Genomic DNA, 72,089 nt, shown 5'->3' on the forward strand with positions numbered 1-72,089 from the left:
CCACAAACTCTTTATCCAAATTTGCAATCTTAAGAACTAGATCATTTTTCAACAACTGCTTCAATTGTTCAAAACTTGTTGCACATTCCTTTATCCATTCAATTTTTGTACCTTTCCTTTTCAATGATGTAATGGGATAGGAAATCTAAGAGAAGTTCCTGATGAACCTCCCATAATAACCTGCTAACCCCATGAATGATATTACCTCATCCACATTTCTAGGAGTTGCTCATTCCATGATAGCTCTTATCTTTTTTGGATCCATTGTTATGCCTTCCTTGGAGACAACATGCCCCGAGTAATGTACCTTTGTCTGAAAGAAACTGCATTTTCTAAGCTTGGCATACAATTGATGCTCTCTTAGAAATCTCAACATTGTTGCTAAATTTTCACCATGCTCTTCCTTATTCTTAAAATATATCAATATATCATCAATAAACACAATAACAAATTTGTCTAGATAAGGGCGCAACGCACTATTCATCAAGCACATAAACATAGTTGGAGAATTAGTTAGACCAAAAGGAACTACAACAAACTCATAATGCCCATACCTAGTCCTGAAGCAGTCCTGTAAATGTCCTCTTCTTTGATGCATACCTGATGGTATCCTGATATTAGATTAATATTTGAGAACATTGTTTCTCCCTTCAACTGATCAAACAAGTCATTAATCATTGGAAATGAATACTTGTTCTTGATCGTCACCTTGTTCAGTTGCCTATAATCAATGCACAACTTGAGAGTGTCATCCTTCTTGTTCATGAACAATATTGGTGCACCATAAGGTGATACCCTTGGCCTAATCTATCCTTTGTAAAGCATTTCCTTCAACCACAACTTAAGCTCTACTAACTCTGGTGTACTCATCTTGTATGGTTCCTTTGACGCTAGTGTTTCCCTTGGTGCCAAATCATTGGAAAATTCAACTTCCCTGTGAGGCGAAAACTCTAAAATATTTGCAGGAAATACATCCTGAAACTGTTGTAAAATAGGGTACTTGCTCAATACTTCTGCATCCTCAGCATCCTTACCTTTATCACTAGAAATATGTATTGTAAATAACACACACCATTTTATGCGACTAAGATTTGCATGCATAGTTGTGACTATTCTAATTGATGTTGCCTTCTTCTTACCCTACAAGATCCTTTGTTCTCCATTTTCATCCAAGCATTCAATATCCTTTTCATAACAATCCACCTTGGTCCTATGAAGATACAATCAGTCCATACCCAACAGGATATTATATGATCCCAATGGAAGCATATCCAAATGTGTTGATGTAGGCATACCATTCAACTCAAATGCACAAGCTCTTACCCAATGATGAACTCTTTTATTTATACCTATATCCAACTACACTAACCAAGATTATGCATGCACATCTTTATTCAAACCACACGTATCCACTAGGTCAATATTAACATAACTATAATTAGATCTAGGGTAAATCAAAATAGAAATAACTTGATCACAAATCTTATTGTCCATCTCGATAATAGATGGTTGGTGGTCCGCCTACCTGTTATCCAATGTTGCATAGATCTATGAAATGCTCTACCCAACATCCCCAACTCTCTGTGCTTCCTGGGCACTATATATTTGGGGTCTACGACCCTAATTCAGTGGAAAATCCCTCTTGAGATGCTCCTTAACACATGTCCAACACTGCAACCATCCCTTACTATCACCATTATTCTGTTGTTCTCCAGGCCAAGGTCCATTAAATTTCTTTTAAGGTGCAACATTTTCTTTCTCACTTGCATCCTGGGGCCTTATTCTTTTTTATTGCCATTTACTTTTAGCCTTATCGTTCCATTTCCAACCTTGTTGAGACTCTCTCTTGTGCTTTGATTTCTCATAACAATGCTTCAACTTACCAATGACTTCTTCTAGTAACCAAGGCTCATCATATTCAATCCAATCTCTAAATGTTAATTGTAATCCACTAACAAATCTCTGAACTTTTGCTTTCTCATCCTTAATATACGATACCTACCTCAAAAACTCCAGGAACTTGGTCATATACTCCTCATCCATCATCAATCCCATCTTTATCTCATAGAATTCATTTGCTTTATTGTCATAGTACCTCTCTGACAAATATTTATTCCTGAAAAGTCCCTTGAATTCATGCCAACTCAACTCTTCCATCCTGATGTCATCTAACCCACATCACATCTTCCCACGAGATGTTTTCTTTCCCTTTGAGGTTGAAGATATATATTCTAGCCTTCATGTTCTATGTGTAATCATGCAACTCAAATAATTTGTTCATCCCAAGTAACCACTATTTTGCATCTTCTGGTTTCTTCAAATATCCATCAAAGGTAGATGGCTTGGCTTTCTTGAACTCATATGGAAAATATCCCCTGGCATTCCTCTTGTAAGGATGATAATGATCATGATCATGATACCTCTCAGAACTAGAACTATAATAGAACATGTGTCCATCACCTCTCCTATCAGGTTTGTCCAAGAACCTTCCATATTTGATCATATCATCTCTATCTGACTTGTGACCGCCATGACACCTACTTTCATATGCTTTATTAGTCATATCCTCCTGCCCATGGTTGATGTTAAGAAGTCCCTGTATTTCCAAATTTGAAAAACTCCGAAGAATGACTACATTGACCTATTCTTGTTTCTCTTGTGCCTAAATGATCTTTTCATTGTCTACTTTGCAACTTTTTATTTCTACCTTCAAACTTCTCAATGTGTCTTCTATGTTAGGAGAGTGCCCATCACCATGTTTCTCATATTATGTATAGGGAGAGTCTTGTGAACTATAGTCTACCATATTGCTAGTCATATTTGATCTTCCTACAAGTATATCATGTCATCTAAACCAAAATATAAAAATAATTAACATAACTCAGTATAACTCAGGGGAGGATATCTTGTCTGCAAGATCAACCAAATTAGCACAATACATGTATAATCATAGTCATATCATTATATAGACATCATTTCAACCATTATCTAGTTAGCATGCATGACTATAGCATAACCATGACAATGCATGCATAACGACATATGGACACTTGACATGCATAAAAAAATGCATAACCAACATTTACTCATGACAGCCACATCCAACAACAATCAGCATCATCCCCTACATGGTGACACAACTGCAAAAATGACCACCACCATGCATACACAATAATCACATAGACCACAAGCATAAGAAACACATATGCAACTAACATGTATGCATGACAAACACATTTTGCCCATATAGTCCAAGGGGTGAACCATGCTCTGATACCGCTATGTAACACCCTCCTCCCACATTTACCCTAGCTAACTAGTCCACCAAGCTAAAAATGTGAAGAAGAGTTACTATGATATGATTCAACTCCCTAAGTATAGTTAAGGAAGTGGAATTGACTAAACAAAACCAAACTGACCTCCCTCGGGAGCTGCAAAACCTTCAGGAGACAACTAACCCCTCCAGGTGTCCAACCCCTGAAAAAACTTGATGTTTTACTGAACTAGACCCTGAGTCACTCCCATGAAAAGACTTCCATGTGATTGAGACCCTCCATTCACTCCCACAGCAAGGCATCCATGCGATAATGGCCTTTTTCAAGCAGTTATATGCCAACGACCCTGAAGTTTGAGCCACCTTTTCAGGGCTAGGACTCAGGCCTCTACCCAAAACTTCATGAAACTTCCAGAAATGATAAATAACATGATGAAAAGGCCTCTAATGAAAAACTTAAACAAGGACCTGACCTAACAAGGCCTATCCATGACATAATTTCATCAAACACATCATGAAAATGTAATCTATAGGTCATAACAACATATCTGAACATAGGGACTTCATATTTATTTGAGATTTGGCAAGAAGGTTTGATGCCCTCTCATAGTAGTTTCATTATCATATATTATGTCATATATTCATTATTCATTCATTTAGTAATCAAAACATGATGAAATCCATGACTAAGATCTAACATAAAACCGTGTCTATTACTAGCATATAAATAGCAGAATAAAAATTATAGAACAACCATTAAAACCACAAATTAATAAGTATATTTATACATATAACTCAAGAGGAAAAGAGTTCATATTAACATATGCAAAATGCAACCAATTCATGGACTTCCACGTACCACCCTACCATAGATTAGGCTGAACCAAATCTTTCTTTCAGCCAATCACCCCCATGCCATATTCCAAGCATGAATCTAGGACTTACAACAACACAACCAAGGCTTCCTCAGGCTTTACTGCACTCCACCAAGGGATTCATGAGCCCATGCCCTCATCGATATAACCAGGCTTTACCACAATCCCATCAAGGGATTCCTAGGCTTAAGCAAGAAACATACACTACCAGGATTTATCACAATCCCACCATATATCAATCCAAGGATCACTATTCCTAAAAAAGCATGCATGCCTCCAAATCTCTCTACCTAACCCATGAGGAATTTGTTTGCCTCCACCTCTAGGCTTTATTGTATATCCTGTCATTCACCGATTGAGGATTCCTAGGCCTAAGGAGGCTCCACCCTCTAATCTTTACAATATATCCCATCATTCACCAGTCAAGAATTCCTAGGCCTAACGAGGGCATACACAATCAGGCTTTACCGCAATCCCACCTTCACCGGTCCAGGGATTCCTAGGACCTTTTTTTCTCCCCTGAGACCACCCCACTCAGAATCGAAACCATCCAGGAATCCATCTCAACCAAATAAGAGAAAATCCATCACACTATGGTTATCCGAAAATGGAAAGCAAGGCTGAAAATAATTGTCACACCTGGCAAGACCCATGCTAATGACAGCAAAAGAACCAAATACATGCATTCATGTACCATACATGCAAAAATTAGCAAGGAAATCATACATGCAACTCAATACCTACAAGTAATTCAGTTGTGGCCACTTGATCCCTATCTTTCTTGCTTTATATTGTGTTCCCTTTACTTTCTTTTTCCTTCCTTATCTTTTCTTCCTCTAATTCTAGAGTTCTCAAAGAATACTCGAAGTGTCCAAGAGTATGAGAGAGAGAGTAGAGAGAGAGCTCCAAGCCAAAACTGAAAAAAGGTTGTGAATTGATCCTCATAAGCATTTTTATCAATTAGGCCTCTATTTTCTTCAATTTCCATTATGTTTCCTTCATCTTCCTCCTCACATGGAACTTGTGACCTTTCACCTTCTTTTTCTCCTAATTTCCTTTATTTTCATAAATAAAATGCAATTAATGTTGCTTTCCTTTTCAAATCCTTTTCCATTGACTTTGCAATTTCCCTTAGCCATAATAAACCAAATGAACACCCACTAGAATTTTTTTCCCAACATTTAGCTTGGAATGTGTGTCTGTGACCTGGTTATTATTATTCCTTTATTAAATTTATTATGTGGATTTTTAACCTAGGGTTGTTACATTGGAACAGGTAAATTCAAAGATAAACTTCATTTTAAAAGTTTTTCATGTGGAAGAGTATATCACTGTGCATCCAAGTGTCCTTATAAAGAAAAATATGATAAGAAATAAAAAGGAAGGAATGTGTCAAAAGTGAATGTCAAAAGAAATTTTACTAGTAAGAAAAGTTTATATAAACATGAATATAGTGAGTGCTCTTCCAATGATGAAGATAACAAATCAAATTATATTCAAAAATACCAATCACTTATGTTCTCTAAAGATCAAGTTACAGGTGATTCTGATAGGGGTGATGATTTTATGGATGCTCTAGAGGAGATTGACTGAATATCATAAATAAGAATCAAGAAAAGGAAATCAATATGTATAAATAAAATAGACTAGTTGAAGAAATAACTCAGCTAAAAGTATGTCTAGAAGAGGCTAAATTAGAAGGAGAAGATGTAAGGAAACATGTACAAGAAAAGGAAAAACACTATGAAAATTTAGAACTTGAAATTATGGGATTAAGAAAGGAGGTTGAGAAAAAAGGCACAACTAAATCTAAATCTCATATTTGTAAAAGGATTTGAAACCTTAGAGGAAATCATTAAATTTTATAATTCTCCATTAATTAAAATAGGGCTTGTATATAATGGAAATGGAAATGGTGAAACATCAAAATATATGAAATCTCTTGAAGAAGATACAAAAATCTATGCCAATGTTGTAAGAGGAAGAAATCATCACGATAGTCAAACTCAGCAAAAGAATGAAGGACCAAGTCGTACTCAAGAACCTTCCCATGATCAAAGGCCAAGTCATTCAAGAAGGTACTTCACTCCCAGGTATTCTTACTTCAAAGACCAATGCTTTACTTGCATAATTTTGGTCACAAGGTTATTCATTGTGTTGCTTATAAAACTATTATGAATAGATAAGCAAGAAATCAACATAATATGAACAGGTTAAAGAATTCATCCTATAATTCTTTCTCTTATCTTAAGAATGAAGTTGAATGTTTTGTTTTCAATAACTTTGGTCATGAAGAAATTGAATGCAGAATTAGGATGATTCCATCTTATCAGCATGAGCAGAAGTCAAAATGTCCCAAAGTATGGAAATGAGACATTGCTCCCTCTGAAAAGAGTGGTTTAACCTTGTACGCAGAAGATCAAGAGAATTTATGGTACAATGACAACGGTTGCTCAAAACATATGATAAGTGAAAAAGATTAGCTTGTCTCTTTCAATGAAATTAAAAAGGAAAAGAATGTCACTTTTAGCAACAATTCACTGACTATTATTAAAGGAAAAGGATGTGTGGTGTTAAACAAAAGGGTCAAGGCTAAGAATGTATTATTTGGTGATGAACTAAAACATAATTTATTGAGTGTTAGTGAAATGTGGGATCAAGGGAATGAATTTATTTCTAAGTCAAAAGTTTTCCTAGCACAAATCGCTCATCGCAGGATTTTTTAGGCCGAAATGGAGAATCTTCGGGAAATCTTCAGGGAATCTTTCCATTATGTAGCCCCTAGGAAGCCCGAAAAGCACAAAAATGACCCGTTTTCTTCGCAGAACATACCGAAAGGATCAGAAGACAGTTCCAGAGGATGCAGAGTCCGAACAGCGGCCATCAATGCGTGATTAGACCCGCAGCACATCAGAATAGCAGCCCAGAGTATCAGAAGAAAGAAAAGACGCCCAAGAGTATCAGCAAATATTTTTTAGGGGCTCGAAGCACCTGTACATTAATGAAGCCCCCAGAAAGTCAAATCAGGCATCATCAGCCCTTCCTTGCCTTCAAATCGCAATTAAGGCATTCAAAGCCACAGGAAAACAAAGAAGCAGAAGCCCATGCACATTTATTTCAGAAGCACCTGCACCAAGCCACCGAGGACTACATAAGTTATTCAGTTTTGATACGGCCGCCCCAGCGCAGCCTGAGATATTTTCATGCATTTATTTCAGATAGGAGTTAGGTCAATTAATTATTCTTTATGACCTAATTAGGTCAAGATGTAATAAAGAACTCTGCAGATAGTTTTGCCCTATATATACCACCCTCTGTATAGTTTTAAAGGGTTGGTCAATTGAGAATTCTCACCAGAGACTCGCACTGTATACCTGACTGTTTCTATAATCAAAGATTGCAGAAAGCTTGAAGAGCAAACTGTCTGTTGTGAATGAATGTTTATGGAGATATGAAGATGGAATTCTCATGCTGCAGCCTGAAGCAATAAGTGCATCTTACCTCTGTTTTATTGTTATCACTATCTAGATAGCAGAAAGAAAGAATAGCCTAGAATTAGTTTAAATACTCTCTATGCTCAATTTCTGCTATTCCTTTATGTTTTCCTCTGATTGAACTGGTTATGAATATGAATTCCTTCTAGCTCATGTTTACCCCGATTCACCTGTGTTTGCCAATTATCTAGGGATTCTTAACTGCCCCTAGGTAGCGCTTGTTATCTTCCCCTGTTAAGCATAATTGAGAGATTCTTAACTGCCTCTCATTACTTAGCATTTCTTTCCATCCCTTTACCCCAAAAACATTATTTCATGCTCAGCTATCTTGCTCCATTTTCCCTCACTGTTATTAAGGAAAGGCACCAGCAGTTTTTCTCCTCGACTCCATGCCCAATGGTTTGAAACTTCCGGACTATGCCTTGCCTCTCTGTCTGAAAACACCAATTTTCCCACCAAAAAACAAAACAAAAACCCCTGAACTCAATAACTAGCCTAAAATCATTTTAAAACAAAGCTAAACCTAAAAGAGAGAGCCCTCTCCGATTGCAGGTTGGCTAGAACCTGCAGTCCAAAGTTGGTCTGTGGTTACCTCGGTCGTATCCTTTTCTGGAGCTTAAGGACAACCTGAGTGATAACACAAGTAAGACTATAATCAAGGGAATCATAACTCCAGGCAATGTCTACATCCTAAAAGGAGGCAAAGAGCATTGTTTTTTGAGTAAATTTGAAGAAAGTTGGCCATGGCATAAAAGATTGGGACACCTCACTTTTTCTCAACTATATAGATAAAGCAAGAAGGGAGTAGTTCGTGACTTATCGAACATCATTCCACCTAAAAATAGCATCTGCAAGTCATGCCAATTTGGTAAGAAATCAAGAGTTCAGTTTAAAACTAAGGAATGCACTTCAGGTAAGCCTCTTGAACTTGTTCATATGGATTTATGTGGACCTATGAGAAATAATTTTCCTCGTGGTGAAAAATACTCCATGTTATTAATTGATTACTTTACTAGAATGTATTGGGTCAGCTTACTGAAGTATAAATATGAAGCATTTGAAAAGCTTAAGATGTCCAAAGCTATGGTTGAAAATTAATTAGAATTGAAAATCAAATGTATTATATCTAATAGAGGAGGATAGTTTATATCAGATGAATTTTTTAATTTTTGTGAGCAACATGGTATTAAAAGGCAATTCTCCATAGCTAAAACTCCTCAACAAAATGGAGTAGCAAAAAGAATGAATAGGACAACTCAACATATGCCATGAGCTATGCTTGATGAGACTAGAGTATCTCATGCCTTTTGAGTGCAAGTAGTGCAAACAGTTATTGATATCCTCAACAAGGCACATGTTTGAGTCAAAAATGAAAAAACACCTCACGAACTCTAGTATGGAAAGCCTTCAACTTTTAAATACTTTAAAATCTTTGGGAGTAAATGTTTTATAAAAATAAATGATGATAAGCTTGGAAAGTTTGAACCTAGAGTTGATGGATGATTTCTCCTTTGTTACTCTTCTAAAAGTAAAGGATATATATATGTTGTTGTTGATGAAGGATCTTCAAGTACCAAAAGAGAAGTTCAAATTAATGATGAACATATTCCCACCAATATACAAGAAGTTGTGGGTGAAGAAAAAGGAAAAGTACCAAAAGAAGATAATCAAAATGTAAGTATGGCGGAAAAGACTCCATCAAGGTATGTGCAAAAGAATCATCCTGAATCTCAAATTTTAGGAGTTAAAGAAACTAGAATACAAACTAGAAGGACATTTGTCAGATCATCTAATCACTTAGCATTATTATCCAAGATTAAACCTCAAAATGTGAATTAAGAAATAAAAGATGAGTGTCAAATGAAGGCAATGAATAAATAAATTGATCAAATATAAAATAATCACATGTGGGAATTGGTACCAAGGCCTCATAATAAAAACGTAATTGCAACAAAATGGGTAATTAAAAATAAACTGAATGAAAGTGGAGAAGCAATTTAGAACAAAGAAAGACTTGTATGCAAAGGTTATGCTCAACAGGAAGGAATAGACTTTGAAGAAACATACACACTAGTAGCTAGACTTGAAGCCCTAAGAATGTTCCTTGCATTTTCCATATTTCGTAACTTCAAAGTATATCAAATAGATATTAAATATGCATTTCTTAATGGGGATCTAGAAGAATAAGTTTATAATGAAAAATACGAACGACTCATACTTGGAAATGAGAAAAATATTGTTTGAAAACTTAAGAAGCCATTATATGGATTAAAATAGGCTCCTAGAACTTTGTATTATCATCTTGACAGGTATCTTCAAAAGTAAGGGTTCAAGATGGGTTTGCAGATAGTAATCTACATATTAAATGTGACAAAGACAAACTATTAGTAGTAGTGTTTTATGTTGATGATATCATATTCGGGAAAAATGTTGAATCCATGAGCCAAGGATTTGCATCGTCTATGAAATAAGAATTTGAAATATCTTTACTCGGTGAACTAACATTATTCCTTGGTCTTCAAGTATATCAAACTAAGGATGGTATTTTCCTTTCCCAAACTAAGTATCACGATAAAATCGTGAAGAAATATGGATTGAAATATTGTAAACATGTATGTACACCCACGGTAACAGGATGCAGTCTCAGCCAAGATGGCGAGTCTCCTTTAGTTAATCAACTTGAATACAGGTCTATGATTGGAATTATACTTTATCTCAGAGGTACTAGACCATACATCATGCATGTAGTTGGCATAGTTGGTTGATTTCAAGAAAATTCTAGAGAAACACATCTCAAAGCAATCAAGAGGATATTCAAGTATCTACAAGGAACTCAATAGCTTGGACTATGGTATCCCAAAAACACAGATTTTTCACTCCATGCTTACACAAACACATTTTGGGTTGGTAGTGTTAATGACCACAAAAGTACCAGTGGAGGAGCATTATATTAGGGGTCATGTTTGGTTTTTTGGTTCAGTAAGAAACAAAAAATATTTCCTTATCAATTGTTGAAGTAGAATATGTTGTTGTTGTTTCTTTTTGTACTCGACTTCTATGGATGATACAAACATTACAAGACATTCAAGTCACTTGTTATTGTTTCTTTTTGTACTCAACTTCTATGGATGATACAAACATTACAAGACATTCAAGTCACTTGTTCTCAACCCATACCTATTATTTGTGGCAACAAAAGTGACATAAGTATCTCTAAACATATTGTCATGCACTCAAAAGCTAAACACATTGTTAACATGGAAAAAAAGTACACACATTTGTACAATTCAAATGGCACCCAAAGTCATCAAGTAAATCGTACAGGTGAAGACTTTCAAGTTGAATACATCATAAAAAATAAAAATGAAATTTTTCCAAAGGTCCCAAGTATAAATTTGAACCACGTGGCCTATCCAAAGGTATAAATTAATGGCTATGCAGATTTTCCTTTGATAGTCGCACAGTCAAAGAAAAGTTTGACTTAGAAATTCGAGACCACTTCACACACTTGGAAAGTGAGATTCCCTAACATGTTCCAGTCAAGGACAGTCAAATTCGAGTCACCCTAAAGAAATGCAACCCACAAAGGATCCTCTTGGCCTACTCATGGGTGATTTTCTCATTGATGGACCAAGAGAGGGAAGAGGGATTAAAAATTCTATATAAATATGCCATTGGAAGACCAAATAAAAGGAAATGTTATGCTAACAAAAATTTTCCCAAGCAATCCTACATTCTATTATTGAAGAAGTAGAGCATTATTGTGTTGGACAAATTGTTTCTCAACAATCCAGCATTCCATTGTCAAGAGGATTTCAACATTGAGATCGCCTTGATACTTCTTTGAGAGAGAGGAGAAACTTGAAAAGAGAGTGAATAAAGGAACCTCCTTGTTGAGTATTTTGAGCACCATTACTCAAATAATTCTCTCCAAGTGTATAGTATTCATATATCGTATTCATCTTCTACTTTCAGCAGTCAATAAAGGGAGCCCTTTTCCATTACTTTGTTGACTTGTTTGCTTCATCAAGCATTATTTATGTGTTTGTTTCTTATTTTTTAGTTTATGTTATGTATGCATTGTCTTAACCATTTACAATGATTTGCTTAATCATGTGTGTCCACTAACAACAACTAATTATATATGTGATTTATTTGCAGTGAACAACCGACTACTAAGAAGATGTCTTTTGGTACCCCATTGCTACAAAAACACTACCACACACATTCCAATAAAATATTTAGTTCTAAGAGAACAAGTTCTTAATGTAGAAATTATGATGTAGATTCGAAACTGCTCATGAAAATTACTAAATCACAAGACTCGAAGATACTCTATTGTTCTACGAAATTCAATTGAAAATCTAGAACACAAATCATAAACATGCAAAAGCAAACATTACACATGCACAGATATTTATCTAGGGGAAAGAAACTACTCAAAACCCCTTCATATATGTACTGCATTAACCAAAGAATAGAGAAGAATAAATATGCTTGTTATAGCCTGAGCACAACCTGCAAGTGTATAGTTTATCTCTTTGCCTGAATAACTAACTCTGGCCAACACTTGGCCAATTTTAAGCCCTCCTAGCTCTTATTTACTTGAGATGTTCCTTGAGAAAATTAGCCCCTATTATTTAGGAAATTCCCTCAATTGGATTGTGAAATTCCTCTGGGCTCATCCTTTGACAGCATTCACCACCTATACACACTGGAATAGTCTACAATTGATATCACACTACCTTGGAATCTCCATCTCAACTGGGTAACTCAAATACTCTACATGCATCAATTATTTTGGGCCCATTGATTAGTTAACTAGTTGATAACTGAGTGTGACTGAAGTCACACTGCACAACTTGACCTTCCACTAGTTCCTTCAATAGTTAGAACTAGTTTAACTGGCCATAACCCAATTTAACTTAAATTGATTGCTACAAATTAGCAATCAATCACACTGAACTAAACTCAAGTTTCCCCGACTCAAATTAATTGATTTAATTGAGTGACAAGTGCCATGTCACCTCAGTTAACTAGCTCCAAGGCTTCTACTAAAATGGAAACTCAAATTTTCTCTAGTTTGACCAAGGCAAGGTTAAATTGAGATTTTCTTACTGCATTTTCAACACTCCCTCTCAACAATAAATGGATTATCAACCACCCCTATCCTGCACCTGTGAAACTCAAACTTCCCTCTTAATAAGGCCTTTGTCAAAATGTCAACATCTTGTTCCTCTGTCAGAATGCACTGCAACAACGTTACCTACCTTTGCACACAATCCCGTAAATGGAGATATTGAATATCTATATGCTTGGATTGATCGTGAAAAACAAGATATTCAAAGAGCCTGATGCAACTCTGATTATCACAGTAGATCCTAGCTGGATCCATCATTTGACCAAACAATCCAATAAGTACCTTTCTCATCCAAATTGCCTCACATGTTGCTTGACTTGCATCCATGTATTTTGCCTCTGCCAAACTGAGTGCCACAAACCTTTGCTTCTTGTTGTACAAAGAAATCATTGTGGACCCAACACTGAAAATTTCACCTAAGTACTCTTTCGATATGATGGACTCCCTGTGCAATCTGCATCTATGAAGCCACATAACTTCACTCCCTTTGTCTGTATGTGCCATAGTCCAAACTGGGTAGTGCCTATGTGGTAGCATAGAACATGCCTAGTTTCCCTCCTATTGGGTGCACCCCAACTTGGCCTAGATTTTGGGAAAGACTCCGCATTTTGTGGAGTAGAGCGTGCAGTGGAGTGTGCAGTGAAGTGCGTAGTAGATCATTAGAACGTGAAGTGTACCATGTAGTAGAGCACTTGGATATGCCGTGCGATGTAAGGGCTTCGAGGTGGGTCGAAGCCCCTTGTTTTTTGTAAAAACATGCTATTTTGTAAGAGATCAATGGTTTTGGGACCATAGTTGTTTGTTTTAGGGAGCCCATGGTATTTTGATAGTGTAACTCTTCAATGTAATAGTATATATAGGGTAAAATAATAAGAAGAGAATCACTGAACTAATCCATATTAGTGTTATGGTTGTATTATTGTGATATGTAATTTGGTAGAGAAGGCGAGGCTCTGTAGTTGAGTGCGCAGAGGACTGAGTCTGTAGCTGAGTACGCAGACAGCTTATAGCTTAGTGCACATGCCAAGAACTGTTTTTTTTCAAATATTCATTATGTTAGCAACAGTTCTTATGGACGTAACCCCATATTGGAGTGAACTACAATAATTTGTTGTCTTGATGTGTATATTTGCTTATTATTTGTTGTAGAGTAGAAGTTATTACAGTTGCATTTTATTTCATCACAATGATTGTTTATGGTTTTATATGGCATGTTTAAGTGATTAATCTAATGCAGCGAAGTGATATATAAATGTTAAGAATAAGAAAACATAATAATACCACATCCCCTAGTCCCTCAAGGCTGCAGAAACCTGGTTCTGTATCCTCCCATAGTAACTTCGAGTGAGACTACAAATCTGCTTGTGGGTTGTTGTCGAAAGGTCTAGTGATTGAGGGTTTTGTTGGTGCGCAGTATAGATCGAACCTGGGTCAACCCAAATCAAGCCAACAAATGGTTTTGTTGTTGGGACCGGGATCTGTTTGAGGGATATGTGGATGTGTCACCCATCACTGGATAGAACTAAAAGAGCGAGAATTTGTAGATCAAGAAAACAGAAACCCTCGTCTAACATTAGAAACTTGGTTACAGAAGTATATTTTTACAGATCAATAAGAAAATTTCTTCACTTCATTTCCTGTTGATCGAAAGGAAGAATTTTTTTAAAGGTGAAGAACCTACGGTGTGGACTCCTGAACTAATACAGTGACTCAAGAGCACTAACAATAGGATTTCAAGGGTTATCGATTTCTAGATAGATAGCATCTTGGGAGGATTGATTATTGAGTTTGTAGTAGACTCGATTGTGTCTTACAGTGAATCAGAATGATTATTTTTTAAAGGACCGTGAAGTAAGTATTTAAAATATTTGAAACTTTGGATTAAGATGCTTCTATGTGAAAAGGGAGTTTTACAAATGTAATCAGATTGTTATTTTACTTATGTTTGGAAGAAGAGGGAATAAATCTGAGCAAGAGATCACAGTAATGCGAAGTGGAAAGAGATATAGAGTAGATACCAGAAAGAGATCTCATGGAAAATATCTGAAGACCTTTATAGAGACTAATTATAGTAATTTTTTGAATGAATCTGAAAGTGAAGGAGAAGAAAGCCACCCTGAGAACCCCCAAGTAGCTTGACAGTATTCAACCTCTCAGCCTGAAAGTTCACAGAAGCCAGAATCTAGTAATATCCAGGGTATTTTTGGTTGTTCCCCTCCCCCTACACCCTCTAACCCTCCTACCCCCCACCCCCCTCCCCTTACTTCTCCCCCTCCCCCTCCCCCTCTAAGAAGAAGTATGGTTGACGATATTAAGCTACATGTTTTCAAAGGAACTGGATTGGAGGATCCGGAACAGTTTTGGTTTTTATGTGAAGCAGTATGGACAACAAAGAAAATCAATGATGAGAATATAAAGAAAGCGCATCTCGTTACGATGTTCCGAGATAGAGAATTGACATGGTATATGAAGTATTCAAATAATCAGAATAGAACGTTTGCAGATATTAAAATAGCACTGATAAGAGAGTTTAAGAAACTAAATTCTTAGTTGCAGTGTGCCACTGAGTTGAAAGAAATCAAACAAAAACCCACTGATTCTATTTGGGAGTTTGATTAGAGATTTAAGGTGTTACTAGATCAAGTAAGCTTCTACATAGGTCCACAGCAACATCAAGGATGGTTTATGGTTGCATTGCTATCGCATATGAAATTTCCATTTACACAACAAAAGATAGAAAGTCAAGCCAAAGCTCTACTTACTGCAATGAAATTGGAATCTTCGCCTATAACATATACTTGTTGGGTGTGGAGCCTAATTATCTTCTTTATTCAGAGGTATCACCGCATTGGACCCCAGTTCGTAATGTGGCAGCAACGCTGCCCGTAATATTTATGTTGCAAGGGGGTCCATGAGGGGGCAGCTACAATCTTTGGGAGACCCCCCCCCCCCCCGACATGGGATTAGGGGCAGTGCCCCCAAAGCCAAAAAAAGATGTAAAATTGCCTTTTAAAATGTTGTGATTTCATAGTCAATCTGGGCCATTCATTAGGCGGAGATTTGACAATAGAATTTATGTTTAATTTAGGGTTTTTTCCCTAGAAGGAAACCCCTCACTATATATGAGGGAATTGTATTGCGTCTATGTAGAGATTTGTATTCTGGGTGAGGAAGAGAGAGGAGATTGTGTAAGAGAGAAGAGGGAATTACAACGGATCTGTTGTAGGTTGTATCTCTTTAGTTTGTTGGATAATATAAAAGGAAGGATTGGATGTTTCCCATGGACGTAGCCCAAATTGGGTGAACCACGTATATCTGTGTCTCTCTTGTTTTATGTGTTTTATGTGTTTATATTTCTGCAATATATTTTATGTGTTCCATTGCTATGTAATATATAATTTTCTAACAATACTAATGTGGGCATGCAAAAAATTCAAAGTCGGTTGGCGAACCTAACCCTACAAATACAAGACATCAAGAAAAGAAAAGAAGTTAGAGAAGAAGTATGGTGTATGAAGTGCAAATCGGAGGGCCATTCTAAAGAATAGTGCCCTATCTTCAGAAATTACATGGCTAGTGGGGCATCAAATCCCTTGAATGCAGGATCCAGCCTGTGGTGCGAAATATGTAAGACTAGAGGCCAACATCGTTTAGAATACTGTTACTTGTTACAAAAATATGTACAAACTTCAAGGAATCTATATTGCAAATTTTGTAAATTAGTAGGACATGATGAGAATAATTGTCAGGCTTACGAACTAATGATGGAGCGTGGTGCTGACACTTATAGAATGCAAGAAGAAGAGCATGGACATGAGGAAAATGGATAGCGCGGTGGTCGAGGAGGTTACCAAGGAAGAGGTTGAGGTGGTGGAGCTAATCGAGGACATGGATAGATCATTTGCTATGATTGCGACCAGCCAAGTCATTTTGTGAGATATTGCCATAATCCTACAACGACATGTAAGCACTGTAAATCCTTTGACCATGTAATTGAAGAATGTCCTATACTTATGCTGAAGATGCAAGAAAAATAAATCAGCAGCCAACATAGAATATCCAAATGACGACTGTTGAAAGGAGGAATGACAAACCTTGAATTATTATTGTCACTAGAAGTGGAAATACGAACGGTAGTGATAAAGAAGATGAAAAGAAAGAATCTGAAAGTGCATGGATCGGAATCACTGTCGAGAAAGTTTCTTTTTTTATATTTAAAAATAAAAAGAAGTATTTATGGAAGCAAGGCAAATTTTTATGGATGTTGTAGCTTCAACCTCTAGTGCACAGCTAAGGCCAGATCAGAAAAGTGATTGTGACATATCATTAGCTTCAACCCAGGATCAAGCTTTGACACAAGATCAGGATTCAAAAAATCAAGTAGGTATTTTAAATTCTTTTCTGCAGACTTGTATGAAATTGTTAATAGATCAAAAGGTTGTAGATGGCTTCAGGGATTGATAGATTCTTGTGCCTCCAAAGAAACACAGCGAAGTGAGATTCGTGCAGTCAATAATTTGCATTGAATGAAGAGAAACGGAAGATAAATGATGCTTAGTGCCCAGATAGGATAATATGATATGGATAAAATTATCGTGGATCTGGGATTTGTTTCTAATGTATTGACGAAGCATACATGGGAATTAATGGGTAAGCTGAAGTTACAGTGGTCACCTATTCAGTTAAGGATGGAAAATTAGCAAAAGATCTTCCCTCTAGGAAGACTACTAGGTGTCACAATGGATATTGAAGGAGTTCTCACTACTACTTATTTTTAAGTAATAGAGATCATCGTGACAATAACCCTTACCCTACATTTCTTGGAATTGATTGGGAATTTGACAATATGGTTGTAATTAATCTGAAGAAGAGACAAATGATCTTTGAAGGAAACAATATGAGAGTAATTTTCCCCTTGGATCCATCAGAAGGAGTTGTAGGTTTTAACCCTGTACAGAAATTACCTGCATACGAATTCTTAGACAAAGAAAATAAACAATGCGAGAGCATAACCCATAAAACACATATGCACAGATATTTTTCCCTGGATCCCAAAACCGGGACTACCAGCTTGATTTTTCATTATATTCCTTTCAATTTTACAATACATATTTATACATGCTGAAGCATCCAATACCATGGACCGAAAACCATCGCGTCCAATACCATGGACCGAAAAACCATCGCGTCCAAAAAACATGTGTGAAAATCATGCACAAAACCATAGGTGGGTCCGCCGAACCTAACATATGGTCCAAAACCAAAATTTTCCGGGGCGCTGCCCCGGACCCCATAAAGTGGGGTTACGGGTGTCCTTCAAAACTCCCTATTAACTACGTGGAAAGAATATAACACAACCCAACAGGAGTAAGATATATAAAACCAGTCAAAGAAGAATACTGTGCAACTGACATAGACAACATCTATTAAATGATAGCAAAGGAATAGGATTGTGTTAACCCTACTACATAAGGCAAGTTGAGTTTGGAGCGTGATAGTTCTTGTACCTCGGACTCAGAAGAATTACTAAATCAATTCGTTGTATGATATCTAAGGTAGGTAACCTGCCTTCTTATGATGGCTTAGGCGATGTAAATACTTTTCTTTAAGATTATGAAGAACAAGTTCCAAAAAATCAAAGGTTTCCAACCTTAGATATAGCCCTAAAAGCTAACCCTGCTAGATGGTGGAATGCACACAAGAAGAATATAGGAGGCTGGCAGGAATGTTGAAGAATGATGTGGATAATATTTGGACAGTTAAATACAGAGATAAAGATAAAATGTGATGGTGAAACTAATCCTAGGAAGCATATCCAACTATGTACTATAGCATGGAAGGAGATTCCACAGCAAGAATGGGTACATGGATTCATTCATACATTAGAGACAATCCATAAGAACTGGTACCTAGAAACAGAGCCTCAACATGGTAACGTGAACTAGGCATACATGGTTGATGGCTTCATATTAACAGTCATCTTTGAGGATGACTTTCCATACATAGTTCGGTCCTTCAGACAGTCAAAAAGAGGATCTTTGAGAATGTAACCCCACTAACATGGCAGCAACCTTATTGGGTTGCGCAGATAGAAAATGCACTAGAGTGTTATAACCTCACTGCGGATGAAGAAGAAGATCCTCGCAACATCGATATAGCAGAGTCAGAAGGATATCGCAAAGTAACTAGACATGAGCAAGAGATACCAGATATAACAAAGCCATTGAAGACCAAGAAGGTGAACATAGGATCAGAGAAGGAGCCCAAGTTTGCAACAATAGGAGACTATTGGGATGAAGAGGCAATCATTAAAGTTATAGAGTTACTTCATGAATATCAAGAATTATTTCTCACTATGTTTTCAAAGATGAAGGGTATAATAGGAGATCTAGGAGTAATGAAGATTCCCCTTAAGCTTGATGCAAAGCCAATCAAACAAAGACCTTACAGGCTGAACCAGAAGTATAAGGAGAAAGTGAAATTAGAGCTTGATGAGATGATAGTAGCAGGAATTATTGAACCTGTAGAAGAATCAGAATGGGTGAGTCTTATGGTAGTGAAAGAGAACAAGACTCAACGAGAAATTAGGATCTGTGTTGATCTGAGAAAGTTGAATGATGCATGTTTACATGATCCCTTCCCTACCCCTTTCATAGATGAAGTGCTTGAAAATGTAAAAGGTGAGGAAGCCTACTCATTTACAGATGGATTCTCAAGTTATCATCAAATTAGGATTTCACTTGAAGATCGGCATAAGACCACATTTGCTACAAAATGGACTTCTTATCAATACACAATAATGCCTTTTGGATTAAAAAATACCCCTGTAATATTTTCTAGGGTGGTGGTTACAGCTTTTAAGGAATACATTCACAAGTTTTTAGAGGTATATTTTGGTGATTGGACAGTATCTGGATTATTGAGCAAACATATTGGAAGTTTAAGACATATGCTTGACACATGTAGACAATATCAGATCTCTTTGAACCTAAAGAAGTGCATATTTTGTGTAGCTTTCAGCAAATTGTTGGGACATATATTCTGTAAGCAAGGAATAATGGTGGACCCTGCTAAGATTGTTATCATTGTGAACTTGCATCCACCTAAGGCAATAAGACAGCTTCGCACTACATTGGGACATACTGGGTATTACAGGAATTTCATCAAGGGGTATGCTCAGATCATTGCGCCTATGGAGAAGTTGCTGAATAAGGATGTAACTTTTTAGTGGAATGAAGAATGTCAAAAGAGCCTCGACATATTGAAAGAAAAATGGTAGTTTCACCTATCCTAGTGTTCCCTGATTGGAATAAGGAATTCCATGTCCATGTGGATGCCTCTTGTATAGATTTGGGAGTGGTACTGGCACAACCTAGTGTAGGAGAGATTAATCATCCTATATCTTTTGCAAGTAGAAAGTTATATAAAGAAGGAATAATTACATCACTACAAAAAGGGAAGGACTGGCCATGGTATATGCTTTGTAGAATTTTAGACACTATTTGTTGGGGTCACACTTTAAAATGTTTACAAATCATTCTGCACTGAAGTATTTGGTTAATAAGCCTGTCTTAGGAGGAAATATTTGCAGATGGTTACTTTTATTCCAGGAATATGACTTTGAAATCATTATTAAACCAGGGAAACTGAATGTAGGACTTGACCATTTTTCAATACTGGAAACCGGGGAAGAAACAAACATCATAGAGGATAATATTCCTGATGCGCAATTATTTGTAATCAAAGTTGCAGATGGCCATTTAGCAGATATCACTCAGTTTTTTACCACAAGAATGGCTCCTTTAGAGTGTACTACGTAGCAAAAGAAATAATTAGTGGTTAAGGGAGTTGACTTTTCATTAATAGCAGGATAGTTATATAAGATGGGACCATATGAGAAATTACGTGGATATGTTCTTACATGAAAGATATATGATTCTAGCAGAGGCTCATGGTGGTGTGACTAGTGGACACTGTGTAGGAAAAGCTATTGCGCAGAAGATTTTGAGAGTAAGAATTTGGTGGCCTACACTACATAAAGAAGTGAAGAAGTATTGTCAAGCATGTGATGTGTGTCAAAGAATAAGGAATCCTTCCAGAAGAAATGAGATTCCATTGATACCATAAGTTACATTGCTGACCTTTGATAAGTGGACCATTGATTTTGTTGGACCCATAAACCCACCTAGAAAGAGGACTGATGCAAGGTACATAGTTATAGCGACTAATTACTTAACAAGATGGGCCGAAGCACAACCAGTAAGGGACTGTAGCACAGAGACTGCTGCGAAGTTTATTTTTTAGTACATATTGTCTAGATTTGGATGTCTGAAGATTTTGATGAGTGACCAAGGTTCACACTTCCTAAATAAGACTATTGAAGCATTAACTGAGGAGTTCCAATTTTATCATCAGAAGAGTACCCCTTATCACCCTCAGGCCAATGGAATAGTAGAAGCATTTAATAATATTTTGGAGAATGCACTTACTAAGGTATGCAATGTGAATAGAGATGACTGGGACCTTAGAATTCCAGCAGTATTATGGGCTTATAGGACCACATGTAAAAAGTTGATAGGTCAGACACCCTTCAGGTTAGTTTATGGGCAAGAAGTTGTGATGCCCATGGAGTACATTGTGCCTAGCTTGAGGATTGCAGCTTTTACAGATATGGCAGACCCTGATATAATGGAGGAAAGAATGTCGCAGTTGCTTTCTTTGGAGGAAGACATATTTATAGAAGGATTCCATCAGCAGGTATAGAAAGCAAGAGAAAAGGCTTGGCATGACAGACATATTAAGAAGAAGAAGTTCTAGGTAGGAGACCTTGTTCTCCTTTATGACAGTAAGTTTGTAAAATTTCCAGGAAAATTCAAGATGCATTGGTTGGGCCCATATATTATCAATCATATTACTAATGGAGACGTGGTTCAATTAGCAAAGTTAAATGGAGAATTGATTCAAGAAAGAGTAAATAGAAGCATATTAAATTTTTATAGGGACTTGGCCTGCCCCTACAACTTTGCTCTAAAGAAGAAAGGAGAAAAGTCTTAGTGCCACCTGCAATTAAAAGTGGGCAATGGACTATAAACTATGCTACAAAGATAGCTTTGACATAGGAAGTTACTTCGCTACAGTATAGATTATATCAAATTTCATAGGGTCCTCGATGTAAGAGTGGTTTTTTGCTAAAATATGGGATGCGTCAAAGCTCGCTAGAAAAATATGATCATTAAAAGGGAAATTTAATGTTAAAACATGCGGAAAGTTTCATTTATGAGGAAAGATTGACTGAATCTAGCGATAGATATGCAATTAATGAACACAATCTGAGCTAATGATGGGGTTAGAAATTCATATTTGTTATAAAAAGTTGTGTCCCACCCAGATTTGGCACTTTTCTGAATTGAGAATTCGAATATTTCCATTGCGAAGAAGTTGCAGAAATTTTCACATGAATATCCTGACGACTGAAGAATTCATTCGTATATTTAGTGAGAAGGGCTTAGCCAGAATCATGGAAGTATAATCTGAAGTAGCATCAACTGATATGCCCATAACAGCATCACCCGCAGTGGAATCATCACGCACACAATGTAGATCCCCACGAAAGAAAACGACAAAAGAGGAGAGAACTAAGAAGAAATAGGACAAGAGACCTGTTGAGCAGCTCGAACAAGTGAGAGATAGTGAAGAAGAAGAAAAGAAAGTGCAAATAGAAACGGATGGCACAGCGTTTCCATCGTGTCTCCCACCATATATTCCACCAAGAATATAGAATGCAAATCTCGTAAAAGAGTCAAAGGGCACGAAGTATGGAACCTTCACACCTTTATTGCCGGAGTGAGTGCCATTTTCTAGAGAAACCCTTAGGAAGATTTCGCAGTTGAATTTCATGGACTATCATTTCAATGACAGAAAGAAATATCCACAGTTCGCACTAGACAAATATTTAAAAGTGCACTACCATGAGAGTGGTGTGACGAGGTTAGAACCACAACAGTGGGTGGCTAGATTGGCACAATTGGGGTTGATGAACATGTTGAATGTGCTGCACTTTGAAAGAATTCCAGGGAGCATGATTGTGTGAGACAATTGCTCATGATGGTGCATAGTGGATGCTTATGGATGGGGAAGAGGATGCCCATGGATGGGGAAGAGGATCCCTATTGACCCAATGCTGATATGGAGAATCACAAGAATGTCATATCAAGGGTAGAACCCCGCAAAAGAATTTTTTGGGAAAGATCAGGACAGAGCAATAGCCGAGAATATGAAGAAGAAGTTCAGACTGACAAAAGGGAAGTGAGGTTATGATATCAACTCAATCAGTGACCAGGGAGGTTGCTTCGCAACACACATATTGGCTAGCAAAATTATGAGGAAGTGTCGGACTAATGAAGTCCCTAAATCGGTGGTTTCATTAGCTACGTAGTGCGCTAATGGGGTTCAGTACAATTGGGCTACATATATATGCCAAGAGTTTCTGGACAACTATTGTGAGGCTCAGGAGAAAGGTAGTGCATTCCACTACACATGGCTAATTTTTTATCATTTCTATGCTTGCATGGATAGATCTAGAAGATTCGTAGTTCCCTCTAATACCCTCGAATGTTTACGAAGCTGTGCGATACGCCTCACTATGGTATACCACTGAACCGGCGTGAGCACAAGAGGACATAATGGTTTTTTTATTATATCATATAGACTTACACATGTTGGTGAACCAACACCCTCACCTTTCACCAAGCCTATACTAGTAGTATAGAAATTTTATGAACTTTAAGGCTGACTTCCACAGAATTTACATACAGGCTCGTAGGGAAACAAGGAAGAAATGGCATCCCCTGCCATATTTAGTGATAGAATATGATCTCTTAGCCCAGATACAGTAGTGGCCCATGGAGTGGATGATTGTGTTGGAGACACAGGCAGAGGATAGTCTGACAAAGGAGGACACTTCGTAGCACAGGGAAGCTAGTGGAAAGGATAAGGATGAGTACGAGTCAAAACAAGAGGATAAATATGATGACTGTCACCAGGACCCTCCTGATGAGCAGAAAAAAGAGTTTGAAAAGATAGAGACATACCAAGCTATTGCAAAAAAGAGGAAGGCAGGTGTCGAAGCTACTGTTATCACTTAGAACTAAAAAATTTGATGCATATAATTTTCTATCCTAGCCCGGTGAAAAAGGTCCTTGTTAGTTTAATTTCGTTTTAATTCTCTTCCCTTAGGATTTGGAGTTTTAAAGAGTTTTTTAACTCAAGTCATTCTCAACTCCCATTGGTTCTCCTCCACCCATCATTGTTCTATAGCCACATCTCGTTTTATCTGAGTCACCGTGTCTTTTAGTAATCTCCCAGCATAATTCCCATTTGCCAATTTCGCAGCGCAATCATGATTTAGCAGTTTCGCAGCGCAATCATGATTAAGCAGTTTCGCAGCGCATCATGATTAGGCAGTTTCGTAGTGCATCATTAAAATTTAAAACTAATAGCGTTACGAAATCATGGATTCGTACTTCCGCAGCGAATCTTTCCCGAAATATCAAGTCCGTTAGGTGAGTCATCAGCCATGTCTTCTCATGTCAGTTCATATATCTCTCCTATCACGTATTAATGCTCATTGCCACTATCACCACCACTAGATCTGCTGATACGCATGTATTATCATTCCCAAAAAATTTCACCGTGCATAAGCCTTAATGATGGCCGTAAGTCTTGCATGAATGATAAATCTGCAAGATTATGTCTTGAAAGGTTTTAAGCGGAAAGTTTAAATTTCAAGCGAGGCTGATAATCAAGCGAGGCTGATTTCCAAAAGAAGCTGAATCATAATTCCAACCGGAGCTGGTAGTCTTTGTGTGCGAAGATTTGGAAGAATCCATGGAGAAAAAAGAGCACAGATCCGGTAAACCTCTAAGGACTGAACCCGAGGGCCTGGATATAACGCTGAGAGATGAAGGGGTGAAGAAAGCATTCAAAAATGCCGGGTGCTGGAACTTTTGCAAGAAGTTACAAGGAGGGCATGCGCAGGTAACCAAAGAATTTGCACTAAACTTCACTGGTTTAAATTCAAAGGTAGCCATGTTAGAAGTGCAGGTTTCTCCAGAAGCAATATCTGCTGTGACAGAGATCCCAAGAGGACAAGAGGAATGGTTCAAAAATTTCAAATTTGACATGAATCCTTGTAAGGAGTTTTTAAAGGATGCATATGTAAATGAAGATTTGAGTAGAGGAGTGCCCAGGAATTATGTCAAAGAACATTATGCTCTCTTACTCACCTGCATACAAAAATATTTGACTTGTGAAGGAAGGTATAACAAGGTTTATTCTTACCATTTCAACCTGCTTTTGCATTTCACTGGGAAAGTCTCCATAGACCTACCTTTTTATTTGTTCCGTAGCTTGAGTAAGATGTGTGATAAGGTACAGTTGAGAAAAGAGGATTCTGAAACCTCTTTGTTTCATCATGGTTTGATCAAGCTACTGGTTTTAGATGGGCTACAAAAAATAGACAGAGACTGGAATTCATTTATCTTTATGGCTGGATTCCAAAGCAAGATTGGCCTCACTCCACAACCGGCCAGAGATTTCACAATAGCTGAGCTCCGAAAAGAGGCAAGAGCCAAAAGGGTTCCAAAGTCACAGCTAAGAAAACTAGTGAAACCTCTTATCATTCAAGATCAACCTCAGCAAATAAATAAGGAAAAGGCTCAGGGTAAAAAGAATGTACCCGAAACAAGAAAATATGAAGCAGTCTCAAGGGTAAGAACAAGAAGTAAAATAATGAAGGAAAAAGGTAAAGCTGTAGCAGTTGAAGAGAGCCCAGTGTCCAAGGCAAATTTGAATGATTTATTACAGGCCATTGAATTCGAGCAGTCTCTACCAGTCCAAATTGAATTGATGCAGTCAGAGCAGGAAAGCACCAAGAAATCCAAGGCCTCAAAAAGGCTAAGATTTGATGTGCCAGCTGAAGAGTTCATTTTCAAACCTAGAAGACCTATAACAAGAAGATTCCAGCAAGTAAAGGAGGCACTGCCGAGAACAGAGGAAACAGGGGAAGAGATACAAAAAGACATGGGCAAAACAGCCATTGCATCTCAAGAAGATAATATAGCAGCCATACAGAGACAATTAGAGTCAGCCAAGTATGAGATTGCTAAATTGAAGAAGGCCGCTAGAAAGCATGCAGCCATACATGCAAAATATTATAAAACCTTATGGGAAGGAAATGAAGCTGTAAAAGCTCAGTTGAATTCAGTGGTGGATGGCCATGAACAATTTCACACCTGGACAGTACCAGCCATCAAAGAAGCCAGGTATATCAGAAGGATTAATATGCAACTGAGAGCTGGGAATAGAGCTATGAGGAAACAAATTGAAGATTTGAAGACACAGCTGAGCCGGCTGCCTGCTAAATGAGTTTTTCACTTCAAGTAAGGTTTTGTTTCAAATTTTTGACAAATTTGCTTAAATCTTATTTCTCTAAGGAAATATAAATCCCTGTTCAGCATGTGGAAAGTCGAAGGGAGTTTTTGGCAATCAAATATTTGGTTGATAAAGGTCTCGGGTTAAAGGCAAACTGTTTCAAATAACTCAGCAGTTTCGTAGCGCGCTACGAAACTGCTGAAGATGTTGTTTTTAACGCAAATCAAGTAGTTTGAATTATGAGCGGGAATTTTGAAAAGGAAACGCCTAAAGGGAATGCAAGAGATCATCTGAAGCTATCTAACAGTTAACCAGGTCAAGACACGTGGAGATAATATACATTCGAATCCAACTTTGGATTTTTGTCATAAAGGAAGCATATTTCATATTTATCACACTTCAGGATTGGTGAAACAGTTACAGTTTGCAAAGGTTTTGGCTTTCACGTATGCAAACGGTGGACAGCACATCAAAGACGTGGCAGTTTGCTCCATTTTGGGGTAATTAAAAGATAAAAGATATACTTCGTTGGATCTGGACATGGTAAGGCATACTAAAGACCGATACACAGGGACAGTTTCATATATTTCAGGGTATTGGAAAGGATGTGGCATTAAAGATCAAACATGGAGCTTTGAACATCCGTTACAGCCAAACTAAAGGGGAGCAGATGTCAAAGAACGAGGTTCATTGTAATTAAAGCCATCAAGCATGTAATATGGAGTTAGAGTCATAGTTAATTTAGAACTCTAAAAAAGCTCCAGTCAGCACTTTATTGTATTTATTAGTTAGTTAAATAGTTGATAGGTGTCATTAGAGGTAGTTATCGAATTCCCCTCATGCTGGAGGAGGAATCTCGATCAGTTAGAATAAGAATTCTATATATAGCTAAAACAGCAATGTAATGGGCGTTGGAAAACTTTATGACAGAGCATTGTATTTGACTTATGTAAAGACAGAGTTTCAGTAATAGAATTTTGGCTTTACTTCTCAGGATTCATGAAGGATTTCTATGTTCAGAATGTGTAATCTTGTCCTTTCCTAATTTATTTTTACAGTTGTATAAATGTATAATCACTCAGAATTCACTGATTGTGCTCTGATTTCCTGTATGCATTTATAAGCTGTGGTTTCATATGAGTTATGTTCTGAATATTCAAATGCAGAATGCCCTGACTTCTATGTAAAGTCAAGATCTTAGTTTATTGAGGTACTGTTGACTCCATAGGCCCAATGGATACCTGTTTAATGTATTTCCAGCATCCATATTTGTCACAGTTATTTCACAAAGAGTTAGCCATCTTATCTTAAACAAAATCATTAACCCATTTAGAGAGAGCCCTCTCAGGTTGAGGAGGCTAAACCTCAGCCTAAAGTAGGTCTGAAACAATTACTTGAAGTCTTCCTGGTCTGCAGCCTTCCAGGGCCTGATTTTGAGATAACAGCTACCATAAGAGAAAAAAGAAGCAGAAGGAAAACAAGACAAAGGACATAACACTAGTGGTCCTCATTGATGGGGAATTGGATCAGATTGGGATCAAATTTAGGAAGTGATGGCAGAAACATGGAACAAGTTAGAGGATCACTACATCACACTGTTAACAGATGTCGAAGAGCGTATTGCAGAATTGAATATTGTGGCACAGACGATCAAATAGTCAGTGCAAGCAGAGGAAAGATCAATAGAGCCTACACTTGCAGTGTAGATAGCACTAATACCTTCTATATCCCTACAGTTTGACTCTGCTCAGGTACAACAACAGGCTGAAGAGTGGAGATATGTGAATATAAACATCGCAATAGTACCATTGTAGAGAGTACATAAGTGGCATCTAGAAATCATCGATGAGTTGAAGTTGCATGAACATCACACTTCACAGTTGAATATTCAAGTAGAAAGAGAGCGAGCTTCGCTACAGCAGAAGCTCAACCAAGTGATCCAGGAGAGGGATCAGGTAGTACAGCAACAACAGAAGCTGAAGGAGGTGGTTGAAGCAACATGTCGTGAGACTCCGGACATTGAGGTTCAAGAAGAGGAACTAGTGGAGGACAAGGTCATGAAGCTCGAACTTGCAATAAAAAGATACAAGGATAAGATTATAGAGGTGCAATTTTCATATGAGATGAAGATCAGTGAGCTACAAATGAAGCTACAGCCAAACAAACCACAGGAAGTGAGAGAGAAGAGGGACACCAACCTAAAGGATGCAATGGATGGCATCTCTGCAACAGTGGCAGATTGTGGGAAGCTTTTGGATGAGATCTTATAGATTTGTATTCTACTGCAAGAAGATCCAAATGTGCAGAAAATTCAAGAAGACATTCAGTAGGAGAAACAACACTTGGAAGAGATTCAGGCAACTATGAAGACCTTACCAATCTCTAAGAATCTCGCCAAGATCAATGAGGGAAATTCCCTCTAGAAGAAATAGAGGATCTAAGGAGGGAATAGCAGGTTTCAGTAGAGAGAACTCAACCATGGCAGGATGAGGCTCTCCAACTGTCCCAAGCAGTGGATGAGAAGCTTTAAGAGTTGCGATAGAGGGAGACAACAATGATGCAGAAGGCTACAGAACCTGTGACAGAGGCACTACTAGAGGAAGTGTGCAATGAAGAGAAGAAAATCACTGACATTTTGTAGCAGTTCAACAGTACCTACAACAACATTGCAGCAAAGACCAGAGGCAAATCAATTGAGTGACTCAGGACAAGTCACATGTGAGTGTTGGGGACCTATTGGGCGCAGCCCAACTTGGCCTGCATTTTGGCAAAGACTCCACATTTTGTGGAGCGGAGCGCACAGTAGATCAGCATAACACAAAGTGGATAGTGTAGTGGAGCACTTGGAATATACCGCATGGTTTAAGGGCTTCGGGGTGGGTCGAATCCCATCCTTTTTGTAAAAATGTGCTATTTTGTAAGAGATCAATGGTTTTGGGACCATAGTTGCTTGTTTTAGGGAGCCCATGGTATTTGGACGATGGTATTTTGATGGTGTATCCCTTCGATGTAAAAGTATATATAGGGTAAAATAATAAGAAGAGAGTCATCAAATTGATCTAGCTTAGTGTTATGGTTGTATTATTGTGATCTTTAATTTGGTAGAGAAGGTGAGGCTCTGCAACTGAGTGCGCAGACAGCCTACAGCTTAGTGTGCAGGCCAAGAACTATTTGTTATTCGAATATTCATTATATTAGTAAAATTCCATGTGGATGTAGCCCCATATTTGGGTGAACCATGGTAACTTGGTGTCTTGATGTGTATATTTACTTATTATTTGTTGTAGAGTAATAGTTATTATAGTTGCATTTTATTCTAGCACAGTGATGGTTTATGGTTTTATATGGCATTTTTAAGTGATTAATCTAATGTGGCGAAGTGATATATAAATGTTAAGAATAAGAAAACATAATAATACCACATCCCCTCGTCCCTCAAGGCTATAGAAACCTGATTCTGCATCCTCCCATAGTCACTTCAGGTGAGACTACGATCTGCTTACAAGTCGTTGTTGAAAGGGCCAGTGATTGAGGGTTTTTTTGGTGCACACTATAGATTGAACCTAGGTCAACCCAAACCAAGCCAACACCTCCAAAATAGTTTGGTTGGCCTAACCATAGCTTAGCTCAATTGGTTGACTACATATCACATATTTGGTTGTATGTTCACAAGATACATTAGTGAACCCACCAACTTCCGGTAAACAGTAGCATCCACTTCCTCACCTAAAGTGGCATCCTATTTTCTCTAATTTGTTTCTAGAGGCGTCTCCATGGGTTTGCAATTATCCATGTGGAACCTATAAAGTATCTCCTTGGAATACTTTCCCTGAGAGACAAATAGTTCCCCATCACCTGGCCATACTTCCAATCCAAGGAAGTAGTGCATGAGACCCATGTCCTTCATTTAAAACTCTCTTGCAAGGTCCTCCTTGAAATATTTGATCATCTACTCACCACCAGTTAAAATCAAGTCATCAACATATAATACAATAATCAATGATTTACCTTCTACAAAAATATGATAGAGTTTTTCATCTGCTTCACTTTTGGTGAAGCCCAAACCGGTGAGATAGCTATCAATCCTAGTGTACCAAGCACATGTTGCTTGTTTTTTATCGTACAACACTTGCTTGAGTCTTGACACATGAGACTCCCAATCAAAAGTATCGAAGCCTTCTAGTTGCTTGATATACACCTCCTCCTTAATAACTCCATTGAGGAATGTTGTATTCACATCCATCTAGTGGATCTTTCACCCTATCCGTGCAACCAAAGAAAGAATTGATCTAATGGATGAGTACCTTGCTACAAGAGAAAAGGTCTCCTCATATTCAATCCCCTCAACTTGAGAGTACCCCTTGGCTACAAATATGGCCTTGTACTTCTCCGTGATTTTGACTGTTGCGTGATTTACCTTAAATATCCATCTCAAAACCACAATTGATTTGTCTATTGGTCTTGGGACCACTTCCCAAAACAATGTTGTTTACAACGGATTCACATTCCTCCACCATTACATCAACCCATATAGTTTTCTCTACTGCTTCCTCAAAAGATGATGGCCCAGTCTCTACAATCTCAGTTACTTGATCCATGTGGCCAATGCATCGATTTGGCGACCTTCTCTACCTATGCTGACTTGAAGGAGCACCCACATTCTCCCTCGCATCAAACACAAGTCTCTCATCTTCCCTAGTCCTTTTCCTACCTTATTTGGATGGTTTTTCTTGAGTGGTTGTCTCCACTCTCTACCCCTCAATTTGTGTCTTCTCCACAACTTCTTAAGGTTCCTCCTTTGGAGCTAAAATCGCATCTTCTTATGGTATTTTAAGATCTCGCTCAAGAGAGCACCACATGGCTTTGTCTTCATCAAATTTTACATACCTTCGCACAGCTGTCATTTTGAGGGATGGCATGTACACACGGTAGTTGTGGGGAGTTTCTACCAAAAAATACCCCCAATTTTGTTGTCAGATCTAGCTTCTCCCTTGATTCTTTGGATACATGGCAGTAAACAGAGGCTCCAAAAATCTTGAAGTGTGACACATCTGGATTTCTCCCCGAGAAAGCCTCCTCCGGTGTAATCATGCCCAGAATCCAATGAGGAATCTGGTTATGAAAATAGATTGTTGTGTTGCATGTCTTGGCCCAAAAATGTAAAGGTAAGCCTTGATAATGCAAAATTCACCCTCATTGCTCCCACAATGCTACGATTCTTCTTATCATCCCCCCCATTCTATTGTGGGTTGTGGGGTGTTGCCATCTCTCATCGAATGCCTTATTTTGCATAAAAAAATTTAAATTCATTCGACACATATTCACCTCCATTATTTCTCCTGAGAACCTTCACCTTCTTGTATGTTTCTTTCTCAACCAATGCCTTGAATTCTACAAACTTGGAGAATGTCTCATACTTATTCTGCATGAAGAAGATCCAACACTTCTATGAGAAGTCATCAATAAAAATGATAAAATATTTATGCTTGGTAGTCGAGGCTATCGAGAAAGGTACACATAAATCAAAGTGGATCCTTTCAAGGACTACATGTGCTTTTCTATCCTGATCATGGAAAGTGTGTTTTGTGTACTTTCCCAAGGTACATCCTTTGCATACATCCTATTTCTCAAGTGCTCCTTTGGGGAGGCCTATGGTTATATGTTTCATGATCTTCAAAGTGCCTTGATGCAAATGGCCTAGTATTTTTTGCTTTGTTATCCCGATAATGGAAAGTTGATTTTGTGTACTTTCCCAAGGTACATCCTGCTGCTCAAGTGCTCCTTTAGGCAGGCCTATGGTTATCTATTGCATGATCTTCAAATCGCCTTGATGCAAATGGCCTATTATTTTATGCCAAATTTCACAGATGTTGTGGCTCTACACCTTCTCCACCTTTATGGTCAATGCAACACAATCCTCCACATCTAGCTTGTATAGGTTATTCACACGAACCCCAATCTGCTTCACCCATCTCATGGATACATGTCTCAAGAATGAATTTCCTTTTTTAATGATCACATCATAACCATGGTCTTCCAAAACTCCAACAAAGACAATATTTTACTTTAGGCCTAGAACAAACATGACATCCTTGAGCCGGAGGGGGGAGCCAAGCTCCTTTTGAAAGGTGATTGTACCAATCTCGGACATATTGTACCTTTCATCATCCCCCATCTCAATGTGGATCTCCAAGTCTTTTTCCTCTAAGTCACTGAAAAATTCCCTATTCCCCATCATATGGAACAAGGCACCCGATTCCAAGTACCAGGCAATCCCCATTACTATGTTGGCCATGCATGAAATTAGGGTAAAGTCAAGCTCGAACTATGAAGCCAAAACTTCACTTGTTTCTCCTTTGACATCTTCTTGCTTGTCTTCTTGTGTCGACACTTTGTGGCATAGTGCCCAAATTCATGACAATGGAAGCATTTAATTTTTGACAAATATTTCTTCTTGCCCCCTTGACTGGATTCTGGTTTGGATTGGTATTTACTCCCTTTTCCCTCAATTATCATTCCAACCAATGCAAATTTTTCTTCATCCTCTCCCTTGGATGAAATCCCATCTCTAGAATTTTGCCTTATTTCCTCTTGTACCAAGTCAGACCATAAGCGCTCCCAACTTGGTAGTTTCTCCCTCCCATTCACTGAATCTTGATAGCTATGCTAGCTCTTGGGAAGACCCAGAAGAGCTAGATCTACCAAGTCTTCTTTGAGGACATTAACATTGACCCTGCCAAGTTCATCTCAACATTGTGTAAAATTCCTCAGATACTACGGAATTGTGTCATTCTTCTGCATCTTGATACTTCAGAGTTTATCCTTGAATTCCAACTTCCTGTGGTCACTACTATTCTCAAACAATTACGTCAATGCTTTTCACATCGTGAAAGGAGTTTCTTTTTCATGGATATTCAAGACAATATGATCCTGTACTCCCTCCAAGATGATCCTCCTAGCCTTGGCTACATTTGTCTTCCACTGAGCAAGGTTATGGGAATCAGATTCCAAAGGTTTTTCCACATTTGTCTTCATGTATTCTAGCAACCCATTATCATCAAATACTGCCTCCATGTAGTCCTTCCATGCAACGAAATTTGAGGTGCCTTCCAAGGCATACTCTAGCCTTAGTCTGTTGAAGGCCATCTTCTCAGCTCTGAAGAAATCCTACTACACTGATCTTCAACTTCGAACCTTTGAGACCCAAATTTGAATTTCATATTCTATTGCTAATCCTACTCTGATACCATGTAGAAATTATGATGTATATTCAAAACTTCTCATGAAACTTACTAAATCACAAGACTCAAAGTTACTTTATTGTTCTGTAGAATTCAATTCACAATCTAGAACACAAATCATAGACATGCAAACGGAAACATCACACATGAACATATATTTATCTAGGGGGAACAAATTGCTCAAAACCCCTTCTTATCTGTATTACATTAATCAAAGAATAGAGATGAATACATATGCTTGCTTAAGCCTCAGCACAACCTGCAAGTGTCTAGTCTATCTCTCTGCCTAACTGACGAACTCTAGCCAACACTTAGCCAATTTTCAATCCCTTCAAGCTCCTATTACCTTATGTTGTTCCTTGAGGAAATTACTCCCTATTATTTATGAAATTCCCTCAATTGGATTGTGCAATTACTCTAGGCTCATCCTTTTACTGCATGCACCACCTGTACACATTGGAATAGTCTACAACTGATAGTACATTGCCTTGGAATATCCATCTCAACTGGTTAAGTTGAATTCTCTGCATGCATCAATTATTTTTGGTTTATTGACTAGTTTATTGGATGATCATTAAGTGTAATGGAACACTGCACAATTTGACCTTCCACTAGTTCCTCCAACAGTTAGAACTAGTTTAGTTGACCATAACTCAATTTAACTGAAATAGATTGCTATAAATTATCAATAAATCATATTGAACTAAACTCAAGATTCCCCAACTCGAATTAACTGAGTTAACTAAGTGACAAGTGCCATGTCACCTTAGTTAAATACCTCCAAGATTTCTTCTGAAATGGAAATTCAATTTTTCTCTAGTTTGACCAAGGCAAGGTCAAACAACGATTTTCCTACTGCATTTTCAACACTTGAATGGAAAATCAAGTTGGAATACCTTCCTTCAAAGGAACAAGTTGCACATATTTTTACCAAACCTCTTCCCCGTGATTCATTTAAACATCTTTGCTAAATATTAGGCATGATCTTTGCCTCTTCCCTCTCTTAAAAACCATAATATACTTCTAGGGGGGAGCTATGGCCATGAAAAATCATTAGTTGACATTGTGTACATGTTTCTTATGAAAGAAAGTCGTGTATGCATGTGAATATTTACTTAGACAGCCATGTGTGTTTCTCTTTGATGATAAAGGAGTAACATAAATTCAAGGGGGGCTTCTCATATGTTTCCATTAGTTCATTATTGGCATTTTTGGTCTAATGTTGCTAAGAAATGTGTGAAAGCATATTAGATCATAATGAATGTTGAGTTGTTCTGAAGTCTTATTACTGTTGATGATTTGTCTCTTTGTTGGTGGTGAGAAGGATGTAATGTGATCAGATTTGATGATGAATATTTGGTAGAGGTTTAGGGGGAGCATCTCCTATGCTTCTAATGGTTCATTGTTGGCATTATCATCCCTTGAGCACTCCTTATTGCATGATGTTGTCTTTGATGAGTTCATCAATCTTGTTTTATTACTTGCTACTGGAAAATATGTGCATTGTTGTCACTATGTCATGGGTTATCAATGATGCTTGGATTGCATGTGATGAAGTCATGGGTGGTACATTATCATTACTATTGTTGCATAAATCTTGATGCACTTGATGAGGAGGATATGTATGATGGTTGATATGATACTTAATAGCTTATGATGGCTAGAGGTTCTCTTTGTTTTCACATATGTTATTGATGCATATGCTACCTATGGTATGTTTTTGAGGATTATGGCTCTTTATATATGTCGAGAGAATGTGGTTACATTGATGGCATGAGGTCAAGGGGATGAGTTGCTTTTGATTGTTGCTTGGATGCACTGCATATTTGGCCATGTGTCGATGATATTGATAGATTGATGCTACATTGTCTTATCTTCTTGATCATATATTGCTTCTTGATGATGAGGATGTTAATGTTGTTGCCATTATTTCATTTAAGTTGTTGTTATTAGATGATTATGTTGAAAATTCCTATATGGAGCATGGTGGTTGTTGATGATTATCTTAGTTTAGTTGTAGAGATTTCATTGTTGATATCCTTGTTTATGGTTGAGATGTTGCACTGAGCATATAATTGATCATGGATGTCATATATGTCTCTTGATGTTTTGGTCATAAAAAGACCCACATTGTAATCATTGTAAAGTTCAGCTTTGTATAGGCTCATTGGTATATGTAACCCCCTTATTTTGGGTGATTGATGTAAACATGACATCATAGAGTCATTGGTTATAGGAGAATTCATATGTTTTTATGATAGCCATGAGGAATCATAAATCCTTGTATCCATATTACATATCTCTAGAAGGTCTAGCACATGCTCAGTGGAGCATGGTCAATCTGCAGATTTCATGATTCATATTAACATATCAGACTTATAGGGTTGTGCTCTACAAAGGAAAGTACTTCATTGATCCTGGTTCAGCCCTTTTCCCTTGATGTCAAAGGGGGAGAGAAGACTTGGTATTTGCGGGAAGTTTTCAAACACCAAAGAGGTTACCATCAAGTCTAAAGGGGGAGATTGTTGGCATTATGGCTAATGTGTTGTCCTTTATGGAAACCTACATGTCAAATATGTTCTTGATGCCAACCAATTTATAACACAATTTTTTGATTATAGTACTATTTCATATGACATGATTGATGGTATAGGTATTACAAAATATAAGAAAGAGTATTAACAACTCAGTTATAGAATGCATGGAAATTGTGAAGTTGAAAGGTATACGCAATCTCTATGAATAATAATCACATACATATTTAGGTTATGTGAACAAAAGTCATGTACATAATTCAAACCATGGAAAATAGAAAACCAAGAGCTATTACCATGGTAATCGCCCATAGCATTTTGTCGGCAACATTTATTTGATCTTATCAACAAATACAAACAACACTACCAATGGATTTGACTGTGGTACTGGCAAGGGGAAAATATATACAAGGAGAATGACATTAAGGAGATAAGCGTGCATTGGATGGATTATTCATGTGCTGTTTGACTTGTAACAAATGTGCACCAGGGAGCAAGGGAAGGCTCAAATATGAGAGATCTAGAAATGTATTGAATACTAATAAGTATACTATCTTGATCTAGTTAACAATGCAAAATTTGTGATTATAATGGTGCTATTATTTGAATGTGCTTGCAATTTTGACAATGAATTATGTGGAATGTATGTTGTGTTTGCAGAAATGATTTGATTCATCTTAAATTGTAGCAAGCAAAGGCTTCATTTGACTTGCGCCTTATTCAAATGGAGAAATTCAAATTTCCACATTAGAAAGATGACTTGAGTTGTAGTTAACATGAGTGACATGGCCAAGTCACTTAGTTAAGTCAGTCAATTCGAATTTTATGGGAAAGAAGTAGAGGTGTGCATGAGTTGATTTCTAAGATCTAGCAATCTAGTGGAGTGATAGTTCGTGAAACTTAGTTTTTTGAGCTCTAGCCATGAATAGAGTCAATAGGAGTTTAATTGAATAGTTATAATTGTTGTTAACTAATTGATCTCTCATTTAGCTAGTCAATTTACTAAAAATATCCCTAGTCATGCATGGAATTTGAATTTCCTAGTTGAGGTGGAGGAAAAGGCACATTGTAGTTATCAATTATATACTATTTGAGTGTACAGGTTTTGCATTGGAGTTGATGAGAAATTCCTCTAGGAATTACGCAAGGAAATAGGATATTTCCATATCTTTTAGGAGCTAATTTCCTTAGGAATTGCACAAGGAAATAGGAGGAAGGCTAAGGCCTATTTTGGCTAAGTGTTAGTCAAAGCAGGAAGAGCAGGTGGAAATCAGTATTGCAGTGCAGGTTGAGCTTTAACAATTGAAGTTGTCATTGTAATAGATCCATATTATCATTTGATTTAATAAAAAATAGAGGAGGGGTTGTTTCCCAGTTGGTTTCCTCGGTAAAAATACTATGTTCATTGTGATTGAATGATTGCATGTGATTGCATGTGCTTCTATTGTATGTTTTCCTTTCTACAAATTGAGTGGAAGAAATTTGTGTCTATTGTTTTTAGTCTGAATTCATTAGCAACTACAAATTTCAAGTTATTTCTACATGGTATCAAAGTTATTGAATACTACATAGAACCAGGTTCCAGATCTTATCTTAGAGAAATTTCAATTTGTATAGTTTTTGGTGAACTTCAATGCGAGAACCATGACTTTTAATGGATTGAGGTTTGAGTATGCATTGGAGGGCCCCTCAAATTTCTATTCTTGGAAAGATAGGATGGAAGCCATGTTGGATGAAAATGGAGTATTGGAGTACACACAAACTAATATTCCAAAACCAGGAGCATCAAATGCACATCAGCTGGCACAATCGAAGAAAGACACAGCAAAATCCAGGAGGATTATTATAAAGGGAGTCAGAGATCATGTGCTTTTGAATTTTCATGGAAAGGAGACTCCATTTTCAATGTGGAAAAATATCATAGATCTATTCTAAAGTAGCATTGATGTCAGGAAATTGGCATTGAGATACAAGTTATGCAACATTCGAATAGGTAAAAATGAAATTGTTGGTCAATAACTATCCAGATTCACTTGGGTTTGAGATGAACTTGGAGGAGTTAGAGAAAATGTGCCATCATTTTAACTTGTGATCTTAGCACTCCTGGGTCTTCTGAAATCCTATCATTGCTATCAATATTTAGTTAATGGAAGAGACAAGATCCTAGATTGGGAAACACTTTGGTCTGATTTGGTGTAGCGAGAGATTAGAAGAAACACTAGAGATAGTGTCACATCCAAAACTGATGAGGAATAAAACTTTTCTTTGGCGGGAAAAGGAAATAAATCAAAGGGCAAGAAGGCCCAAGACAAGGTAAAATCTAGCTAGAACCATGGAAAGAAGAAAGATCTCAATAAAATTAAATTCTTTCATTGCCATGAGTATGGACACTATGCAACCAAGTGTCCGTACAAGAAATCCAATAAGAAGTCAGCAAGAGCGACAGGAGGTGATGCTCTCACATCACAATTCGAGTTGGATTTCACCCTCATTACATGCATGGAAATTATTGTATGAGGTAGTCTATGGTACTAAGAATATGGTGCTTCATTTCATATGATAGGAATCTTCAACATCCTAGAGGAGAAGGACCTACAATTACACATAGAACTTGGAGACGACAAGAGGTATAGTACCAAAGTGATTGGAACTCTCACCTTTACGAGGGAGTCAGGGTCCCATCTTTACCTAAAGAATGTAATGTATGTGCCTGGTCTGAAGAAAAGTTTAGTTTATGAAGCTATACTTGAGGACAGAGAATATGATGTGGTGTTAATTAAGGGGAAAACTTATAAAAGCATGTTTCTATTGGACAAGTAAAACAAATCATGTTAGGGTTGAAAATGTCTACAAGCTAGAGGTGGATTCATGCACTACATTAAGCAGTAAGACAGAACATGTTCAGGGTTGAGATGTTGGAGAGATCTAGCATAGGTGCATGAGACACCTACACCATGAATCTTTAAAAATATTGCAGCAGATCACCACTAGACTTCCAAAATGTACCCTTGATCAACATGATCTTTTCAAGGGATTCACTCTTGAAAAATATGTTAAATCCTCCTTCCAGGACCGAGATAGCAGAGCTAGAGCCATATTGGAGTGAGTTAACTTAGATGCTTGTGGGCCATTTTCCAAATTCTCAGTTGTAAAGCACAGGCATTATGTTACCTTTGCAGATGATTTTTCCCACAAATTTTGGATCTATTTTCTGAAGAAGAAAGATGAGGTTTATTCAAAGTTTGTAGAATTCAAAGCCTTAGCTGAAAATGAGACTGGACATAAAATCAAATCCCTGAGAAGTGACAATGGAGGAGAGTATGTGTTTAATTCCTTCAAAGAATTATGTGTCAAGGAGGGTATTAGAAGTGATTTGACTGCACCTCACAACCCACAACAAAATGGGGTGGCAGAGAGGAAAAATAGAAGCATTGTAGGGGTTGAAAGAGAAATGTTGCATGATCAGGGACTACCACTATAACTGTGGGTAGAAGCATGCAATACAACTATTTATTTTCATAATAAGAGCCCTCACAAAATTCTTTGAATGATCACATATGAAGAGGCTTTTTTTGGGAGAAATCTGGATGTCTCTCAATTCCACATTTTGGATACATGGTCTATTTTCATGTCTCTAAGGATAGCAGGAAAAAGTTAGAGCCTACTACAAGGAGGGGGGTATTTATAGGATAAATAGAGGCACCTCATATTTACTGCGTGTACATTCCTTCACTCAAGATGACTGTGATGAGGAGAGATGTCAGATTTGATGAGGAGAAGGCCATGATAAGCTCTCTAGAGTGAGAGTTGAGCATTCCACCAGAGTAGGAGCTTCTAGTTCCAAAGGATGAGCCCCAGTTAGGTCAACAATATGTTGTGGAGGAGCAGAGAGAATATCGAGTGGGGGAACCCACTCATACAATTCCTTCCATAGAAGGGAGGAAGAGAACTGAGGCAGAAAAATTAGTGCAAGATGCTCAAGAGAATTTTGGAGCTCCTAGCTCCTTGTGTAGACAGATGAGATCACTAAACAGATATACTTGATAGATAGCACTCATGACATCATTGATATATTTTGATCCTTCTTCATTTAAGGAAGTAGTTTCCCAGCAGATGTGGGTAGATTCCATGTTGGAGGAGTATGAGTCCATCATGAAGAATGATGTTTGGGAGGTTGTCCCTAGACTTGAGGGAAAATCTATTGTTTGCTCCAAGTGAGTGTATCAGGTGAAACATGCAACCGATGGAAGTGTTGATAAGTACAACGCAATATTTGTAGCCAAAGGCTTCTCACAAGGAGAGGGAGTTGATTGTGAGGAGACATTTTCCCCTTTAGCGAGATATTATTCTATCATGATCATACTAACAATGGAAGCATAGTTTGGGTGGAAGACCCACTAAATGGATGTTAAGGCTACCTTTCTCAATGGAGTGGTTGAGGAAGAGATCTACATTGAGCAGCCTGAGGGATTTGAGACATTTGATAAGGAGACGCATGTGTGTAGACTTAGGAGAGCCCTCTATTGTCTCATGCAAGAACCTCATGCTTGGTACACTCACATAGATTCATGTCTCAATGGATTGGGCTTCACTAAGGGTGAAGTAGATTCCATTCTCTACTACACTTTGGTATATGGAAATTTGCTCATCTTAGTCCTATATGTAGATGATTTGATACTGACAAGAGATGAGATATTAATCTAATCTTGTAAGGAGGACCTTTCAAGATAGTTCGAGATGAAGGATATGGATTTTATGCACTACTTCTTTGCTTTGGAGGTGTGGTAGGGAGATGGAGAGCTATTTTTTGGTCAGGGTAAGTACACCTATAAAATCCTTTAGAGATTCCTTATGTAGGATTGCAAGCCCATGGATACTCCTCTAGATACTAACTGGAGGAAAATGGATGCTTATACAGGAGAGGCACTAGATGGCACTATCTATAGATAGTTGGTGAGGTCCTTGATGTATTTGGTGAACACAAGGCCCGATATTTATTTTTTTTGTGGTTAACCAGCTTAGCCATTTTATGGTGGAGCCTACCAAGCTTCACTGGAAAGAAGCAAAACATGTTCTAAGATACCTTAAAGGCGCAGTAGATTTTGGTTTATGGTACTGGAGGATTGATGGAGCGAAGCTCCAAGGCTTCACAGATGCAAATTGGGTAGGGAGTCCATCAGATTGGAAGAGAACATTAGGAACTATCTTTTGTGTTGGGTCAACAACAATTTCTTGGTATATCAGGAAACAAAGATTTGTAGCACTCATCTTAGTAGAGACCATGTACATGGTTCTTAGTCAATAAGCATGCAAGGCTATCTGGATGAGGAAGATCTCGGGTGGTCACTTCAGTCAGGGAATGGATCCTACATTGATAACGCAAACAATCAGTTCCAGCAGATTCCACAACAGAAGTAGAATACGTGGCAGCAGCTGAAGCAAAGAAAGAAATTGTGTGGCTCAGGAAAATTCTCGAAGATTTGCAGGTAAAACAAGTACAATCAACTCCACTTATGATTGACAACACCTCTGCAATAAAGTTGGCCAAGAACCCAAAGTTCCATGATCGTACAAAGCACATCAATACTAAATATCATCTAATCCAACATCATGTTGAGGCCAAAACAATCCATCTCCGTCATTGTTCCACAAATGAGCAAATTGCAGACATCTTCACCAAAGTGCTTGGAATAGAAAAGCTTGAAAGATTCAGAACGATGCTTCGACTCACCAACATCCCTTCAAATTAAGGGGGGGAATGTTGACACCTAATCCTCTGCGATTGGGTGAATTTGGAATGTGAACAGTCATCAAAAGATGAACTGAGCAGTCACATCCTTTGTATATAACAATAGCTACCTAATGAAATAAATCGAATCAGTTTTTTGCCAAACTGGAGTTATTCATGGCGTGACATAAACAACTGAGAAAAATGGTTGAGATGCAGATGATAACCAGTAGTAGATATCAAAAGGAGACAGCCTACTGGCCAATATTTGATTTACTAGTGGTTCTCATTTCATACTTTACATAACATTGGCGGAATTGAAGCAAGCAAATGATAGGACAGAGGAGTACGGAAGTGTAAGGTACTCAGTAGGTAGGAATAGAAAACGGTTATGAAATTCTTAAGAGAAATAACTCATACATTATTTCAAAGGTGACAAAATATACGTTGAGGATATTAGAAAATGACAGTGAACCAAAACTAGATCATTGTGAATGTCAGAACAGGTGTATGCATTGATGCCAGAGTGGATTTTATGCGTAGCAGATATGAAGAGACAGCACATTATTACAACGACAACTTCAGTACAACATTATTACAATGGAAAAGCTAATATGTTTCAACATGCATTATGCGTTATTACAATGGCAACATTAACATTTGGAGCAGAGTTGAAATAAATATAAGCTTAATATGTATTTGGAGCAACCTTTGAAGGAGGGTTATCATTTGAGGCAAAATTGATATATATTGGAGCAGCAATGACATATATTGGAGAGCAGCGTATTATCATGGAGTTGGTATCATTATCTTGGGCAACGTATTATCTTTGTATCATTATCTTGGCAGCGTCCTGGTGATAGATACAACATTATTTTCATCGGAGAGCGCTGATAATATTGCATTCATATGGAGTTATATATTAACATTGGAGCACAACATTTAATACATATGTAGCAGTGTTGATATATGGAACACATTTATCATTGGAGCATTGATTTGGTTATATGATTACATTGGAGCGCCCATGGTTAATAAGGCATATGGCACTTGTTCATTCATTACACTTGTGGCCAGTGTTTATACATTGCAGCAATGTAAATATGGAGAACGAGTGTTTACAGTGCAATTCATTGAGTTATGTTCCAACAACATTACGGTTATATATTCTAACAATATTGATTAGTGATTCGAGCAGCGTATTATTTGATTGGAGCAACATATATAGCTTCCACTTATAGTTGCGTTGGCCAAAACCTGCGAAAGATATTCATATAAATAATTTGCATTAAAAATCAAAGCAAATGAACCAGCATATATTATTGCAGAACCCAGCGTTATTAGTCCCTACCATCTGGCATTTGGCAGGGACTATTGTAATCGATCGGGTCCGAGATAGCATTAGTTTCAAGTTTTATTACTGTGTTATACTGTGCTTATTACAAAGTTTTCAAACGCTCTCAAATGCGTTGTGCCGGATAACCAAAGTTTTATTTCGAACTTAACTTTTTCCATCTTATTTGGCCTCTTCCCGAGGCGGAAGAGGCCCGACCATAGCTTAAATTGGTTTTACGCCTGCTGCATTCTCGCTAACCGTCAACGGGTTTGTTTTAATGTTAACATTAATTCGATAGGTACAAATGTTAGAGATTAATATTGCTTTTTTAGTGATCTCATAGATATACAGAAAATAAAACAAGTGGCACGGTTATGCATGGGGATACAAGTGGCAAACTAATATCGAAACTATTATGTTCATCTTCGTCCGTGGCCACAGCTATGAAGCCCATCCAGTTGGCGTGAGTACTCCACAGCTTCTGCACGCGAGGCTTTTGGAAATGTCCAGGCAGATTGATGTTGGAAGGGATCGAAATCGAAAGCATCATAACAGGCCTGGGCAAACTCTCCGTATCTGATGATCTCCTTTTGCAGTATGTCGTCCATGGGATCAAGCAGCCCTTCCCAGTTGTTGGCGCCTTGGATTTCCCTCCATATGTCTTCCATATTCCTCTTGGGCTTCGACGCCTTAGACATCTTTGGCTCCTTCTTCTCTTCGATGTCGACTGCGTCGAGCGTGGTCATCAGGGACTCCATTCCCGCATTTCTGATGGGCAGCGCCCTTCTTTTCATGTCTGTCAGGTCATGATGCCAATGATTCGGGTTCCTGAAACAATTGAGCGGATGGTGATGATGAGAAATTAGGTTCAGCCCTCTGTCCGAGGAGTGCGAAAGAGAAAGGGCATCGTAGCAGAACATATGAAGTACTGAAACCTGAGAAGCCGCGGAAGCGGAAGGTATAGCCACAGGGAAACAGGTTCCAAGCACTCCCGTGACGCAGGTCTGCTTCCTGGATGGAGGCCTGCTTCTTAAGGTGAAATTACTAGCCAGGAGCCCGACTTCATTCAGTTATGAGTCCTTTCTTTTTGCATTAAGTTATAACTACCAGTCTGTAATATTTGTATAATCCTACGTTTTCAGCAAACAAATGAGCATTTTAACTTTTATTTTAGCTAATCATTTTCCTGTTGAACAGAACGGAAGCAGGTTTTTTAGGGCTATTACCTACAGTGGGTCCAGAAGCTGAAGAAGCAGGTCGAGAATATCAGAATGGTGCTGCGCACCACGGTTCCTGCCCTCTTTCACAGAATGCGCCGCGTTCAACTTGGCCTGGGAGGCTCCATTGCCAAAGACTAGTTGCTAGCCCTGCTCCGAGACCGCCAAGAAAGTTCCCCGGGATCGAGTCGCTGGGAGGATCAAGACGCCGTGGTGGCACTGGAGAGTGGATTCACGGCGCAGATCCGGGAATTGAATTGACGGAGATTTTTCTGGACGAAGCCCTGAAATGTTCCAAATTATTAATCCCGTGAAGGCTCAGATCAGGCCTAGATGATTCAAGTGTTTCTATATATTTATTTGGCCATTCCCATTTAAGTGGGTGAAAATCTGTTGAGCTATGGAGGGTGGATATTTCATTGGCATCGATACTGTACAACTGTAGCTATTGTCTTTTCTATGCTATTGTACTAACAGCTTATATGAAGAACAAGCCAAGATCCTATGGACACATAGAAATGAATGTGTTAGGCATCTGGCGAAGAAATTTTGGTACACGTGGTTGTTCTATCAATAAATCACTTAGAAGATCTCATTTCACGTGTTATAACTTTATATTATCAAAATATATCATATGTTACTATTTGTAATAATATTATTATGCTGGAAATAAATTCCAGCAGATGTATATGCCTGGGGATGATGCAGATAAGTTGCATAATATTTTCATAACTTCTCAGGCAAGTAACCCTTTTGTTCATTATTAATCTGATTTCTACATAAACTTATCTCTGCTTGAGCATTATTTTGTTCTAATTCGGTCGCTTGGGATATAGGTTGAGGTTTTACCTTCAATGGACCACGTATCTAGCACTGGTGCTGCATTCACTGGAACCTATTCTGCAGCAGGATTGGGTGACTTATGGATTGGGGTATCTCGTGCAGATGGTTCCAAGTGTGAAAGATGTTGGAATTATTTACAGGTTGTTGGTTCCTTCGTAGACCATCCTACACTTTGTGAACGATGTTACAAAGTGATAACTTTTGAAGCAACTCCCAATATTGTTGTGGCTGTCTAATTTTACCTCATTATCCACAGAAAATTTATTACAAATCTTGCCTGAAGTCCAGATCTTCTCTCACTAGTTATTGTGCTTTTATTTAAATATTCACCCAGATAACAAGCATTGTTCATATTTGTTGAACTAAATGAGTTAGAATGGTAGCATTAAGGTGTTAAAGCAATGCTTATATACTTAGATGTCAATTGCTAGTCAGCTGATTCAATATAGGACCTGGGTAACATATTAACTGGTGGTGCTCAATGGTCTAGCAGCTTTGGTGGCGAGAGATTCGATTAATGTTGTATTTGCATATTCCCACGATTAATAGTTACAGATAGGTACTTGTGCATATTGAACTAGAATTCATTGGAGTTGCTAAAGCAAAGGAAAATCATGTGTCTAACCTCTACATCAGTCTGAAGAACACGATCAAGTCCCATTGAGTTTCAATATGGCATGGTGCTTGCGGAGTACACGAATTCAAAGGCAATTTTACAAGTATTGATGCTCAGTAAGAAGAGCTTCATGTTTTGTCGATGGTTCAGTTTTCAAGGAAGAAACAGGATTCGAACAGCGCCCTCTGAGAGAATCGGTTCGCGGAGACAAGCCCTTCTCTGGCGTGACCTTTTATCTTGCAAACCATGATCTGTTCTTTTTCTTAGCTATCATTACTGTAACATTTGTCTTGGATAGAAATTCCAAGAAAGCACTATGAAAATCTGTTGTTCAAGGTTTTGGAAATGCTCTTGTTCTTGTAATAATTAGGCTCTCCTGTAAAAATGTTTTACTGGCAGCAACTTTGTTTGCACTATCAAAATACAAGCTAATTGAAATTGCAACACAAGCCCCCTGCCATCGCTTGAGACACACTCATTTTATTCACATTGATGGTAGCTTTACTCGCTCATCCTTAGCAGCCATTTTTTATCAGAGCTTTTGAAAAGGAGTCAGAGCCATAATGGAGAGTGTACTCGGTCATATTCTGGCAGTATGAAATTGCAGTTTAGTCTTCAATAGATGTATATGTGCATCAATCAATAGATGTATATGTGCATCAAAAGTACCATGGTTACTACTTCGATACCATGGTTTATCTTGCTTGGGTTTAGTGGCTTTGTCTTCACTATGAGGTCCACTGCCTCAACTCTTTTTCAGATCTGGTTTTTAGAATTATTTCATGATTTACATGTCAAGTCTTTTATATGGTCTGTATGTTTATGCTTTCTTTTTTACTGAGTATTTGTTGGGCTGACCCCTGGGTCTTTCCCTGGTCAAGGCGATGCTGTGGTCCGCCCTGCAAGTATTCTGGATCAGCTTGAGTGGTCCTGCCAGATTGGCTTGGCGATATAGACTTTTATTAGTTGACCTTTAACTTTGCTACAAGAAATCTAAAGGTGAATCAATGGTTACTTTCTTTGCTATAATGTTGTTGATCTCAAGAGTAGAATATTAGTGATCTCATCTTCATCACTGTTAGATTGGCAAGTTGATGCTCTGTTCTGCCTTACAAAGCTGGTTGGATCATTCTGAGCAGTTCCTTGGCATGTTGTTAGGACTCAAGTATCCATGTATCCGTCGTACACTTTTTAAAATGACTTTTAACTTTGCTTTTCAATTATGGGTATTGATTTTTGTTCCTCTTACCCAGTAGAGCTGTGCGTATTTTCTAATAGGTGTCTAGCAGTTTCTGAGACACAAAAGAGCTTACCACTGAATAAGATTAAGCTTCAAATCTGGGTTCTGGATCAGTAGGACAAACAGCTGGCGGCAATCCCATAATCTTCTCAACACTGTCTGTGTCTGGCTATACTCAGATAGAACTATGTGCAGGGACTAGCTGCTTCGCAGCCTTCCTTGTTTGCATTACAAAGCAAATGAAATAGCATTAATCTTTGCAGAACTAGCCCAACGTTTAATATGGAGTTCATCCATTCATTCATGGGCAGCATTCAATAGTGCATTCATTCATTCAATATAATGGAAAGCGTTCATTTATTCATGGGTAGCGTTCAAGATATGGCTCAATAGATATGTTTATTTATGGCGCTAGAAGGACTATTATTACGATATATAGTGGCATTGGTTAGCATTGTACAACATTGGTATATATTTCATGGTGAATACAATGTGCAATATATGCGTTGGTTAATAGTTGTTGTATTGGTGATACTAGCAACAAAAAGGATGATATTTGCAGTGTTTTAATACAATGCCTATATATGGTTTGGTTTTATGCAGCTTATTAGTCCCTGCCTTGCATAGCAGGGACTATAGCGATTGCTTTGTCGTTGAATTGATATTAATTTGCGTTGACCATTTCCATATGCTTTATTTAACCAATGTTTTATATCCCAAAACTACTTTTATGCAAAGTTTGAATTTGAAGGTCTTATTGCGAGGTTGCATAACTTACTGCATCTGATGAGCCCCAAAAATGTACAATTATTTGGGCTCATTCAACCTCCTAATTTGGCTTAGTCCACCATTCTCATTTGTTTATTGCATGTTTTTGATTATTTTTATGTTAATCGATTGAATTTGGCTAGTCATTATGCCAACAAGTCTAATGGGTGCTTTGTGTAGCCTTTTTGGTCAACTTGGAGACAAAATTGAAGGTCTTAATGAGCACTTGGCAGCCAAATTCGTGGGAGAACAAGCTAGAGGATTTGTAGGAAGGTGTCCCCTTCATTTATGGGCCCTTACCTCGAATTCTCCACCATCAGCTCGGAGTTCAAGGGCCACCGAATCAATCATCACAAGGGCAGCCAAGCAAGTCAAGTAGGACTGTTGTTAACTCCAAGTCTTGGGCAGCCAAGTCCCTAAATTTTAGGAGGACTGTGTGGTCCTCAAATTGTATAAATAAGAGGGCTTAAGACCTCATTTCAGTTACTCATTTTGGGGTTAGCTAGTTGGTAGTCATTTTTGTAGCTAGTAGTTAGTCAATTTGGTTAGCCAATGTAAGCCAGTTTTGGCATGATGTTAGACTCATGATTATGATCTTTTAATAAAGGCAGGCAGCTTTGGATTCAATTCTGAGTTTTTAAGGGAGCTATAGCTCTCAGGTTAGGGCCCAACCTGAGAGCAATAGACCTCCTCTTCCTTGTATTGTTACTTGTTTCCTTGCAGCACGTTATTTCCTCTATTTTGACATGCATTAGAATTTACAGTGTGTTGATTTGATTTCTTTTATGTGATTGAGTAGGATTAGTTTACAGTTCAAGTGCTTTTAGTTGTTTAGATTAGAGTAGGAGGATTGTAATTCATTAGAGTCAAGAAAAGGGTTGATAGTGCACTCGCTGCCATCTCTGTTTAGAGATTGGGGGTGTGGGTTGTACCAACCACCAAAAAACGCAGTCTTATGCTTTCATGCAAGCTGCCACACAGTCATTTCAATTGTAGATCCATCCATGCATTCTGATCTTGAGCAGTATTCCTTCATTCCAATTCCATGCACGATTTTTCTCTGAAGTTTACATTGCTGTTCGTTGATTTAATAACACAGTTAGGATAGGTTGATGAATTCTTGGTTTTGTGCAGATTTGTTTCATTTACACTGCGTTGCATACCTCTGTTATCTTCTTCTTCTTCTCAACCACGCCTGAAGCCACTTGCTCGACTTCTATTCAGCTCATTAGCCTTCCAACCCTTCTACTTCTCACGTAGCTCCATCTTTTTAACTTTTCCTTGCTTCCACTCTTCTATCCACCAACCAACTTTCCCCACTCTTTCTCCATCTCATATCTCTGTCCCTGAGCCATCTCAAGCTCCTCTTTCATCTTACCCATCCATCCATCCAGTTCCCTCACTCCTCCATCACCCAAAACCCCCACGGTAGCACATCCTGTAGAAGTTAACAGACTTCCTGTAGAATTCCTGAGTTTCCTGTAGGATCCCCTGCAGACATCCTGTAGAAGCCTCCAAACTTGGTTGCCGAGCATCCAAACGTTGTGGACTTCTGTGGGCTGATGCTAAGGATCCCCTGGGACCTCTCCTAGCCCCCCTGACCTTTCCCAAGCTTTCCTTCCCTTCGCACCACCTCTGCACAGCCAAACCCTAATAAGAAACAAAATCATCATCACACCAACCATTTAAGCAAAAACACAAAAACAATGTTCTTTTCAATGGAAGTAGTTTAAGTTCATGCATTTCATATCACTAGCAGTAATGGCATCATTCTTAGACATTTGCACTCCCACCATTGCATCATAAAGATTAAGCTAGTCAGATTAGGGTTTACTAGGGTTTCCATGTTTTGGTTGGCTTTTAGTTCATTTTTGCAAAGTAGATTAATTTCCTTCGAGATAGCCTTCGTCCATCATTTAGCAAGCTTCTTCTGAGAGCATATAGAAGTTGGCTTGAGCCCTAGCGGACTTGTGCCAGCTGACCAAGTGACAGCTACGACAAGAGCTAGTACTTGTGCATACAGCACCGTCGCTTCCAAGTTTGTACGAACTACCGGGTTGATAAAATTAGAGATAGGAAGCTCCAGGAGTTGTAGCATTATTTCTACAATATTGGAGCCCACCAGCATCGAAAAAATCCTGTATCCAAAGTTTGAAAAACCTCATGCGCATTTATTGAATGGTTGCAAACATTCTGGATTGGAAAAAAACTTTTAACCAAAGTTTGAAAAACCTCATGCTTGGAAACTTTGGGTAAAGCTATTATACTGGATAATTCATTGTGGATAATTTTTCAAATGAAAAGTTTGGGTAAAAAGATTACACCGGATAATTCATTTTAGACCATTTTGTGACAGATGGCATTCGTACTTTTTTCCACCTTACTCTGTGTAAGTGTTTGCGTGTCGCTTCGTGCCTTTCATGCCTCTCACCACGTCCACATACTTCTATTCTTCTATGTACAGAGGACACAATGATGGAGAACTTCTATTCCTCTACCTACAGTGGACTATGATGGAGAACTTGGATTCCTCTACCTACAAAGGACACAATGATGGAGAGAGGATACCATGATGGAGAACTTTGCTTCCTCTACCTACACAGGACATGATGATGGAGAACGTGTGAGTGATGTGTAAATTTAGAGCCACAACTTCAAGGTGAATTTACCATAACCTTATTCGAAAACTCAATGGAAAATGCATCCATATTTTTTTTTAGCTTTAACGCATCCATTTTATTTTGTTTTTTAACTGTCTATTTTATGTGGCATTTTTTTGTGCTTTAACTGTGTCCATTTTATGTTTCATTGCAAAAAATACTAATGAAATTTAGCATTTGCTGTGCTTTAACTGCGTACATTTAATGTTGCATTGTAGATGATAACTGGAAGAGTATAAGGTTCAACGTTATTTGTTTTGCAATAATTCTTTAAAAAAATTAATATATTTTATGTTAATCTTGAATTTGACAAAGATTGATATATTATTTCAATTTCAATAGGCCTCATTACTTCTGCACATAGCATTCAAACTCCAACGAAACATGTAAGGACCTAATGCGCAGAGCATTCAAACTCCCTCGAAACTTATAGGGAATAACAATGACAGGAAAAGAAAACGAAAAAGAAAGACTGTCATTCTCGACAAGGATTTCAGAGTCTTTCACTCATGGCTTCTCGATACCTCTGATATCATGAAATGTTGGAATATTAATTCCAACTGCCGTGTAGGACCAGCGATTTACTTCACGGAAATACACTATCGGGAGGCAAAAACACTCCAGAACCATCAAAAATCAAAATCGCAGGCTTAAAGGTTCAATTGGCGACAGCCGTTGGATCTGGCCGATCAACGGTCCAGATCGCGTCGGCAGATCGCAATCGGAGGAGGCAGGCAGCGGCAGCGATGTGGGACATTGCCGATCAGCAATCGCCGATGGGCATATCGGCGAGTCGGCGTATCGGCGGGATGGAGCATCGGAGGTATCGGCGGTAGCATTGCGATGAGCGATCGCCGATATCACATCGGCGTGTCGCTATCGGCGCTTTCATATGGGCAGGGCCTTTCGCACAGTTATGTTTGCGATCCGATAGCCAGACCCGACGGGCATATAGCATTGTGCTGTATAATATTTCAGTTCCGCCAGCGGCCAACTTTCCCGTGTTTTGAAATGTTTTCAAACATAGGTTAAAATGCATCGCATCAATGGATATCGCATTGACAGGTCGTAAATCGGCATTTCGCTATGCGATGGTGCGATATTGTGATAAGCCATGCATTAAATTCCGATAGGATATTTTCAGCCGAGTAATCAATGAAATTTACTGCGGTTGGTAAATGTAGGTAGGATATTTTTTCTATCTTATCGCTTAAAATCAGATATGATTTTAACATATATAATGTGTAATGAACAGCAGTTCTATCTCCAAGTGAGTAGGAGAGAAATTCTTGAAGAATCAGAGAGTTTTTCTTCTGCAACGCACAGCAGTGCTGAAATTGTAATTTTCTGAGATAGTGAAATTAGTTTCTGGAACTGGAGCGTTCCTGTTGTAACCCCTCTGTAGAGGAAGACTATTTTGTAACAGTTTTTTTTATGATTAAGATCTTGTATTGAAAACAGAGCGTTGTTCTCTGTGCAATTTCTTTTGTGTTTGAAATTATCAGAAATTTCCAACATGAAACACGACAATTACAATCACAGGGTACGCATGCCAGCGGTTCTTTATTTGTATATTTTAGCAAATATGGATTATGAGCAAAAGTTTCTTTATCGGGTGTAGGAAGTCACACATAACTAGGACCACCACCACCATTATGGAAAAACCCAACATGAGGGAAAAATTGAAGCTAAGTCTAGTTTTCACTGGCCCAATTTGCTACAATTTGGGCTCCTCCACCACCATTCGGGCTCTTCCACCAGATGAGTATTTTAAACCTATTTCCACAGCTCATAATCTGGTGGTGAGATAAGCCGATTATCAGCTATTGCATTTCATTTTCTTGAAATTATATCTATGATGCATATAAGATTAAGAAAAACTTATATCATAGACATATGTATCACTGACCAACAAAAGACATAAAAGCTGGTAGAGAATTATAGTAGCCACAGTTAATGCCAAAATCATAGTCAACAAATGTCAATATTATAGTATTTTAATAAATATTAGCATAATATCTTGTCAAGGTTCCTTCCCTCCCTCTTTTGAAAATGTCACGGAGTGCAAATTTCTCCTATAAGACTAAAACCAAAATATTATTTTCGTAGTTGTGGTTGCCTACTCCAGTCAGGCTGCTCTGTCTGTGATGTTCCAATTTTCCTGCACTTGGTAATGGCTTAATATTGAGTATGTGATAGGTCACTGACACAGCGTGTATTCAATAATCCACTGGAGGGGAACATCACCGGCCTTCTATACGACTGCATCTCGCTACAACACATCCGGCTGAAAATCTCTTCAAGGGCTTTATACCAGTTGACAACACATCTACATACTATGTTACAACACATCTTGCTTTAGAATAACCTGTTTAGGGGCTTCATACCAAGTAACATTATCTGATATTCCCAAAAAAAATCCATGGAAATATAAAACTCTACTCCTGTTTTACCTGAAATAGCAATGATGTGATAGGTGGGTTGCCTGCACTCCCCAAATGCTTGCCCAACACGTCCTTTTAATTGTTTTATTTCTTATTAATTTTTTTTTAATTTAGATTACTATTCGTACGCTCGGTGTCCATTTGTTGATTTAGTTGAATGAATAAATAGAAGAAATAGTGCACAAATATATATATATATATATATATTAAAAAAAAGTATGCAATCTTGAATTGAACCTGAACCTGAGTTGCATATATTCCATATGTTTACGTGATTGTTTCCCCAGATGCTCAGAAGAAAAATTAAGCCCTTCGACCTCACTCAGGTACCTCATCTGCTTGCTAGGTTTCTCCTTTGCCTATAGGTGAATAATTAAGCCCTTCAACCTCACTCAGTACCTCATCTGCTTGCTAGGTTTCTCCTTTGCCTATAGGTGAATGAGTGCGAGCCATGGTGCCATGAGAGTCCTTTGTCTGTTGCTCTTAAGCTTATGCTTACATAAATCAAAGTTCAACCCCAAGGCGTGGTATGGTTTCAGTTTACAGCTAGGTGGGTATAAGTTTACATCTAGGTTAGTTTGTCGATTTTTGGGCATGGTCCATGACATATTCCATGGAAAGGGCGAGGATGGGTGAATCAAGAGAATTCCAAACCAACCAAATGGGCTTCAATACTGGGTAATATCGTTTGATACAGGAAACAACTGACCCCCTTCCCTGATCCATGCAGTGGTTTTGGCTCTCGCGCGCTTCTGTGTTATTATCCTAGGTGACATTCATAATAGTGCATACATTAGGTTCAATATGCATGCATAGTGAGGTGAGAAAACAATAGGCAGGCGCAACTTTGGATACAAGAGGATGCTGCGCTACACCTGGCCCACTGAGTGAACGATCTATGGATGCATGCATTGGAGCCTCACCCATATGGAATACTCAAAAGGCCTCTACGGGATTTGTATATGGACGAGGCTATGGCTATATAAAAAGAGGGGCTTCTAGGCGATAAAATAATAGTAGCTGAAAGCGATAGCTCTATCTTCAGCGGAAAATCTCTTATAAATTATCCGTGCTACTACTCCAGCATTCCACTTTTTATAGGTAGTCCATCTAGGTAGTCGATCTGGGATGCCAGGATGTTATTTTTTAATGTTTCAATGTAACATTTCAGTTGAGTGCACTTTTCGACTGCTGACCGCTCCATATTTTCTGCTCATCATACAGGGAAAAGCTAGTAACAGATGGTCAAAAGTGTAGAAATCATCAATGGTAACTTCAAATGATTATTAAAACTGCCTGTGCTATTGCCAATGCCTATGGTAGATACTGCCTTTGCCCATGTCGCTAGCGTTTTCTCCTCTATTTACAGCTGCCTATTTTGCCAGCTTTGATGAGTAAGCATGTTAAATTGTTCAATGTCTTTATATCTTGTAATAAATGACGTATATAATGGCATAATGCAAATATGAAAAATTGTTCGATGTCTTTATATCCTGTAATAAATGACGTATATAATGGCATAATGCAAATATAAAAAACTCATTCGCTAGAATATCCTAACTGTTGGAAATTCTGGTAATTTCAAACAAAAATCTAAACAGAGAAAATGCTCTGTTTTTGCACAGGGAAGCCAAAAAAAATTGTTTGCTGGAGAACGGAGAACAGAGTTTTAGCAACAACAAAAAAAACTTCTATTCATTAATAAAACATTGCTGTTACAAAAGAGTCTTCCTCTTAACAGAGGGATTACACTAGCAAAACTGCTTCAGATGCAGTTCCAAAACAAAAGGATTACTCTGTCCCTGCTTTAAAATTAACACTGCTGAAACACTGTTGTGTCTGCACTGCTGTGCATTACAAAATAATACTCTGTCTCCTCTGAAAATTACACTGTCTGTGTAAAACAATTTCTTCATTCACTCTTCTACGCTGCTGCGTATTCTTTGCATTACATCCACACTGCTGTGTGTATTACATTCAACCTGCTGGTAAAATTCTCCTTACATTTCACTCACGCTGCTGCGTGCTCCCACTCATTTCTCCAATGAACAACTACACCAATACTGCACTTACATTCGCACTGCTGTGCGTGAAAACATTTCTTACATGGGCGCTGTTGCGTCTCCCATTTACTTTTCAATAGAACAAAACCTTACAATCGCACTGCTGTGTGCTTCCCCTTACATTTCAATAATAAAACATTGCATACGCGTTGCTGCATATTCCCCAAAGAAAAACATTCACACTGCTGTGTGAAAATTCTTCACTTGTGCACTGATGCGTGCTTCCCTTTTCGTTTCAACAAACAACAACTCTCGCACTGTTGTGCCTCACTTGCATTTCATATGCAAACAACAAAAACTACATTCATATGCGCTGTTGCGCTTCTACCCTCTCTCACAACAGACAACAAACATTGAAACCCTCTGCTTATGCACTGTTGTGCATTTCAAAAACAAAAGACTAACACTCACGATGCTGCGCTACATTCCATTTTTTTCAGTTCACAGTGTTGCACACTTTTTTTATTTCATACAAAACAACAATAATAAACTTTGTTTTACTTTTACCCTAAAACGAACAACTCTCGTGCATTAAAGAAAATTAAAGACTTTACCAACATTTACTGACTGAAGTACATTTCCTCAATTACTTCGGTATGGAGATAAATTAATTTCTGGAACGAATGTTCAATCTGCGAACTGCAATGTACGTTGCATTAAAACAAAACATGCTCCCGCTATCATAACCGTTGATCTGCCCTCAAAAATCGGACGGTTGTGGTCAATATCGCAAGCCCCTTCTTACCGATCTTTATGCTCCGGGGAACGGCTGTTTTGGAAGAGCGGCTCTGGGCACGTGTCAGCAGCTAGATGGGATCGCTGCCCCTCCAAGGAATACCACTGCTTGGTGAAAAGCGGTGCGATGAACTCATGGCGGTTTTCCAGAACAAAAGCCTGTTTGCAGTCGTCGTTTTGATGGCGGATTCTGGCAGTTGAAAATAACATTTCAACACTAACTCCTCTTTTAGCTTTGATGTTCTCTTGCCATTTTCAATCCATAGACTAGACAATGTCAACAGAGGAATCCATATGCAAGATATAAAGTTGTTATCTGAGAATTCTCAGCACAACTTCTTCAGTTTTGCCAGGGTGCGACAACCTGAAATTGAGCAAAAATGCAATGCCTCTGGTGAAGAGTCCTCAAATTTTAACTAGAGTATAGGCATAAGAAATTTTAACTATGTTCTATTTTTCCTTTAAGGCTCATGTCTGGAACTTGGAATTTATCAGTTTCTTTATCTATTTTTTTTCCTCCAGGAAGACCCAAGAAATTCGTCTTTTGAATTGTCTCGTTTAGCCTGCCTCTGTAGTATAATATCACTTTTTATTTTGATTTTGATAGCGGCTGCCATGGCTCTGGAGGACCTCCCAAGCTGCATATGAACATTTCAATCATCAGTGTCTATGAATTTACTATTATGCTCATAGTGGTTCCAGCGACTCCAGCTCTTTTTGAACCACATTCCTTAGACGGATCCAAGAAAATCCGTATTACATATCGGGTCTAACATCGTTCTATTTGTATATTTGATTTGATTGTTGTTTATTTGATTTGATCTGATTTTAAAATATTTGCTAAATTGACAATGGCTAAATTCTATAATATTTCAACCAGATTATCGCTTGGAAACCCGGTTATAAACCCATGCACGTTATATGTGATTTGTTTTCTAATAACACTAAAATAAATACAGTTTTTTTTCTAATAACACTTAAATAAATACAGTTATTCTCTAATATAAATACAATTTTTTTCTAATAACACTTAAATAAATACAGTTGTTCTCTAATAGCGCTAAAATAAATGCGGTCGTTTGGTTTTTTTTAAATGCGAGTAATTGGTGCAGAGGCATCTAATGGTGAATAATTCTTCGCAGATGAAACTAATGGTGAAGAATATAATTAATAATTAATATTATGTAACAAATAGCGTCATTATTAACAAATTTCCGAATATAATTAATAATAAATATTATGTAACAAATAGCAATCATTATTAACAAAATTCCAATTTTAGGTTCGAATTATACTTTAGGTATGAAATCACCAAATATAGTGATAAAGTAGAAGAATTTGGATGTTTAGTCTGCAGAAACAGAATGGGCCCTCAACCTCAAAAAAACAATACAAAATCCTTCCGTCGACAGAATTTGTGACAATGGACAAATGGCTCCCAAACATAAATAAGGTGACTCTCACCTCCTTATCACTTTGACGACCTCACAATCCACGCTTAGCATAAAGGAAGATGACTAATTCCGAGCTGTCAACTCTGTGATTGAATCTTAAGTAGTCACTGAACAGAAATAGTGCAAATAACATCATTGTGAACACAGTATCTTTTCTTATCTGCATAACTGCTTATAAGTTTTTAGAAAATCGCTGTGTTTTCAAAGGTTATAACTGCGTAGAAGTTAGAAGTTTTTGAAAAATGGTAGTGTTTTCACACTCATAACGAGTTTTAAGTATAAAGATTTTCGAACCGGCCGGGACTACCCTATGTTACCAGAAACGAGAAACGGGAAATGAAACGAGAAACGATAACGAGACGAGAAACGAAATTTTGAGGTTTCGCATTCAAGAAACGAGGAGAGAGAAAAAACATTAAAATTTCTTTAAAAACTCATTTACTAAAATACCAAGTATTCCAAACCCATCCTTCTTCCTAGCAATTATATTATGTTAACAAAAATTCAACAATAAACTATTGGCTTTAGCATGCAACAAAACAAAACAAAACACCAACAACAAATTAACAATTTAATGAAAGTAACTAAATACCTAGAAATGTCATCTTCCCTTTTAAGTATATGTTGAGTGGGGATTGCTCTCTGTTGGGAACCATAGATTTGTGTATATAGGTGGACAGATGGGGAAAGATCTGTGATCAGCTTGTACAGAGGATCGCTGGTTATAATAAGAAGTAAAAATCCTGGTTATAGAATGACCATCTGATTCATTCCAGAAAATTGTTGGGGGTTAAATTATTCGTCTTCTTCCATTCAGAGACATACCTATTAGACCGTCAACGATTTTATTCAATAATTATCTAACATAATTAATAGCGCCCAACTAAGATTTTGTCATTAGATAGACATTACAGATTTGCAGGTTTCACAGTTTCAATTCATGATCTATACAGAGCGAAACTAAAGATATTAAACTTTTGACATTAAAAATAAAAACCAAATCATTACTTCAATCATTGAAAAATTATTCATCCTAAATTGTTCCTCTAAGCTGCGCAACTGGAAAATGAAACTAGTTGTCTTTCTGCATGCCGTGCATTTTGCGCAATGCTTTTTTGGGACGAGAGTTAACCGGAGTTTCTAAGATGTAACCGAGGACAAACCGGTGATGACTAAACCTGGTGGCATAACACTGTTGTAAGAAAAATTGATCCATTTCAGAACGACGTTGGGAACGGCGTTTTCCGTACCGTCTCGTTTCTAATGCGTTTTTCTGCAGAAACGGTGGTCGTCGTCCCGTTTCTGGTAACATAGCCGCTGCCTGCAGTCCTTGTTATTTGTAGTACAATATTTGCAGTACGAATTCCTAAGACAGCGTTCACATCTAATATAATATATCTTAGTTTTTACGTTAATATATCTTGGTTGCTCCAACCTGGAGACTTATATTATGGAGCAGCCTCCATTATGATGTAGCTTTCATATGCCAACGCTTTCATTTGCCAACATTGACAACAATGTTCATTATCTTTTGGAGCATTCATGCCTTTCATTATCTTTTGTAGCTTTAATTATCTTTTGGAGCGTTCATGCCTTTCATTATCGTTTGGAGCTTTCATTATCTTTTGGAGTGTTCGTTATCTTCTGGAGCGATCATGCCTTTCATTATCGTTTGGAGCATTCATTATCTTTTGGAGCATCTTAATGCAACAAAAGAAAAAGTTTGGGGCATACCTTTCATGCCTTCATGCAAATTAGGCAGCGTTGACATTATAACAGGTTGGCCAGCGTTGAGCTTATGGAGAGAGTTGAGATTATAATATGTTGGGAAAATTCTGCATGTAAATTGGGCAGTGTATTATATTAACCCATGCAAATTCCTCATATAAACTGGGCAATGTTGAGATTATAATAAGTTGTGTAGTGTTGAGCATTAATATAATACATGGAGAGTGGTATTACTAGCAATTGCACCACATGTTGCAAAGGAAAAGTTGTAAGGCATAAATTTAATATAATACATGGCCAGTGATATTACTAGAAATTGCACGGGATGTTGCAAAGGAAATGCCGTAAGGCATAAATTAGAGAAGAATCCTTGCATATAAGAAATTATTGAAGATAAAAATTAGTAAACAAAATGTCATTCAAACCTAGAAGATAAAGAGAAATCACTAACATGGTGAAAACAAGAAGTGATCATAGAAACCCTAAAATAACCTTGGATGAGAAGTAAGTAAAGTCAATTACTTTGATCTAAACCTTAGATGAGAAGTAAGTAAAGTCAATTACTTTGATCTAATTTTGACTTCATGATTCATTTCCAACTTAATGATCACTCGAGGCAAGAAGATGGAAAATATGGAATCTGAAAAAAGCCGAGGCGTCATACAGTCATTTTAGATTGTCTTTGCATGCTTAATAAGACAAATTTTGGACACAAGAAATAATATTTTCATATGCTGGATTATATTTTGGACAAGAGGAATGACTTTGGACATAAAGGAAAAATATTTTGAAGAGATGATAAAAATAAGATGATGACTTCACATTCCATGGCAAAGGTGGAATCTTTCCTTTGTCTTCATGTCTACAATGTTGCATTTGCCTTCAAGGTGAAGGTAAGAGTTTCTCAAAGATAACATGATTGCCTTCACATTCCATGGTGAAGGTAGGATCTTTCCTTCGTCTTCATGTCTACAATGTTGCATTTACCTTAAAGGCAAAGGAGTTGCTAAAAGATAAAATAACCACCTTCACATTCAATGGTAATGGTAGGATGTTTCCTTTGCCTTCATGTTTATAGGGTTTCACTTACCTTTAATGTGAATGAAAGACATGGTAATTATATATTTAGTTTCACTAATTCAATTACACTATAGTTTGTTCATAAAATACTTTATTAAACCAAAGGTTAGTATGAACCATTATGAATTTTCATAAAGTTTTGCATTTAAGCTCATCTTATTTCATCTATGCATATAAAGAATAAAGCTAACCAAAAGTCTGATTTCATCCTCTTTTTTATTCACATACAAAGAATAAATCTAAATAAGAAGTCTTAAGAGAAAGAATCGGTGAGGCTGAAATCGAGTATGATAAAATTAAGATCTCTCTATTTCATATTTTTGGTGAAAAGGATAACTCCAGAGTTCACAGGCTTGTCAACACTGGGATTGTTGTACTGGAAGAAATGGAAGCACATATGAAAGGCCACCATCTAGAATATGGTCGCAAAGAGCTGCAGCAGGGGAAGCAGAGTATTCATCCAGATATGGGTATTCTTATGAGTGGATGCTAAACTAACGAGACATTTATCGATGCCTGAGCTACAAGGGAGCAGAATAAAGCATATGGAGCATTCAATAATGATATTCAGACAATCCTGGAACAACATGGGAAGGCTCCCATTGGCAACAAGGAATTGGTTTTGGGTGCAAGAAAATTGCTTGTGGAACAAGGGTACTCATAGCATCCATGCCTATATTGTAGTGACATGAATTCTTATGTCCCTTTCCTGCACTAGAACTCAATGAAGAAGTGACCAACTCTAACAACATCCACAACATTCATAATAAAGTGTAAGCATAGATACAAAAGATATTAATATTGTTGATGATGTCAATCATTATTGGAGATACCAGTGATCTTAAAAATATTTATTCCATGTCATGCTTTGTATTTTGGTTTATTTAATTCAACTTGAACGTGCAATTAAGTTATACCAAATTTGCTCATACAGCTTAAAAATGGGTAGAACAATGCATAAGCATTGAAATTGTTATCCATTAACATGTTGGATTTCAAATGGACGTGTGCATGGTGATACCCATTCTAGACAGAAGTTTTAATAAGTATGACAAGGTCAAGTTGAACAAAGATTCATTCATGATTCTTGATACCAACCTTCAGTGTAGGTGGTTTTGAACCTAAAAATGATAGCTATTTAATAAATTGAAAAAAAAATAGATAGAACAGGGTGTTCAAAGTACACACTAAATCTAACCATTTTTCATCCATCTTCAACTAAACAGATATACATTGTATAAAAATGAGTGAAACAAAACCCTTTGAGGGAACACCCACCTCTATTTTAGAGTGAATGTTTTCTTATCATTCTGAAGCAGCAATTCAGACTGGACATTTCCCTTTGGTTCAACTTCCAAAAGCATATCATTATAGTATTTGATTCCCTAAAACAATGCATTGTCATTTGTAAAAGCACCATCAAAGACATAAACAAGACCAGGGATATCTTAACTTATTATCATTTAAATGGAAAATTGATAAGGTGTCATCAGAAATAGTGAAGTGTGAAATAATAGGGGGGAGGATTGAGTTACTTACTCAGAGACGCATATGGATCAAGTGGCCTGTAGCTGAAGCTGAAAATTTGGGTCGAGTTATTGAACTTTGGATGTTGAGCAACAATATTCCAATCACTATAATTCATCATATAATTGAAGTTTGTGATAGGATTTTCACTCTCCAATACTCTTTGTAATTGAGCTTGACATGCCAATGTATTCTAATTGGGAACAGATTAGCGGGTGTTTGTATACCCAGACTCAATCACATGTGGGGAGTATCTCCTGTAATGAATTGAAAGTGCATGAGCTTTGTATCATCTCAATTGATTCAATTAAAAAAAAAAAAAATAAGGGGACTCTGCCAAAGTGAATAGGGTTTACATACTCAATACAAGCCCCAGGAGAAGTGAGATTGTTGTGGCAGCCACAAGAATGTGTAGGGCAAGAGATAACAGTGGCATATTTGTGACACAACAATTGAGAATCCTTTTAGCTAGAAACTATGAATATATATAGATCACATTCCAAGTCGATGCAACAAAACACTGATTTCATAAGAACTCTAAATTCAAACTAATCTGACTTTCATTAATGAATTAATCTTGCCAAAGTTATTAATTACTAAACCATAATGTATAACATCTCTTATTTTTTCATATATTTTAAAAACAATTATTTCATATATCTTATTATTTTTACAAAATAATATTAAAACAAAATTACAAACTTTAATGCAATTTCTCATCAGGCCACAGTTTCTTTAAAAATCCACATTGTAGTATTGTGGTTGGTGTGGCTTTATGAGTTTTGTCTTTTTTTTTGGTTCAAAATAATAAAAAACCTCACTTTGTTAAAGTAAGTTTTAAATATGTTTTTATAAAACCTAAGTAACAACTAAAATTTTCTTCTGAAGCCAAGATTATACCATCATAAACATGTCTCACACAACATAAATTTTATAGCATTCACCGTTAAAATTTTATAGTATTCACCGTTAATAACTATTGATAAGATGCAATAGTCACAATTAACCACTATTGATAAAATAGGGCAGTGAAAATTTATGACAATAAACAACTATTGAAGAGTAGTTACATGTTGTATGTGCCTTGACATGAAAGTGCAAACCTGCAGACTTGTATTCTTTTATTGAATCTTTCTATTGAATCCTTTTTTGGATTTGATTGGATAATGTAGGGATATATTTGAAAGTGATTTATTTTTGTCATTTATCAAAATAGTTTGGTGAATTATATATATATATATATATATATATATATATATTAAATGAAGTTAGTGGATGTGTGGGTATGAATATGTTCCAGTGGCCAGTTTTCTCCATAAGCAATAATATAGGACTTGAATTGCCTTTTTATGGAGTTTCAAGTAACTATCAACAAACAAGTAGATTTTTATGCTTTATTTCAAAAGTTACTATAACCTATCTGGCTTAACCTCCATAATCTAATCATAATAAAGTACTCCTAAATTATAATACAACGCCTCCAAATTTCAAACTCAACCTTCTATTTAAAATATTCAATCTTATTTAAAAGTTTTGAAGTTTTGAATAATTTCATATTGATTAATGTTCATATCTAGTTCTGCATGAACATTAAACACCTCTCTTCGTACAAAACATTAAATACTTTTCAAAAATACATATTTTTTTAAGTTTTGAGTGAGACTACATCATCATCATGTCTAATATAGCACTCTACCAATTTCACATTAGAGAGTACCTTAACAGAGCACCACATCACCATCTATCCAAATACTTTGCAAAAATAAAATACATGCCCAAGCATCCCACTACAAAATATTAAATAATCTACCTGTTGTCTATATATCGTTTGCTTTGAATAAATTTGAAGGTCAAAATAAAGAATATTAAATGTGTTGCAACAACGTACTTCATGCTTAATGCAGAGACGAAGATATGAAAAATGAAAGCATTCATTGCAGATATGTGTGCCATACTGCATTAATACTCTCGTCTATGTAGGGGCACCAAGGCTACGTAGAAGTGGCGAATAAGTGTTTCACTAGACAGAGAATTGTCAGGATCCAAAAAGGAACTTGCTTGCAAACGGTGAACAGACAATGTTGTTCAAAAATGGAAAAATAAAATTGAAGTGAGGAAGCAGGGTGGTAGAGAGTTAGGTTTAAATCTAGAGAAGTTGTGCACATCAAAGCAAAAGACAAATTTTTGAAGTATAGTTTTATTCACTTGGACTAATGTTAAAGATATTTTAAAATAGAGTTTTTAAACCAAAATCGCACTAGCTCTAATAGAATAGATTCAAGCTAGGCACCCTCCAAATATGGCTTCGTCATGTAATAACCCTGGCAAATGGAATAGATTCAAGCTAGGCACCCTCCAAATATGGCGTCATCATGTAATAACCCTGGAAAATAGAATAGATTCAAGCTAGGCACCCTCCAAATATGGCGTCGTCATGTAATAACCCTGGCAATCTACACCCGAGCGTCATCGCCTTAGTGCACAAAGATGATTATCCCCTATTGGTATTCACAGACACCATAATGAGTGGCACACCCATATGCACGCAGATATTGTATTTTTTTTCAAATCAAATATTATATTGCAGAACAATCAATCTTGAAACAATTTGATTTGGAAGAATATCAAAAATTAGGCTATTACAACATGAATAATATTAAGATCAAAAAAATACACATTCTTCCTTAAAATTGTACACCAACACTTTCATCAAAACTTCCATACACATATATTACATTTCCATGCTTTGCATAAGTTCAAACCCCTATCAATATACCTAGCTCCCTTGTTGAATTTCATTGATGTTTGTAAGCTACCAAATATCATATTCCCATAAAGACCCATGGAAGACCTATGTAGAAACCTCGTTATATGTGGTATTCTCAGAAAGACCCTAAGAAGAAATGGTGACCATTACAACACCATCATAATATTAAGTTTGTTTGTCAAGCGATTATGATATTAAGCGACGTATGCAATCATAGCATGTGGCTATTTGTTTTGTCGATTCTTTGCACGTTCAAGAAAAAAACCATCCAATAAAAAGAAAGTGATATGGTTATGTTTCAAGACATGAACGCAGACACTGCCCATTTAAATGTATAAAAAATAATTCAAGGTAAAAAAAATTGCAAGAAATAATATGCAATTTTAGTGTTCACAACGCTACAAGAAGAACAAGTATTCAATACTAGTCGATTATCAAGTAAGGATCATGGAGGCCAATAGTTGTTCACTTTTGCCAGAAGAAAAATAAGTATTGAATACCACTAGATTCTGAAGGATGGATCATGGAGGCCAATATTTGTTCACTTTTCCCACAAGAAAAACAAGTATTGAATACCACTGGATTTTGAAGAAAGGATCATGGAGGCCAATATCTGTTTAATTTTGCCACAAGAAAAGAAAGTACTCAATACAACTAGATTCTGAAGGAAAGATCATGGAGACCAATATTTCTTCACTTTTTGTTAATCTATAAAATACAAGGCATTCGTGACATTGAGCCAAATAATTTAGTTCGACTTGGACTCAAACAAATATTGAAAGAGAATCTGAGATTTATCGATTTTGAGAGGTAAAATGCTTTCCTCTATCCTACTAAGAGCTTATGCTCACTACGATACATTTATTAGATTTATTTAATTCTCCTGAAATAATGATTATACACTCTTGTATTTGAACCTTAAGATTTCAATTATTCATAATTATATATCTATTTAAGGATGCATTTATGCTAATGATTCTATTTCCTCTCTTATGACTATCTCCTCATCTATACTCAACAGATCTATTTGAAATGTCAAACAATTTACTAGAACAACTAATTTTACATAGTCTGATAAATATGTGTCATTACATCCCAATTGTTGAGTAACCAAGACTTGTTCAATTTCTACCATAGTGAAAAGAAGAAGACTCAGAAAAACTAGATTCAAATTCTAGATGGCATCCACTTGCTCTAAATAGCTTTGTATCCCAAAACATAGCATTATTTTAGCCTAAAGCAAAGTCAGCACAATTTTTTTTGGAGACTAAATCCAATAAAGAAAACATCTATATTTGCAGAATAAAGACGAGAAAGCACACTTTTTCAAGAAGAATCCAAGGGAAAAAAGAAAAAAATCCCAACAAATTCTACAGTAGCCCATGACAAAGCTTTACCATATGCAAAACCATTAATTACCAAGGGCTCCAACACAAGGGAATGATGTCAAAACATAGCGTTCTTTACATTTGTCAAGGTAGATAATTCTTTCATTTCATCTTGATACTTGTTTTGCTTTAGCTTGGAAACCTTCTTTGGGTTCAATGGAAGTAGCAGTTTCACCATCATCTATAGCCAAGGGAATGAGGATAATCAAGAACGAGTAGTTGATTGTAACAAGACTCCAGTTGATTATGAGTTCCTCTAGCAAAGAAACACTCTGCCTATCTGTATCCCATCCCACCGTTGTTCCTGCACTCTGCGTAGCTTTAAAGAGTCCAGTGTACCTGCTCAAAAATGGGAGTCATCTACAAAATCTCTGATTGTCCAATAACACAGAGTTTGGAACATGGAGTCCAGTAATCCATAGATGAAATATAAAACAAATGGCCTTGTAAAAGCGGTGCCGAACTCCACTACATAAAGTTGTTGCAATGGCTTATCTCTGATATATCTCAGTTGATTGGTGAGACCACCTCCCCAGTCCCCAATACTGCAATGATGGCCACACCCAAACGCCCTCTTTTATTCTTGCTTAGGAACGTGAAATCGAGAACGTGTCCAATTAACACAGAACCTATGATCTGAGCACCCCAAAAAGAAATGTTTTGAACCCCTGGTTCTCACTGTAAATATCCTACTATTAACGTTGTTGAATTCATAAGCGTAAAATAACTTACTAGCCCATGCAGTAGGGAAGAGAAGCATCATCTTCCAGTTGGAGAATAGCTTGAGAACCTCCATGGCCTCTATGCTAACGTTGGAGTATTTATGCATAGTAGGCTTGCTTCCATCGCTCCTGACCACTTTTTTGGGTGGAAGCAAGGCCAAACTCACAAAAGCCCCAAAGGTTATGACACAAATGAATGATATATATGTTCCATTAGTAACAGAGGCGGTTGTGTTGTGGTAATTCAATATAAAGGTAATGAAACCACCTACGACTCCTCACAGATTGTATAGACTCCAGCAAAGAGAAAAGTATATGCCCTTCTTGTCTTCGGTGGGATACGATGTCATGATCGATCTGTGTCCGGCCCAGAACAATGCAACTCTGATGCCTAGAATCCCACCTGCAATAACAAGAAATGTCTCATTGTGGTAATGATTGTAGTGGAGAAAAGAATATCCAAAAAGATGCTATTGCAACATGAATAATCTTAAGACCAAAAAACAATACACAGTCTTCCTTAACATTGTACACATGCACTTTTATCAAAACTTCCATACACATATATTAAATTTCCATGCTTTGCACAAGTTCAAACCCCTATCAATATACCTAGCTCCCCTGTTGAATTTCATTGATGTCTATCAGCTACCAAATATCATATTCCCATAAAGACCCATGGAAGACATCTGCGGAAACCTAGTTATATGTGGTATTCTCAGAAAGACCATGAGAAGAAATGGAGACCATTACAACACCGTCATAATATGGAAACTGGTTCAAATCCATGGTAAACTTGTCAGCAAATTCAAGAAAGACATTGAAATCGAACTACCTAAGAACATTTCCATTTCCATAAGCCTGCAAGTCCCCAACATCTGAATCATCCCCAATGGAAGAAGATGAGTCTGCATGCTTCTATATTGCACCAATTTTGTCTTCTTTTGATGATTTCGCAATGTCAAAATCTCTGCAGCGCTAATTCTCGCACTCGGTTTGGCCTCACAAGAAAATCCATCCTCATCTGTGTAGCTATCCATCTTATCGATTTTGTCCAAAAGCACCAACTCTATCCTAGGATGCCCAGCGAACACTGGTTCATGTCCATGAATCATGGTACTCTAAGTTTATCACACTATCACATGGAATCTAGTTAGAGAATTGTAACTGACTAATAGTTTTTAATCTGATGGCAGAGACTATTTATATCGTCTAACACCTAAATCAAAGGCACATAAAGAGACAGGTGGCATGAGAGGGGAGTTCTTTGCAGAGGGAAACGCCTTACGGCGTAATTATACATTGGAGTTATATAGTGTTGCATATTGGTTATATATATATATATATATAGAGAGAGAGAGAGAGAGAGAGAGAGCATTAATGTTTGGTATGGTGCATTAATATATGGTGTCTCCGCGCTTATGGAAACATGAGTCGATATTATAGTTGCATTATATTGTTTGTTTTTTCAATATTAATACCATTCATCGCAAGCAAGAATATTAGGGTTTTGTGCCCTAAATAGGGTAGTCGATGGATTCGCATTGACGCACTGATACTTCACTATACAACATTGAATGGTATTTGATTGGTATTGAGACGAACCCAATGTTAATTTGTAGCAATATATGGTTGGTGGTATTTGATATCTCAAAGCCCCATGATTGAATGCTCATTCCTTTAAATTTCGAAATGGAAAAGCCATCAAATTGAATAATGTCAAGTTTTTATCTATAACAATTACATGTTAATCTATTTGTGCTTGCATCAAAAGTCATTTAGATGGAAAGTTATGTGGTGGTTTTGATTTTCTTGGTGGTTTTATTGTTATTGATATCCATGTATAACCTTCATGGGGACTTAATCCAAGTGCATGAGGGCTCGAATTTAAAGAAATGAAATATATTTTTGCTATGGCATTTTTATTTTGAAAAAGAAACGAGATTGTTACACAAGGGAGCCAATTCAAAGTGAAATTTCATTTTGAGTAAGAAGCTTTTCTCCCTTTATGATCTGCAAATCCTTTGGAATTCCATAATTGAAGTGTGAAGCTTCCCATACATGAGTTGTTGTTCGGGACACTTTAATTCTCCCAAGGATGTAATTGAGAGGCACCATGTAGTATTCACCATGGGAACATCCATTGCTTCTATATGAACTCCATGGGCAGGTTATTCTTTAAGAAATATTCATCGAGCAAAGTTGAACAATGCCTTGAGTCAAATGAGAAAGCTAATCATGGGAGTTGAACAATGTAGTGAGGATAGATTTGTTGCATTTGCATATTAAACATATATCCTATAATTTTTGTCAACAAATTGTAAACTCTTGGCCAGAAATATTGGTATGCACATGAAAAGAACAAATCAACACAGAGTTATTTCATCACATTAGACATGGTGCTTCTTATATTCTTATCATCTTGAGAGTATGCAATAGACTATAACGCATGAAATGGTTTACTATTATTTTTTCAGGAAATATTGTCAAAGTTAGCATGCATCCCTAGCATCAAAATTATGGCCTTCCATTACTGCTATTGTTCTAAATGTTTACATAAGAAGTTTCACATTCAGTCAGAAACCCCTTGTCATTGATTTCAAAGGGGGAGGTATCGAAGCAGAGGTATGGAGAATAATTATTTTTTTTGGACCAAAAGGAGGAGGAACACAATGCTGCTATCAATGCCAAAGGGGGAGATTGGTGGCATTGTTTTCATTAATGGCAAAGGAGCAACATCAAGGCAAAGAAGCAGCAAAGATGTGAAGGCAAAGGAGTAGCAACAAGGAACTATAAAGGAGCAACGCAACAAAGGGAATAGAAAAGGAACAACAACAACAACAGAATAGAGACATGGCATGTTGATTTGTACATTGTGGTGTTAGGTGTATTATTGGTGTTGTTGAGCTGGATATTATGATTTATATCTTGGGATAAGAAAGCAAGGTAGAACAAATAATGTTGCAAAGTTTAGTATGTAAAATAGATCAGTTGAAGAGAGAGATGCAAGGTATGTTGCAGGCTATGTGAATCAGATTGTTGAGCTTGTGATTTTGAAGTATGATTGTGATGCTTGTTATGCTTGTGACGTGTGGGGATGTTGATGAGTTGGTGATGTTGGCTTGTGTTGTTGTATGCATATGATGAGTGGGATGTTGTGATGCAAGGAAAAGGAAATAATCCATGACAGCAAAGGCACGACTCAAGGTTTTTGAGGAAATGACATGAAGAAGTAGTGATACAATATGTTGCAGAACAAATATATGGCTTTGGAGAGTGATGTGTTACTTTCATATGTTACATGCATATTGCTTGCATTGGAGAGTGAAAATTTTACATGTGTTATGATGTTATAATGTGTTACATGCTTGCATATGTTGGCATTATGTTGGTGTATTTAATCATTATAAGAGACTGAAAATTATATTTGAGCACTTATTTGTAACAGACCTTGGTTAAAAGTTCATGTAATAAAAGTTAATAAAGGAAAAATAGGACCACGATTAAGGGACACTTATTCCAAGTTGAAGTTGGGAAAATATATCCTAGTGGGCATCAATAGATGTGTTCATAGCTAAGGGAAATTGGCAAAGGCAATGGAAAAGGCATTAAAAAGGCCAAAAAGGTATTTTGGCACATTTATTTATGAAAATAGGAGAAAAGGAAGGTGAAAGGTCACACGTTTCATGTGAGGAGTAAATTGAAGGAAAATAATGGAAAATGAATAAAATAGAGGCCTCATTGATAAAACGGCTTAGTTTCAGTGCATTGCTTTTGGTCAGCTTAGTTTTGGAGCTCTCTCATTATTCTCTCTCTCTCACTCTTGGACACTTAGGTTTTTCTTGGAGCATTCTAGCTTTGGAGAAAGGAAGGGAAAAGCAAGAAAAGGAAGGACAAGGAAAGGAAAGCAAAGGAAAGCAAAGATCAAGCAAGAAGGATTAGGATCAAGCAACTTCAGCAGGAATACTTGCAGGTAACATATTGCAAGTGTGTTTTCCTAGCTATTTTTGACATGCATGGCTTTGCATGTTAGTATATGGTTCTCTTGATATTGGTGGCATGGTTTTGTCGGGTTATGATAGTGGTTTTCAGCGTTGCCTTTCCTTTTTCAGGATATCCATGGTGTTATGGGATTGTTTCTCATTTTTGAGCTTTGGAATTGCTGGATGGTTTCAGAATCTGGGGCAGAGGTGGTCTCAGGAAAATTCCCAAAGGCCTAGGAATCCCTTAACTAGTTTTGGTAGGACACATGGTAAAACCTAAGGATGGAGTCTCAATTTAGGGCCTAGTGATCCAGTGTGGATTGCGATAAATCCTGAGAGACTAGGAGACAGAAAATTCGTCAAGGATAGTGATGGAGTTCGAAGGCGTCCAAGCTCGATTTAGTTTTGTGATTTCGGTGCCGATTTTGGTGAGATCACGATTTGGTGAGGGTGGAGGTTGTTGAACCTCTGGATTCCCTTGGTTGCTTTTGGATTGGTTTATCCATAAGATCCAACATTAATGTTTGGAATATGGCATGGGGGTGACTAGCTGAAAGAAAGATTTGGCTCAGCCGTGTCTATGGTCGAGTGGTACGTGGAAATCCCGAACCTGACCGGCTCTTGCCTATGTTTAATAAAATCTAGGTTCTCTTGCTTTTGTACTTGTTATTATGTGGCCTTAATAGTTGTTATATCATTGTTATTTACATGGTTTAATGTTTCTTATAAGCATGGTTATGTGACTAGTTATAGTCATGTTTATTTCATGTATTTACTTGTAACTGAAAGGATAATGGGTGCAAGACCTAATTGATGTCAAAACAGTTAAGGGAAGAGGGTGGTGATCCTTCTTGTCAAGTCTCATATGAGTTGAGTTATCATTCATTTATGCTCTCTCTTGTATTCATGTCATGTATATTGCATTGATGCCAAGTGTTTGACAGAATGTCAATCTCGATTGGGGATGGTCGGGCTTAGTCCTGAAGTCAGATTTTTATTTGTAAGTCTTGTCATCATGTAAATTATGGGTTCTGAAAGCTACAGGAGTTTCTGGGCAATGACTTGAATTCTGGGCTTGAAAATTGGTACAAATCTCAAAGTCACAAACACAGGTCTGAGGAGAAAAGTTCCTAGATGCACTCATGCCTTGTTGTGCGAGTGTATGGAGCATCCCAGACACACCCTTGTCCATATCAAGGGAGCATCCATGGGTTTAATAGTCTAAAATCTCAATGGGACCCAGGGGTTGGTCAGGGGAATGATTGGGATGCATTCTAGGTGTCCTATAGCAGGTGCAAAAGGTTTGTGTTATCGGTTTCCATCGATTCCACTTCCTTAACCGACACATAGGGAGTCAAATCATGTCATAGTAACTTCTCATGACATGTTTACCCTGGTTGGTCGGTTACTTGGGTAGATGTAGGAGGAGGGTGTTACAGAGTGGTATTAGAGCGAATTGCAGTTTCTTTGGGTCATATATGATACTACCGAGTGGTATCAGAGCGGATTATGTTTTCTTTTGGTGATGTCTAGTTTCCATTCTCTTTGGTTGATATCTGATACCACAAAGTCGTATCAGAGCTTGGTTCACCCCTCATACTAGATGGGCTATGTGTTGGTCATGCGTTTATGTCGGTTGCATATATGTTTCTTGTGTTGTAATACCATGTGCTTGTTGTATTTGTATGGCATGGGTTATGGTTGCAGTGAGGTCACGATGGGAAGTTGATGGTGTTGTTGTGGTGTTTCGTCATGAGTGTATGGTTTATTATGCATTCGTATGCACTATAGCATTCACATG

The sequence above is a fragment of the Pinus tabuliformis genome, chromosome 2_2, assembly GCF_031772625.1.
Source record: "Pinus tabuliformis cultivar Carrire ecotype Pingquan chromosome 2_2, CPIR1, whole genome shotgun sequence".
In the NCBI taxonomy this organism is placed as follows: Eukaryota; Viridiplantae; Streptophyta; class Pinopsida; order Pinales; family Pinaceae; genus Pinus; species Pinus tabuliformis.